The 53,219-nt window shown below is 41.7% G+C and overlaps 5 protein-coding genes across 6 annotated transcripts; 3 read left to right on the plus strand and 2 right to left on the minus strand.

Moving 5' to 3' along the window:
• Nucleotides 1-6,023: 6,023 nt before the first annotated feature.
• Nucleotides 6,024-11,412, plus strand: LOC120032709 (zona pellucida sperm-binding protein 3-like). The gene is made up of 10 exons (XM_038978901.1): nt 6,024-6,033; nt 7,307-7,536; nt 7,619-7,734; nt 7,824-7,927; nt 9,124-9,301; nt 9,489-9,606; nt 9,763-9,848; nt 9,972-10,132; nt 10,335-10,511; nt 11,294-11,412. The coding sequence occupies exons 1-10, from the start codon at nt 6,024-6,026 to the stop codon at nt 11,410-11,412; spliced, it is 1,299 nt and encodes a 432-aa protein (XP_038834829.1).
• A 4,654-nt stretch (nt 11,413-16,066) lies between these two features.
• On the plus strand, nt 16,067-20,043 carry LOC120032535 (protein tyrosine phosphatase type IVA 1). 2 transcript variants are annotated; one of them, XM_038978678.1, is made up of 7 exons: nt 16,067-16,202; nt 17,317-17,526; nt 17,775-17,917; nt 18,128-18,220; nt 18,345-18,475; nt 18,725-18,799; nt 18,952-20,043. In XM_038978678.1, the coding sequence occupies exons 3-7, from the start codon at nt 17,813-17,815 to the stop codon at nt 19,067-19,069; spliced, it is 522 nt and encodes a 173-aa protein (XP_038834606.1). In that variant the 5' UTR covers nt 16,067-16,202; nt 17,317-17,526; nt 17,775-17,812; the 3' UTR covers nt 19,070-20,043. The 2 variants fall into 2 exon arrangements, with proteins under 2 accessions (XP_038834606.1, XP_038834605.1); XM_038978677.1 differs by having other exon boundaries at nt 17,317-17,917.
• Nucleotides 20,044-21,809: 1,766 nt separating this feature from the next.
• Nucleotides 21,810-36,522, minus strand: LOC120032710 (collagen alpha-1(IX) chain-like). The gene is made up of 23 exons (XM_038978902.1): nt 36,448-36,522; nt 35,781-35,855; nt 35,572-35,610; nt 35,419-35,481; nt 33,918-33,971; nt 30,175-30,198; nt 29,496-29,528; nt 29,297-29,353; nt 29,111-29,164; nt 28,741-28,794; nt 28,263-28,316; nt 27,996-28,049; nt 27,748-27,801; nt 27,590-27,643; nt 27,433-27,477; nt 27,277-27,330; nt 27,076-27,129; nt 26,659-26,712; nt 23,566-23,712; nt 22,829-22,883; nt 22,503-22,691; nt 22,205-22,282; nt 21,810-22,015 (listed from the first exon to the last, which is right to left on the minus strand). The coding sequence occupies exons 1-23, from the start codon at nt 36,520-36,522 to the stop codon at nt 21,810-21,812; spliced, it is 1,626 nt and encodes a 541-aa protein (XP_038834830.1).
• A 1,198-nt stretch (nt 36,523-37,720) lies between these two features.
• LOC120032794 (hydrolethalus syndrome protein 1 homolog) lies at nt 37,721-44,939 on the plus strand. Its single transcript, XM_038978975.1, has 12 exons — nt 37,721-37,884; nt 38,345-38,447; nt 38,605-38,721; nt 38,981-39,051; nt 39,180-39,421; nt 39,610-39,665; nt 41,876-42,030; nt 42,441-42,486; nt 42,581-42,644; nt 42,749-42,830; nt 42,974-43,000; nt 43,879-44,939. The coding sequence occupies exons 2-12, from the start codon at nt 38,348-38,350 to the stop codon at nt 44,008-44,010; spliced, it is 1,092 nt and encodes a 363-aa protein (XP_038834903.1). The 5' UTR covers nt 37,721-37,884; nt 38,345-38,347; the 3' UTR covers nt 44,011-44,939.
• Nucleotides 42,861-46,582, minus strand: LOC120032795 (39S ribosomal protein L4, mitochondrial-like). The gene is made up of 9 exons (XM_038978976.1): nt 46,381-46,582; nt 46,173-46,254; nt 45,757-45,928; nt 45,569-45,620; nt 45,294-45,411; nt 44,936-45,042; nt 44,686-44,795; nt 44,535-44,608; nt 42,861-44,325 (listed from the first exon to the last, which is right to left on the minus strand). Exons 1-9 carry the CDS (start codon nt 46,426-46,428, stop codon nt 44,180-44,182), a joined length of 909 nt encoding a protein of 302 aa, XP_038834904.1. The 5' UTR covers nt 46,429-46,582; the 3' UTR covers nt 42,861-44,179.
• Nucleotides 46,583-53,219: the final 6,637 nt, after the last annotated feature.

Consider the following 53,219-nt stretch of genomic DNA (forward strand, 5'->3'; position numbering starts at 1 on the left):
GTATAGCCTAGCTATAGCCTACTTATAAATACCCACAAAATATTGCATTTTACCTGCTAAGATGTGTGCATCATGATGTGAAGAATTCCGGTCACTCAACTTTTGAAAGAATAGCCTATTTGTTTCCACATAGGCCTAATAGGGCCTAAATGATGGTCGTCACTAGCTTCTATGAGAAGGACGCTATTCCAGCCTGCAAATCGGATGTGGGCATTCCTGCATCTGCAGGAAACCCTCTCTATACTTCTATTTGTACATTTTTAAACTATAGTCTCAGTCGGTATTAAAGTAATAATAAGTAATTCCCCTCGACCACGCTCACAAATTGAGGGAAACCAACATTATTTCCTATTGACCCCCATTGTAAAAGAGGCAACTTCACCCCCAAAAATGCACTGTCATGTTAACAAGCAACATATCCCAAAAACAGGACATTTCAAAGTAAAATGGACAATATGGAATGGACAATCACAACTGTTGTCCTGGAGTTCCACCCCATTGTCATGATCAGAGGTTTCAAGTTTGTATCCGTAAATTGTCCGGACCGGACAATTTATTTAATTTTTTATTTTGTAGTTTTCTATTCAATGCCATTACAGTATCCATTGACTTAGGACTCAAATTGAAGTTTTTATGCCTTCCCCTAGATGTCAACAGTCTTTAGAAATTGTTTCAGGCTTGTATTCTGATAAATAAGGAAGTAAGAGCAGTCTGAATGAGTGGACCTAAAGTGTCACAGAGCTTTTTCATGCGCGAGACCGAGAGAGTGCCTTTCTTGTTTACCTTTTAAATTGACGACGTTATTGTCCGGTTGAAATATTATTGATTATTTAGGCTAAAAACAACCTGAGGATTGAATATAAACATCGTTTCACATGTTTCTATGAACTTTACAGATACAATTTGTTTGTTTTTTGTCTTCCTGTTTTGACTGCTTTTGAGCCTGTGGATTACTGAAGAAAACGCGCGAACAAAACTGAGGTTTTTGGATATAAAGAGACTTTATCAAACAAAAGGAACATTTATTGAGTAAATGAATGTCTGCTGAGTGCAACCATATGAAGATCATCAAAGGTAAGGGATTAATTTTATCTCTATTTCTGACTTGTGTAACTGTTCTACTTGGCTGGTTACTGTTTGTAATGATTTGTCTAGTGGGCTATTCTCAAATAATCGTAAGGTATGCTTTCGCCGTAAAGCATTTTTTAAATCTGACACCATGGTTGGATTTACAAGAAGTTAACTTCTTGACGCACGGATCGCTTTAGCGGGATCATTTTCATCAACAACCGCTGAATTGCAGAGCGCCAAATTAAAAACAAATTGCTAAAAATATTTATATTCATGAAATCACAAGTGCAATACAGCAAAACACAGCTTAGGTTGTTGTTAATCCACCTGTCGTGTCAGATTTTGAAAATATGCTTTACAGCGAAAGCAATCCAAGCGTTTGTGTTAGTTTATCGATCACTAGACAAAACATTACAAACACCTAGCAGCAATGTAGATTGGTCACGAAAGTCAGAAAAGCAATAAAATGAATCGCTTACCTTTGATGTCCTTCAGATGTTTGCACTCACGAGACTCCCAGTTACACAATACATTTTATTTTTGTTCGATAAAGATTATTTTTATATAAAAAAAACTCAATTTGTTTGGCGCGTTATGTTCAGTATTCCACAGACTTAGGCAGGTCATCAAGGGTTGACAAAAATTCCAAATAGTATCCGTAAAGTTTGTAGAAACATGTCAAACGTTTTTAATAATCAATCCTCAGGTTGTTTTTAACATAAATAATCGATAATATTTCAACCGGATGGTAAACTATTCAATAACAGAGATAAAGAAAATGTCGAGCTACAACTTTCGCGCGCATGAACTAATGGACAGACTGTTCACACCCTGAGGAAGCCATAGGAAAAGGAATCTGGTAGATATCGCTTTAAATGGACGAAAGGCAGGCAATGGAACAGTGATTTTTCTAAATAGAGTCACTTCCGGGTTGGATTTCCTCAGGTTTTTGCCTGCAAAATCAGTTCTGTTATACTCACAGACAATATTTTGACAGTTTTGGAAACTTTAGAGTGTTTTCTATCCTACTCTGTCAATTATATGCATATTCTAGCATCTGGACCTGAGAAATAGGCAGCTTACATTGGGAACGTTATTTTTCCAAAATTATGCCCCCTAGCTTCAAGAGGTTTTAACTTTAAACCTATGTAAAATATGTTTTGTTTTCTGAATTTTTATAATGAGTATTTCTATATTTGAATTTGGCGCCCAGCAGTTTCACTGGCTGTTGAAGAGGTGGGACGCTAACGTCTCACGTACCCAAGAGAGGTTAACCAGCATGGCTACCACAGCAATAAGCCATCCCATCTGGTTTGCGCTCAGTGGGACTATCATTTGTTTTTCAACAGGGCAATGACCCAACACACCTCCAGGCTGTGTAATGGCTATTTGACCAAGAAGGAGAGTGATGAAGTGCTGCATCAGATGACCTGGCCTCAACAATCACCCGACCTCAACCCAATTGAGATGGTTTGGGATGAGTTGGACCACAGAGTGAAGGAAAAGCAGCCAACAAATGCTCAGCATATGTGGGAACTCCTTCAAGACTTATTCAAGAAAAAGCATCCAGGTGAAGCTGGTTGAGAGAATGCCAAGAGTGTGCAAAGGTGTCATCAAGGCAAAGGGTGGCTAGAATCTAAAATCTAAAATATTTATTGCTGACCAGCAGATGTCACTAATGTGCATTGTGAACAGACAATGAAGCACCGAGTAATTAACTGTTTTTCGGCCCAATTTGGTGAAAGCGCCGAAGCCTACAGAAAGATTCAGTTTCCCATCATTACAGATTGCTGTAACATATGATGTGTAAGCTGATATGTAAAATACCTATCCAGGCGTTTTAAGATCTGCCACGTATCAGCGACGCCTGGGCAGAGGAACGCGGCCAACAAGAACGCATTCCTCTGATGGTATCAACAGAGATGGTCGGCTCGCTTCGAGTCCTTAGGAAACTATGCAGTATTTAGTTTTTTTATGTATTATTTCTTACCCCAGGAAGTCTTAAGTCTTATTCCATACAGCCGGGAAGAACTACTGGATATAAGAGCGACGCCAACTTACCAACATTACGACCAGGAATATGACTTTCCCGAAGCGGATCCTCTGTTTGGACCACCACTCAGGACAATGGATCTGATCCCAGAAGCTGACCCAAGACAACGGCGCCACAGAAAGGACAGAAGGAGCGGCCTCCTGGTCAGGCTCCGTAAACGTGCACATCACCCACCGCTCCCGAGTATACTACCTGCCAATGTCCAGTGTCTTGACAACAAGGTAGACAAAATTCGAGAAAGGGTTGCCTTTCAGAAAGAGATCAGAGATTGTAACATTCTCTGTTTCACGGAAACATGGCTCTCTCGGGATATGTTGTCGGAATCGGTTCAGCCACCGGACTCCTCCATGCATCGCGCCGACAGAGATGAACATCTCTCTGGTAAGAAGAAGGGCGGGGGTGTATGCCTTATGATTAACGAGACATGGTGTGATCATAACATACAAGAACTCAAGTCCTTTTGTTCACCTGACTTAGAATTCCTCACAATCAAATGCCGATTGCATTATCTACCAAGAGAATTGTCTTCGATCATAATCACAGTCGTGTATATTCCCCCCAAGCAGACACATCGACGGCCCTGAAAGAACTTCATTGGACTCTATGTAAACTGGAAACCACATATCCTGAGGCTGCATTTATTGTAGCCGGGGATTTTAACAAGGCTAATCTGAAAACAATGCTCCCCAAATTCTATCAGCATATCGATTGTGCTACCAGGGCTGGCAAAACCCTAGACCACTATTATTCTAACTTCCGCGATCCATATAAGGCCCTCCCCCGCCCTCCCTTCGGAAAAGCTGACCACGACTCCATTTTGTTGCTCCCTGCCCATAGACAGAAACTCAAACAGGAAGCTCCCGCGCTCAGGTCTGTTCAACGCTTTTCCGACCAATCAGATTCCACGCTTCAATATTGCTTCGATCACGTGGACTGGGATATGTTCCGCATTGCGGCGAACAATAACATTGATGAATACGCTGATTCGGTGTGCGAGTTAATTAACAAGTGAATCGGTGATGTTGTACCCACAGTGTCTATTAAAACATTCCCCAACCAGAAACCGTGGATTGACGGCAGCATTTGCACAAAACTGAACGCGAACCACTGCTTTTAATCAGGGAAAGGTGTTACAATTCGTGTGTATAGGTGGCAGGGAAGTCAAGCACAGGAGAATTAAACTTGGTCAAATGGAGTAATTTAATAAAACAAAACATAACTCCAAAACCATGAATACAAATGAAACAAATTGGGTACGAGGACCCGTCATGCACCAAATACAAACAACACGACACTGAACATAAAACAATCTCTGACAAAGACATGATGGGAAACAGAGGGTTAAATACACAACAGGTAATGAATGGGATTGAAACCAGGTGTGTAGGAAGACAAGACAAAACCAATGGAAAATGAAAAATGGATCAATGATGGCTAGAAGACCGGTGACGTCGACCGCCGAGCACCACCTGAACAAGGAGAGGCATCGACTTCGGCAGAAGTCGTGACACAAGGTGACCGGAAACATAACCAAAGAACAAACAGTGTAGCTATTCCCTCCGCAAGGCAATCAAACAAGCTAAGCGTCAGTACAGAGACAAAGTGGAGTCGCAATTCAACGGCTCAGACACGAGAGGTTTGAGGCAGGGTCTACAGTCAATCACGGACTACAGAAGAAAAACCAGCCCCATCGCGGATCATGATGCCTTGCTCTCAGACAGACTAAACAACTTTTTTGCTCGTTTTGAGGACAATACAGTGTCACTGACACGACCCGCTACCAAAACCGGCCGGCTCTCCTTCACTATAGCCAACGTGAGTAAAACATTTAAACGTGTTAACCCTCGCAAGGCTGCAGGCCAAGACGGCATCCCCGGCCGCATCCTCAGAGCATGCACAGACCAGCTGGCTGGTGTGTTTACAGACATATTCAATCAATCCTTATCCCAGTCTGCTGTTCCCACATGCTTCAGAGGGCCACCATTGTTCCTGTTCCCAAGAAAGCTAAGGTAACTGAGCAAAATGACTACCGCCCTGTAGCACTCACTTCCGTCATCATGAAGTGCTTTGAGAGACTAGTCAAGGACCATATCACCTCCACCCTACCTGACACCCTAGACCCACTCCAATTTGCTTACCGCCCCAATAGGTCCACAGACGACGCGATCGCCATCACACTGCACACTGCCCTAACCCATCTGGACAAGAGGAATACCTATGTAAGAATGCTGTTCATCGATTACAGCTCAGCATTTAACACCATAGTACCCTCCAAACTCGTCATTAAGCTCGAGACCCTGGTTCTCGACCCCGCCCTGTGCAACTGGTTCCTGGACTTCCTGACGGGCCGCCCCCAGATGGTGAGGGTAGGTAACAACATCTCCACCCCGCTGATCCTCAACACTGGGTCCCCACAAGGGTGCGTTCTCAGCCCTCTCCTGTACTCCCTGTTCACCGATAACTGCGTGGCCATGCACACCTCCAACTCAATCATCAAGTTTGCAGACGACACTACAGTGGTAGGCTTGATTACCAACAATGACGAGACAGCCTACAGGGAGGAGGTGAGGGCACTCGGAATGTGGTGTCAGGAAAACCACTTCTCACTCAACGTCAACAAAAAAAAGAGATGATCGTGGACTTCAGGAAACAGCAGAGGGAGCAGCCCCCTATCTACATTGACGGGACAGTAGTGGAGAGGGTGGAGAGTTTTAAGTTCCTCGGCGTACACATTACGGACAAACTGAAATGGTCCACCCACACAGACAGCGTGGTGAAGAAGACGCAGCAGCGCCTCTTCAACTTCAGGAGGCTGAAGAAATTCGGCTTGTCACCAGAAACACTCACAAACTTTTACAAATGCACAATTGAGAGCATCCTGTCGGGCTGTATGGTACGTATGGTGCCTGGTACGGCAGCTGCTCCGCCCATAGCCGGAAGGCTCTCCAGAGGGTAGTGAGGTCTGCACAACGCATCACCGGGTGCAAACTACCTGTCCTCCAGGACCCGTACACCACCCGATGTCACAGGAAGGCCAAAAAGATCATCAAGGACAACAACCACCCGAGCCACTGCCTGTTCACCCCGCTATCATCCAGAAGGCGAGGTCAGTACAGGTGCATCAAAGCGGGGACCGAGAGACTGAAAAACAGCTTCTATCTCAAGGCCATCAGACTGTTAAACAGCCATCACTAACATTGAGTGGCTGCTGCCAACATACTGACTCAACTCCAGCCACTTTAATAATGGACAAATCTATGTAATCAACTTATCACTAGCCACTTTATATATAATGTTCACACTACATTACTCATCTCATATGTATATACTGTACGCTATACCATCTACTGCATCTTGCCATCTTGATGTAATGTATCACTAGCCACTTTAAAACAATGCCACTTCATATAATGTTTTCATACCCTACATTACTCATCTCATATGTTTATACTGTACTCTATACCATCTACTGAATCTTGCCATCTTGATGTAATGTATCACTAGCCACTTTAAACAATGCCACTTAATAATGTTTACATATCTTACATTACTCATATCATATTTATGTAATGTATTTTATACCATCTATTGCACCTTGCCTATGCTGCTTGGCCATCGTTCATCCTTATATTTATATGTACATATTCTCCTTCACCCCTTTGAGATTTGTGTGTATTAGTTGTAGTTGTTGGGGAACTGTTAGATTACTTGTTAGATATTACTGCACTGTCGAAACCAGAAGCACAAGCATTTCGCTACACTCGCATTAACATCTGCTAACCATGTGTATGTGACAAATAAAATGTGATTTGATTTGAACATGCGTGCCAATTAAAGATCTTGACTAATCAGATGCAAGGCCCAATTAGGGTGTAATCCAGCCCAGGTGTGCAGCCTGGTTGGTTGTTAAAAGCTACCTCAGTTTCATCAATTGTAGCATAGCAGAGGCACGCTTTCCTCTAACCTACAGAGTCACATTAGTTGTTGGCATGGGACTCATGATGGCAAACATGCTCAGGTTATTGTTCAAGCAACTGGTTTGGTTTTTACTTGTGGAAAACTTCTTAATCTCTCCTGCTTTGTCATATACTTATAGCACTGACACATGGCAACAACTTCCAAGGCGAACACTGCAATTTGACAATCGGCCACGCTTTAAACAGCCTCCACTCCAACAAACAGTTTCAAGGCCAGTTCGAGTAGAAACTGTCGCTGTGACGTGCCATTCAGACTACATGGAGATAGTCGTGAAGCCTGATCTGTTTAAACTCGGTAATCTAATCGATGTGGATGACCTGCGACTTGGAGTTGAACAGTACCAAGACCAAGAGCACTGTAGGGCTACAGCTTCAGCAGCCGGAGATGAGTACAGAATATTTGCAGCACTTTCGGACTGTGGAACCAAGTACCTGGTAATATATTTATATATATTTGTTTTCAGTAGTTGACTTCTTGAAACAACCTTCTCTTAAATGCTGCTTTGTGACTCCACAGATGAACGAAGACTCATTGATCTACACAAACCTCCTCAGATATACACCCAGAACCACACCAGATGGCATTATTCGAATGGCTGGTGCTGTAATCCCAATTGAGTGTCATTATGAAAGGTGAGTTAAGGCTATACTGTTGTATGACGATCATAGGAATTCTGCGTTGACCTATTGGTGTATTTACCGGTCTGTACTTTCTGTTTCAGGAAGTACAGTTTGGACAGCTCTCCTCTCCAGCCGACCTGGATCCCTTTCACCGCCACAGTGCCTGCTGAAGACACTCTGCAGTTCTCATTGAAGCTTATGACAAGTGGGTATATAAATCCTGGGCTGCATTTTGCAGGGTACAATTTTGTTGAACATTCAGATAACCAATCAAAAGGATTCAATGGTGCTCTCCCAGAAGCTTGGTAAAACCTGTGAATTGAATGTTCAGAATTTTTTTTTTTTATATAGACCTTCTTACATCAGCTGATATATGAAAGTGCTGTACAGAAACCCAGCCTAAAACCCCAAAAGGCAAGCAATGTAGGTGTAGAAGCACGGTGGCTAGGAAAAACTCCCTAGAAAGGCCAAAACCTAGAGAGCAACCAGGCTATGGGGGGTGGCCAGTCCTCTTCTGGCTGTGGAGATTATAACAGAACATGGCCAAGACGTTCAAATGTTCATGCATGGTCAAATAATAATCACAGCAGTTGTCGAGGGTGCAACAGGTCAGGACTAAATGTCAGTTGGCTTTTCATAGCTGATCATTGAGAGTATCTCTACCGCTCCTGCTGTCTCTAGAGAGTTGAAAACAGCTGGTCTGGGACAGGTAGCACATCCGGAGAACAGGTCAGGGTTCCATAGCCGCAGGCAGATATAAATGTACTATGTAGCACAAATGCCCCTCTGACATGCAAAATACGGAATCACATCAGACAACTGTTTTTGGGCACACTTCTATCTGCAACGTTATACAGTTTGCCTACTAAAACATGGCCCTGTTAACAAACCCATTATTTGATGCTCAATAGTTGAGTGACTATTGACAATATGTTCTGGCCGGGGTAGTTTTCATAGCGACTCGCGTTCGTAACTTTAAAACGCATCGCTTGCAGTACGGTCTTTCATATCAGCGCTACATTTTCAATAAAGATAAATTACTTCATGTTTATAGGGTTCCCACACGGACATAGTTCCATGTGACAGTGCTTGTTAATGGTTAACATACAGAAGACAGAGGTGTACCTGTGCTAATTTGTTATCTGTGTATAAACGGAAGATTGACGCCACAAATGTGTTGTCACTGAAATACTGTCGGCTACAACTAAATGGTGCAGATGAAGTGTTGCGCTTGTGAAGTGATATGAAAGGGGGCTTTGTTTCTTGAACTACACTGCAATAGATGCTTTAGCTACCAGGGCCACTTCACATCTAAACAGATGGTCCTTGGACTAAGGCGTATTGTTAGGCTCCATTAGTTCATTATTGGATATCCTGTCTTTATTGCCATTTCCTTTCCAGGTGACTGGCTCTATGAGCGGGCTTCTGGAGTCTACTTCCTGGGTGATCCCATCAACATTGAGGCGTCTGTCAGGGTTGCTCACCACGCCGGGCTCAGGGTCTTTGTTAGCAGCTGCGTGGCCACACTGGACCCTGATAGCAACTCTGTCCCCAGATATGTCTTCATTGAGAGTGATGGGTAAGCAGGGGGGGAAAATGGCTTAGAACGACTATTCTCCGGCTGGCCCGTAGAGAACGATAGAATATGCCATTTGAGGGCTTCCACCATTTTTTTAAAGTAGTCAACTGGTGCTTGGTGGCTTTGAGACTTAATGGGTTACTAAGGACGATGCCCCAATATGTATTTTAATATTATCTCCCTCCAGGTGCTTGATGGATTCCCAGCTGCCTGGTTCCCGCTCTGGTTTCATGCGTAGAACCCAGGACAACAAGCTCGGGTTCCACATTGATGCCTTTAGGTTCTACCAGGAGGACAGGGCAGAGGTGAGGATGGTATTTTAAAAAATTAAAAAAAGAACAGATGTTGTAGAGGCCATTATGGGTACTGTAGTTAAATTATTCTACAGTAACATAATTTACAGACATTATGTAGGCTACTGTGATTCTGAATCTTTGTTTTGCTTATCCTGTTTTTTACAGCTGTACGTCACCTGCCACCTTATGGCAGTCCCTGTCATGGCCCACGCAGAGCCTAGCAACAAGGCATGCTCCTTCATTGATGGCAGGTGGGATAAGTCACATTTCCTTAGCTACTGTTACTGGGCTGTGACCTATTCACTGGAATAACCATAGCTTTTTAAAAAAGGGGTGTGTTCTTGGTCCATGAGTAGATCTTTCATACATTTCAGATGGAGGTCTGCTGATGAGAATGATTTGCTATGTGGGCGTTGTCCAAGCCTGAGTAGACAGAAGGGGGTTGATCAAGCTCCAGCACAACGTCCCCTCAGTCCAAGACTAGGTGGTAGCCAACTTGAACCTCGTGTCTACCGCAACAAAGCCCCAGCCTCTGGTGACAATTGGAGTATTGGGATGAAAGGCAAGAAAGGTGTATTTGACATCTTAATCCCTCTATTCCATCACCAACTTCTCAAAACACATTGCAGGGGTGGGACCTTCCCTCAATTTCCATCTCAACCATATTGGAGAAGACTAATTGAGTGTCTTGACTGAAAGTGTGCGGTTGCATGTGTTTAATTAATGTGTCCTTTTAGTATGGGACCAGGATACTACATTGGGCCCCGTGATGGTCCTTCCAAGTAAACAGAAGAGTACACCTGTATCTCCACGGATGAGTGGAGGTTTCGATGTACCTGGCTTCCCTGCCTCAAAAGGGGACAGGAAGCCCGTATCACCTGGCAGTCGTTGGAGTGGCATGGACTACAAGAGAGGTAATTTGACTCTGACATGGTGTAATCTTATTCCTTATGTGGTGCACTACCTTTGAACAGGTAGTCTTGATAACCCAACCCTAGGCAACAGTAGTGACTAGGGTCTGGTTTCAATGACTGACTTGTTTGGCAACTTCTCCCAACAAATCACGAGGCAGACATAGCAGAACGTCATGATTTGAAACCAAATTTTGTAGGGAATACCTTTGCAGTGGATTTAGTGAAGGTAGTTGAGGCAAACTAGCCACTGGCATAATGCACTCATTAAAAATAACTGATCTCCATCTTGCTAGCTACTCTTTTGTATGTATTCAAGCGGATAAGGTAGTGACATTGGCATAGAGCAACTAAACTAAGTCTGCCTAACTCGCATTCTAGTACGTACAGAAGTGTAAAGCCAGTTTATCATGTGTGGGAGGCAACCAGGCTATTGCCCAGACCACGATGCACTGGTCAAAAGTAGTGCACTCTATAGGTCATCGGTTGCCACATTGGACACCTGTCTTTTCCTATCCCTATAGTCTAGCAATTCTGCCAACACTGGCTGTGTTAATCTATTACATTTAATTCCAGGACCTTATTTCGCCCAATCCCAAAATGCAGCTAGTCCCTTGGGTCTGAAGGTCGGACCCAACAACAAGCACGGTCTCGTTAGCTCTAGAACAAATGATGGCTTCATCAGGCAGAAAGAACTAATCGCCCAAAGCGTTCATGACAGTACGTTACTGTTTTGCATGTATGATAATTGCATGTAGGCTCTGTGCTAAATAGTCTGTTCTCAGAGCTGGAGGCCACTCCAGACCCTGAGTTGATTCCTACACCTGAGCCCAATGGAGACCTTGAGGTTACCACAGAGAAAGAGGGTCTGACTGAGGATCAGTATGAGATTGGAACCTATTGAAAGGGTATGTATGGGATGATGGTACTGCTATTTTAGAGGGGAAAAAAACTGCACATGGCAAGTAGGTTAGCACTTATTGGGATGGCACTGCAGAATGTTCACTAGCTGGCACAGCCACAAAGTAATAAAATAGGATTTTTAAACATTATCCTCACTGCCAACCCTAATGCCTAACAATAAATTAAAACCAAAAAGCATACATAGTTACAATGTAGCCAATTTTGACTTTCCATCTGGCACATCTAGTGGAAATCGCTCAGTTCTGCCTCCATGACAATACCGTCTCAATAAATGTCAACCTGCACATGGCAATTGCCAGAATCACTTTTTAAATATCTGCCTCTGACTTCAGAGCTTTTGATGTGGTTTCATAAAGAAGGGATATGTTCCCAGTCCACTATCCAATTTCTAGAATTGGAAGGCGTTGTTGTCGTGGTGGCCCATAATAGACTTTCTCCAAGCAGCAGCACTCACACTCACTGAGGTTGGTGCCGGTCCTGATGTCCCAGCACACAAGGAGGATGACACTACAACAAAGTGACAAGCACCACATCTGCTCCTGGCGAACTCAACCAGTGAAGGGACTACCACAACACAGATGATATCTCGAGATGCCTGTTAATCTCTTTGAAAAATAAATGATTTAATGCTACTTCGACTGACTTTCTGTCTTCACCATTATGCACTACATGCTAGAGTAATCTGAAATATTGCCTTCATTTGTTAAAGTGAGTGCCTGTTGCGGCCAACTGACATTTCCTAGCTTAGTCTTTGGTCTGTATTGGTGTTTGCGTAAACCAGACATCACATCCTGGATTAATGTGACTCTGTCCCAAAGTTCCTGATTGAGCATGTAAGCTATTGGGCTTGCAATGTGAACTCTGGCTATAAAGGGTCTGAGGAATGGGTGGACTGCACAGGAGGTTGGTGGCCCCTTAATTGGGGAGACCGGGCTTGTGGTAACTGCAGTGGAATGGTATCAAACCCATGGTTTCCAAGTGTTTGCCATTTGCGCCGTTCTTCCCTCAACCTCCACTGGCGGACTGGAACCAGAAATCGGCACTGGCATTTCTAACTGGTCCTTTTCCTTAAACCGCCCCTTTGTTTTTTGGGAGACTTCCATTATTATCCAGAAGGATCGTTTAAAGTGGTGTACGCCTAGCCTCGAAGTCAATGGGAAGGCTTTGGTGAAGTTCCTCCCTGACTACATTGCAGATGCATGCCAGATCTTAAAATGCCTGGAGACTCAGGAGTAGAAAAGAAAGAAGCAGATCACCTCGAGATAATTGTAGACAAACATAAAGGAGGCCTTAAGGGGAAGGGACCTAAGAGAAGGGGAAAAAATGGACAGGATCAGACGATAGAAATTGTTTCAATTGCGATGAGACAAGGCATTTCGCCCGGGAGTGTAAGGCTGTAAACATTGTGACCGAGCAGGGCAGAACAGCATACTATTGGTATGTTTTGCCTGGAAAGATACGGTCGCTAGTGTTTGGAAAAGGGATAAATTTAACTTTTTAATAGATTGTTTAGGTTAAAGTGAAAGACTAATCCATTCTAAATAATAGCAAGGCGATTTCGATGGAATACGTTGTCTTGCCTAAATGGTCTGCTGGAATAACGTATTGAGAATGGAGTTGTATTTAAATGACTGAATCATAGAAGAGTTACCTAAATCTAATGAATTCTAAATAATAACGGCGAGATAATTTCGATAGTTGTGCCCATCGAAATGTGTTTTTATTCTTATGGATTGACTGATGTAGGTTATACATTTTGGCGATTTATTTTACATTTAAGGCTGGAACAATTCATAAGGGTGAAGCCGAAAGAAGGGATAGTTGTAAAGTTTGGTTTTAATCGTACGATAGCGGTAAGGCAGAACGTTGTTGGAGGAGAGGTTATATTTTTGTCCACTGGTAAGAAAAGGACAGTTAGTCGCGCTCACTGGGCTATATTTGGCTGTAAGAGATTCAGGTCTGAATAGTTGAATCGTAAAAGTTGTGTTAGTTTCTGGTTATTGATTCTTGGTTTGATTGTTTTGGTAACACCAGTGAAATTGAACCGGAAATTAATGTACTCTGACATTATAATCTGTTTCCATTACGTGGAACAATGTTAGGTTAGTAAAGTGGATTGCAGGTTGAGTTAATTTTATTTTGCAGGGACAGTGCACATTAATCAGAGTTGTGGGGGTCTAAGGGCAGGGTATTCATATCAAGCATTTTGAGAGACTGTTGCAGACAGACTGAATGGGATTTAATGTTGCAATATCAGTGTGATGTTGCAATATCACACTAAATGGATGATGGACATCCACAAATTAATACATACCATACAAAACGTAACATATCATACTAAAGGGAGTGTCCTGGATTTACGTACATAGTAATAAGAAATGATCTGAGGCTAGGTTGTAGCTACGGTAGACAGTGTTCTTCGCCCCCACCTGTGGGGAACGGTTTTCTCCAGAACACAGCAGGCGGGAGGCGGGGGCGACCGGTAGACAGTGTCCTTGGGATGTGGGATGTTTTTTGTTACCTCTGAGAAGCCTGCAGAACGTGAAGTTCGTTATTCTTTTGTTTTGTTTGGGTGTTCTGAGTAAATAAAGTATCATGAACACGTACCACGCTGCACATTGGTCCACTTCTTCCGACGAGCGTTACAGATAGGCAGAAACTGCATCTCCAATAGACATTTTTCACTTCTCTCATTGACTTCTCAAACCCCGGCCTGGTCTGCTTCACAAGCGTTCCCAGAAATCTTGCGAAGTTGCGCCTCTGGGTTTAGAAACTCTGTGATGAAGATGTAATGCTCGAGGGGGTGTTCATGCAGAAATCAATAGAATGCTCGAGGGAGGTGGGGGTTCCTGCAAATGCAGGAATGCCCACATGCAGGAACGTCCCGAATTGTGGGCTACAGTTGCACACTATTGGCTTCTATAGCCACAAAGTCATAAACATTTTTATACAATTTATCTGCTTTATAGGTGAACCGTCAAAATCATGTTTTTCATGAAATTGGATGATATTTGAAGGAAACCAGATCAAAGTATGATGACCAAAGTATGAAAAATGACTGTTGCCGCTACATTGATAAAGTTTGATCATAAAATTACAGGTCCCCTCCCCCATGTCAAACACTTGTATTCATTGTTAAGAAGAAAAGGTGACATCACCTTAACTCTCATTTTAGTACACCAACGGTAACATGATATTCTCTTACCTAATTTAAACAAGCACCGCTTTGTAACCAACGATGGAGAAGGCGTGTTTGCAGAAGAGCATGGTTTATATAGCTAGATAGCTACTCTACTGGTGCCAAAGTATGACTGTAGGGTGTCAGCAAATATAATTAGAAGTTTACCCTATTCATCTATGGCACAGATACTTATACACTGAACCAAAAATATAAACGCAACAATTTCAATGATTTTACTGAACTACAGTTCATATAAGGAAATCAGTCAATTGAGATAAATTCATTAAGCCTTAATCTATGGATTTCACGTGACTGGGCTGGGGCGCAGTCATCGGTGGGCCTGGGAGGGCGTAGGCCCACCCACATGGGAGCCAGGACCAGTCAATCAGAATGAATTTTTCCCCACAAGGGCTTTATTACAGACAGAAATATTCCTCAGGTTCATCAGGTGTCACCCGTCCAATGATCATGCTGTTTAATTAGCTTGTCGATATGCCATACCTGTCAGGTGGATGGATTATCTTGGCAAAGAGAAATGCTCACTAATAGGGATGCAAACAAATGTGTGCACAAAATTTTAGAGAAATAAGCTTTTTGTGCGTATGGAACATTTCTGGGATCTTTTATTTCAGCTCATGAAACCTGGGACCAACTCTTTACATGTTGCGTTTATATTTTTGTTTAGTATATGTTTCCCCTTTCATCTGTGTCTGGTGTTAGCTAGTTATTGGCTAGCTGGGTCTTCCGCCAGCATGGAACAAAAGGGGCGAGGGTTGTTCAAAACTCTGACGCAGCTGTCAAGTCAAGACATCCGTCAGTGCTGCTGTGAACCGCATCACAAGAGACATGCCACATGGGATAATACAAATAGATATCTTTGATGCAATTTCAGTGTTGTTGCAATTTCAATGTTGTTGCTTTGTGTATCACCAAATTAGCTTGAGATGATTTTACTGCAACACTGCTCACTGCATCCAAGTTGCTTGACATAGGCGTTTCAAAGAGCTCTGTCAAGGCGAGCTCATGAATATAAATCCACCCCACTCAGCCTGTCTTTTCAAACTTCCTGGTAGTTAGCCTTGAGATAAAAAGTACTTTTCCTAGGCTGTCATTGAAAATAAGAATTTGTTCTTAACTGACTTGCCTAGTTAAATAAAGGTCAAATAAAAATAAATCCCTTAAATTAAGACCAAAAAGCAACAAAAAAATTGCTTATTTTGACTTTGTGGCTGTGAAAGCTAGTGGAAACCCTAAATGATAAGCACTTCATAGTCAATAATCAGGAATCCTTATTAAGTATTCAAACAGAGGTGAATAAAACTGAATAGTTGGCTTCTTTTGCGCAGGACTACAACTTGATCCCAGAGAACATGACCAGTTTGTAGGCTTTCTAGGGTGGGGTTTCAAGAGAGCTCGAGCTCTGAATAGTGATTGCCCATTTGCCTTGCGTCGTACTAGTCGAGTAGACGCCGACTCCGCACGGAGGAATTGCCTTGACTGTATGGTGCAAAACCATTTAATATATTTACTTATTTTTAGGGACCGGCTGTATGATTAAGCTACAATCTTCAATGAGTAAGCATATCCCAGTAAGTGTCAATTTTCATTTAGCAATATTTTGTTACATTGTAGCTAACTACTCGTGTTGTAAATCTGTATCAACTGGTCTTCAATTTTTCAAATGTTAAATCTCGGGCCTCTTCGACACATGCTTTGTTGTCTTTGTGAAATTGATACATCTGAGTTTTTCCTATGATTAACGGTATGTCAAAGGTGTATACGAAATTAAATAGGCTTTGCCGTTTGCCATTTTATTCGAGTGAAACGAGGTGGTGGGTTGCCTTTGTGGAGCGCCTTTGAGATCCATTTTCGACGTAGCTATTACCGTCGTATAAAATTTACGCATTTTTCTTATTAACTTGTCAGCAATATCATTGACAGTTTCTATAATCATTCTTACCTTAATTAACTCTAGTGTACTTAAACGAGGCGCTAAATATCTCACTATTCAACATTTCGTTTCTCTATCTCAATGGACATTTACAAGCGCTCGGCTATGAGGCCTCTATACCGGTGATGGCGCCGTCTGCCCTCACAAAGGACAGTTTAATCGAAATCCTCTTTCATCATACATATGTAAATTTCGGTTTGTTTGGGTTTTGTCGTTGGACTGACGTCTAGGTTTGACGTCATTGTATTGTCTCTTAATTAAAGGTCCAATTTGGCTCTAATGTTCAGAACAAAACATTATTTTACAGCCGGAGAATATCGGATTAACTATCCATACTTCAAGCTTCTTAGACAGTATTTGGAGCACCAGCCAGAGAAAAACATATGCAATGCTTAGGGCTTGTGGCAAAAAAAATTGCTTTGCTGAAATTCTAACAAATCTTTCCTTCTGTCAACGAGGCATATAGTAGGCCTAATATGTAGATATTACTGCTTTTTGTATGCAATTATAAAGAAAAATTAAATGTAGAGTTGAGCTGTGACCTACCTTAGTAAGCTACATCCATCCTTCACACATTGGCAGTCATGTTAGACCCATAAATTTAGACCTATGGTTAGACCAGATCTGGGCTGAACAAAAGCAGCAATTATGTGTTTCCATAACCTTTTCTTTTTCAATTGTTTTAGCCATTTCCCACTTGAGTTTAGAGGCCTTGTATCTTACTCTCTCCTCCTCCCCCTCGTCTCTTGCAGCAGTTCTGTGGTGTTCTGGGTCACACATTTATGGAGTTTCTGAAGGGCAGTGGGGACTACTGCCAGGCACAGCACGCAGCTGCCTATGCAGACGAGTGAACAGCAGAACTCACCTCCTCTCCGAACACATTGGACCCACAGGAGGAGGATCTGAAACGTTGGCAGGATCAGGACACCTCCTAACCTACCAGCAAAACGAGCCTGGATGGGGTAACTCTACCTGCTGCACACTGCCCTCGTTGGCTTCTGCCTGGTCAGAATCAAGGGGGAACCTGTCTTGTTTTCCCAAAGGAGAAGGGGTTTGTTTTGGTTGTCCACACTCTTTTTTCTGCCAAATCCGACCTCCTTTCGCCCCATAGCCTTCTTTAGCCCACTGGTCACGGTGTATTTTTATTGCGGGAATATAGTTTGACATTTTGTTGATATTCCCTCTCCCTCTAAATAAGTGTTTTTGTTAGATTGTTTTGTGGAAGATCTCGTTTTTCCGTCTGTCACCATGGCGCGTATGAACCGACCTGCCCCAGTGGAGATCACCTACAAAAACATGAGGTTCCTCATTACCCACAATCCAACCAATGCCACTTTGAATAAATTCATTGAGGTGAGCCCTCACATCATTAACACAGTGATGATATCAGAAATTAATTTTGTTATAAAACGTAATGAATGTTCTGGATTCTCGTAGGTAGTCCGTCTTCCATAGTATAAAGGGTCTGTTTAGAAAATATAAATGTTTTCCCTGTGTAGTATGTCAAATGTACAATGGCATATGTTGCAGATGATATGAAAATATAAGTACATTCTTCTACAGGAACTGAAGAAGTATGGCGTGACCACCGTTGTGAGAGTATGTGAGGCCACCTATGATTCCACCTTGGTGGGGAAAGAGGGAATACAGGTTCTGGTAAGCTTCAACATCACTGTTTACATCTCCAATGCAGAACTTATTTACTACCATGTTACTACCATCTTTGTTTTGGTTTCTGAGAAAGAGGGCAGATGAACTAATTTCCCTCCTCCACCAATAGGATTGGGCGTTTGATGATGGAGCTCCTCCTTCTAACCAGATTGTTGATGATTGGTTGAACCTCCTAAAGACGAAGTTTAGGGAGGAGCCTGGTTGCTGCATTGCTGTCCACTGTGTAGCTGGCCTGGGGAGGTAAACTAGTGTTCTTATTTCCCCTCTTAGTATAGAAACATTTATAATCATGTAACAAGGATTTTAAACACGTAATAAGTATTTATATTCAGAATTGTGTTAGATTGATGATGCTAGTTCTTTGGTAAGAAAGACAAAAAAACGATTAGCCATAATACACAGTATTAAAAAGTCCCATAGTACCCTAACTGCCTTTGTCAACTTTTGTTCTGAGTATTTACTAATGGTTTTTGTGTGTTATACTCCTAGAGCACCTGTCATGGTTGCCCTGGCTTTGATTGAATGTGGGATGAAGTACGAAGATGCTGTCCAGTTCATCCGGCAGTAAGTCTGATGCAAATACACTTTCATGTAGATCTCTATATACCGTAGCTGCAGCATCTTAAAATGGAGGCTAAACCCCACTGTTTTGAATTAATATCACTGGCCTGTAATTTAGATGACGTGAGATGACAATGTATTTTCTCTCGTAACAGGAAGCGTCGTGGAGCGTTCAACAGCAAGCAGCTTTTCTACTTGGAGAAATATCGTCCAAAGATGCGCCTGCGCTTCAAAGACTCCAACGGCCACCGCAACAACTGCTGCATCCAGTAGTAAAGCCAACTAACTCATAGTCCATGCCAACAATGCCCCTATACAATACATTCATATCTTTATCTTATCTACCTGGCAGGCTTGTTTTTTCTTAGTAAATCCATTGTGTTAAAGTATTTCCACCGGAAATCCATTCTTAAATAATTCAAGTTTTCCCTTATCAATTAAAAAATGTCAAGTGTCAAAAAAGAGGTTAGTTAGTGAACAAGTGACAGTGAGTGAGTGTTCTCTATGTGTGCCCTTAGAATTGGAAAGGAGCACAGCTAGTGAAGTAATTTTGTGAACATCCAGATGTTGGTTTATACATGTTGAACACAGCCCAAGGTTTTAATTGGCAAGGGTGCTTATTACTTAAAAAAAATATTTTAAAAAGTACTGTAATGATTTAACATGAGTAGTTAGGTATCCCTTTAAATTTTATGATTCAGTTCGATACTGAATAGAAAGATGTATGCCTTCCTCCACATGGTTAAAACTTGAAATGCCTTACAATTAAAATGGAACAAAAAGGCAATCGAGTGGGTTTGTCATCCACTACATTAGAAAAGGTGTTTCTTTTTTTACTTGGAACAAAAGAATGTTGCCTTTGTCTTGTGCAGGACGTCTACACACTTAAGTCCTTTCAGTAACTATTTTTAATATGAAATGCTTAATTGTTGCAATATTTGTTTATTGAAAGTCTGGGACCTTTTATTTTTTTATTTTCTCTTATCAAATCTTGTTGATTAATTACTGCCATGTCCGAAATGTGATTTGTGTTTTTCGCTTTGAAACTGGACTTCAACGTCTGTGATATTTTGTATGCCTTTTTATTTTGATGTGCGTAACTTAATACTTGGATACTTGATGATTTATGTATTTGAAAATGTGTATTAGGTTGGCTATTTATACTATCAATGGATGTGTGTTTTAGTACTGTGAGCAACAAATTGTAACTGTTCACCAACTTGTAAGAGTACATTAAAATGATACACTGAAAACTTGGTTTTGAATGGCATTTAATGCACTTTATCAAATTGTACTCTAATGCCTTACCATTGCCTTTAATGCCTTACTTGTTTTACATTGGCCTTGTTTGGTTTAATGGATTGTCTCCCAGTGGGCTTGTTCTGCCTGTAGTACCAGCATTGGCACTAACAGAGTCAGATCTGTCTATGGGACTGCTGACTGGAACTTCAGAGAAAGAGGCAGATTACATACTGTTTCATAGAAGATCATGAGAAACCAATTCAGCTGATGAAAGAGTTATGCTAGAATATTTCCAAAAAACTTCACTAACTACAAAAATAAGCTGTGAGCAGTCATGGTAGAGGTTTTCCCATGGTAAACAGCTTTAAACTGATTATGTAAGTTTACTTCATTTAGTGACACATAACTTGCCATAATTAAGGTATACTTAAGTGCCTTGGGTTTAAATGAGAAGCGTGGGCTCAATTACAGGACAGTCCTTTATTGATTCAACCCTCCCCAACCTCGTTACATGTCCCTCAGGGCATACTTAATAACAATCTTCTTCTGCATAGGATAACTATAGTCTAATGCACAAAGACAAACGGCATTTTCAGCAAATTAATCAATTACTTTTATGGAGATGTTTTTTAAATGGCTGTTGGTAACACCCTAGATATGGTGACAGTCAAGCTTGCTAGTGTCCCCTTGTGGCTATATTTATACCACAGGCCATTCAATGATTTGAGTCTGTAGAACTCTGCATGCATCAGAAAATGTCTCTATAAGGCCCACTGGAGATGTGTGAAATTAGCCGAAAAACATGTTGCTGGATTTTCATTGTAGTCTTTCATACAAAACATGCAAGACTTTATCAAAATGTGTTTATTTTCTCTTTTGTACAACCTTTGATGTCACCTCCTCCGACTTTTATAATAAATAAGAATGGCATATACAATTTCTACATATGTCTTCAAACAACACTGCCCTCCTAGTTCTCTCATCACAAAAACAGTCATCATGACAAAGAAAATCATACGTCAGGAAGACGCTAAAGCATAGGGGTTGGTGAGTGTATATGCAACAAAGATACTCACAAACAAATGAAAGTCATTGAACCAACAGTATACCGGTAATTTGTATGAAAGCTCGGTATTGACACTAATACATAAACATACAGAATTCAGTTAAAAATGGTTGGCACATTGTCGCTTAAAGCACAGTTAGTCTGGTCTGTTGGGGTTTTAACTTGGTTCATATTTAACAAAAAACAAAGCCTACAGTACCCAATAATATCACAATTAGTTTGCCCCAAAAATGTAATGCTCTTTTTATTTTACAGTACAAAGATGGCAAAAGCTAGAGCTGAGGTAAAAAAAAAACGTTGCTAAACTTTGTCAGAGGGATAGGGGTGTTCCAACAGCTAAGGAATACTGAAATGCATTTTAGAGGGGTGTAACAAAACAATAAAACAAAATACAAACAAACAGTCAAAACACATCAAACAAAGTCATGTTTCTTCCACAGGGTTGGGGTTACATTTTCATCTCATTTCAATTTGAATTCATTCAAATCAGGAAGTTAACGAAAATTCCAATTCTATTCCAATATCCTGCTTTTCAATGAGAAACATTTCAATTTCAGTTTACTTCCTGAATTGACTGAATTTAAATGGAATTGACCTCAACCCTGATCTTCCGTGGCGTGTTAGTAAGTTCCTCCATTAGTCTCTTAATAGTTTGGTCCCTGTGGCCCCTCAGTTCAGGGACCCGTTGGGTCTCCGACTCACATCTTATTCCTCATTTGGCCCCTTCATGCCGGAATCTTTTGCCGATATCGGTGACGCCACCATAGGAAGGATGCACTGTGACGACTCGCAGTAGCCGTTGAGGCCAGGACGACCAGGAGACCCTGGAACGCCGGGAATACCGGGAACGCCGCGTGGCCCTCTCTCGCCGTCGCGGCCGTCTGTGCCATAGGCGGCTCTACCGTGATCACCTGTGGATAGAGTGGTCGGTTGAGACTTGTACATGAATGTGGAACTGCTAAAAAGCTAGCTAGACATGTTATAGCTGAGCATATAGAGACTTGGCGCATATTGAGTTAGCACAGTGGTTATGGCTATAGCCTTCATTATTATGGTGTGGGCGTGTAGCCTTACAATACTCTTGTGACTGGTATCTCTACCTGGCAGACCGGGTGCTCCAGGTGCTCCTTTAACCCCTCTCGCTGTGGGTCCTCTGTCTCCTCTGTCGCCCGTGTCACCTACGCAGAACATATACATGATCATCAATTCAAGTGACGTTTAGGGATGCAGGATGGTTGTAGTGAACTTCACTTGTGATGGCACAAACAATTCTAATTATTCAAATGGGGATCATGACACTACTGCTACCAGCCTGCTTCAGCCAACTTCTCATTGTCTTAACAAACTAGGCCATAATATTACATTTCGGATATATTTCCACCATCTTTAGAGACTCACCTTTGGGCCCTTTGCGACCCAGTAGTCCTGGAGGTCCTTTGAGACCTGGCAGTCCTCTGGTCCCGTCCAGTCCTGGGTAGCCGTTCACTCCGGAGGGGCCTGCTGGACCAGGGGGGCCAGGAGGACCTGGCAGTCCAGAGATGCCTGTCTCAGGCCTCCTCAGGCTGGCTGCTAGCTGGGCTAGCTGCTCTATGGCACAGGAAGGGAAAAGGATGGAGCGGGTCAATTCAATGAAACCTATGGACCTGCCTTATCAGATGTGATGGGTTCAGTAATGGTCAATATCAAATGGATAAGAGTTTGATATGAAAATGATCTTGACTTACCTTGCATTACCCTCATGCAAACTTGTGTGATGTGTGTATCGCTTGGTTTTTTCCCCTGGGAAAACAGGTGGTTGTTGAGAGAATTGTGGTGTTAACCGGTATCTAATGCTATTCATAGCTACCTACACAGGCTTTTTTCGTGAAATGTCTTAGCCCAGGGACATACTTAAAGAGATTCTCTGGTACTTTTGCAAACTCTTTAGCCAGTAGTTCTGAATGTAGCGCTCATGAGTCAAAAGTGGTCTACGAAAATGGCCTACTATGTTACGTGTGCAGATAAGTGCAACACGTCATTGATCTCTCGCTCTGCTGTGTGTGCCTCTTGCTAGCTGTCACTCAAATGGCACGGGGCTGAAGCTCATTGGCTAGAACTCAAATTGCTAGGGGGCTGGCCCACATGGGGGAATATGTAGGGAAAATGGAGCAGCATAGCTTCCAGAAAAACAGTCGCTTTCAAAACGAGGAATTTCGTGACTAATTGAGGTAAGACCGTCATTCTCATAGATTACGCATGTATGAACTACACATTGACACATACAGCCCAAAACGGGAGGTTTAAAAAAGACTTAGTAGACGCCAAAGTTCGGGAGCATGTCTTTAACACAGGGCAAAGTCATCATGTGAATTCTGCTGTCTCCTCCAGTCTAGTCCATATGAGTGCAGTACTAGGAAACAGCTCTTTTTGACTCCTGCTCTGTTTCAGGCCCTCAGATCTGGTTAATTGTTAAAGGGCCTACCGCTGGCCCCTGTGTCCCTGTCAGTCCTGGTACCCCTCTGTCTCCCTGCATGCCACGTGGTCCAGGTTGGCCCGGCTTTCCCTCTGGGCCTGGTATGCCCCGGCCGCCCTCCGGCCCTTTGTTTCCAGTCTCTCCTGTTCTGCCTGTCTGAAAACAGCGACAGAGCGCGACACAATGGCATTCAGCATTCATTCAAAACAAAAGGTAAAATTGGATTACACAGACTGGACCATTGGGAGGATAGACAATGCTGTCCGTCTAGGTCTAGGATCATGTGTTTCAGGCATGTAGTCCTACAGTGTGCAAGGCTTTCTTTTGGCATGGCGCAAACACTGTGAAGTGATTCAGTAATGAGAAATGATGATGCTCACGTGTACGTGACCTCTAGCATTAGACAGCTCTATGAAGCTGTGGCATCTAATCATGATGAGTCCTCCATGATTTTGGGACGAACAGGTATCACATTATGTGTACTGGACATAATTGGCCTAGTCCATGTCAACAGAGAGCTGTAGCAGTAAGCGATGCTATAAACTGGACTCACCGATCCTTTCTCTCCTGGCTCCCCTTCGTCACCCTATAGTAAAACAGAATCAGTACTCTTTCACTTTCAAACAAATGTTGGGCACAGCAACGTTTTTTTCTTTTTTCTTTATTTACTCACAAAGTCCCCTCTGTCTCCCGCTGTGCCCTCTGAACCTGCTTCTCCCTAAATCAATGAGTAAAATGTCTTTGTTAGAGAAAACACATGTCTTACAGGATCGTTAACACGTATCCATCCCAAGTAGGCCTTGGTGGGGCCTTCTGTACTCTTCTGGTAGCTCCTAGTGCTTGATGCTACTCATCTGAATTCACTCCATTCATCTTCTTCCATCATTTGATGGCTACATAGAATATGGTCACCTCCCTTATGTAGGAATGTACTCTTCGGTCGGTTGAGATGGTATTGATAGAACTTACTTGTTCTCCTTGAGCACCGGTCAAACCGATTGCACCCTGGAGAGATAGGAATAGGAATAGGAAAATGATATTTTGCTTTTACACATGAATTTCTGCTTCTGCTTTTGCGGTACCTTTTCTATTCCTTACCCTGTCTCCATTCTGTCCAACCAGGCCGGCAGGGCCAGGCAAACCAAGAAGCCCGAGATCCCCTTTACCTCCCTGTAAATAAATAAATAAATAAATATATATACACACACACTTCCAAAACTCTAACACAGTGGATTGCCTGTGCAACACTCCAACCTCCCCCCTCGCCTTCAGCTGACTACATTTGCACCCCCAAAAAAATGTTTGCTGGAAAAAGAAATGTGTCTAAACGGGTGAGCTGGAAAAGGTATTGGGGGCACACTCCACGAGACCTTTTTTGAAGTGTGGGTACTGATTATGGCATACTCTCGGCCGACTGGTTTAAGGAATTCCTGGGAAACAGAGGGTTCTTTCAGGCTTTTTCAGCCTATTTTCCTGGCCTGAATCCTCCTCTCTGAAGAAATACCCATGGGCCCATTGACCAGTTTAACAAGACTCCATTCATGCCCCCTCATCGGTGGATTACAGTATTACTGCAGTCTGGAGGCTTATAAATGGGTGCCACTCTCAATATGAGAGAGCATACGGCTCCACTTCCTTGGAGTGGGTTTGCTCTTAGGCACTGGCAGTCAGCTTGGTTGATCTGAATGGTTACTATGGTAACTATGCCCATGTTAAATGGTATATGTATGGAATGATAGCAGATATTAGCGATACACACTTAGTGTACAAAACATTAAGAACACCTTCCTAATATTGAGTTGCACCCCCTGTTTTGCCTTCAGAACAGCCTCAATAAATCTAGGGCATGGACTCTACAAGGTGTCGAAAGCGTTCCACAGAGATGCTGGCCCATGTTGACTCCAATGCTTCCCACAGTTGTGTCAAGTTGGCTGGATGTCCTTTGGATGGTGAACCATTCTTGATACACACGGGAAACTGTTGAGCGTGAAAAACTCACACTGGTGCGCCTGGCACCTACTACCATACCCTGGTCAAAGGCACTTAAGTCTTGTCTTGCCCACTCACCCTCTGAATGGCACACATACACAATCCATGTCTCAAGTGTCTCAAGGCTTAAAAATCCTTCTTTAACCTGTCTCCTCCCCTTCATCTACACTGATTGAAGTGGATTTAACAAGTGACATCATAGGATCATAGCGTTCACCTGGATTCACCTGGTCAGCCTATGTCATGGAAAGAGAAGGTGTTTCTAATGTTTTGTACACTTAGTGCATTGTTTACACTGATGTTATGTCATATATAAATAGCAAAAGATTGTTGGTATGGATGGGTGCGGCTTGTGTTATTTGCACTCTGCGGTGTCCTAGTTCCAAGAAAGGTAGGGCAGGAAAGACAGTGTAATGAAAATAACATATGAGGAAAGTAAGCATAAATAATTAAATATCCAATTATATCAACATCATTTTAATGGCCACCCTAGTAAATGTTGAGAGACCAGCATCAACTTTGTTCTCGCCACACAGCACATTATCCAAAAAAGGTGATTTATTTCATACTCTTTGTTTTCTTCTTCCTCCTCTTTCACACCGTCTTCATCATGTTCTTGTCTTCCTCTTCTTTCCCCATCACAGTAGCATCATAATCCATCACATTGCAAACCACAAAATCCTGTTCTGTATTCCGAATTGAACTGGCTTCACTCCGATATTTCCTTGTCTGCATCTTACCTTACCAATCCTTGTATTTTCTCACAACAAAGTTTGATGACTGGAGCACCACGGGGTTCTGTGCTTGGTCACTTGGTCATCACTTCCCATGGCTTTTCCCATCATTCTTGTGCAGAAGATGCTCAACTCCCTCTATTCTTCCACCTGTTTTCTACCCAGGTTACAGATTTCACCAGCATCTTAGCCTAGTTCATTTGTATGTTTCAAGTTCATTGGTCAGTTTGATAATCATGGTTCATACCGTGGTAATTGTATGGATGTTTGCGACAAATTGTCAAATGCTTTATTCATTGTGGTTCATGATACATATAATGGGCTTGTTTTGGGGCTATGAGTATGTCAGTTATATTGGTCTGTTGGGCTGTTGACTTACCCTGGGTCCAGGTGCCCCTGCAGGTCCGTCTGGGCCACGCACTCCTCTTTCACCCTACAGCGAAATAAGAGAAGAATAGTAGGGAGTTATAGAGCAGAAATTGTGGCTAGTGGTCCAAGACCTTCCCAAATGAATCACATGAAGTTCTGAGCTTGTTGAACAATGCTTATAGTACAATAGAGCAAAGGTTGTGCGTGGCAATAGAGTTCAAATGCTTTGTGCTGATCTTGTTAATTCTATTGTTCAGTTATTTAGCTCACACCTTTATCCCTAATTCCCTAACCCTAAGATCACGAGGTTCCAGATCATTTATTCAAACTGCTGAAGTTCATACGAGACCTTGAAAAGATTAATCCAACTTAATAGTGTTTTATGGCTTTCTCACAGTGAATCACATATACTATAGAACATACTCACTGGTCCACCTCTTGCTCCGAAAGGTCCTACTTCTCCCTGCTCGCCACGTTCCCCCTGTAAACAAAGCATGTCATCATGAGATCTCTCATGCTACTGGTGCAAGTATGAAAGGGATTTACGTATACTGTGTCAAAGTATTTTGTTTCATCACTGTCAATTCATGTGATTTAATATTCATCATTAGACTTTCTCTTGACTTACTGATTTCCCAGGAGACCCCATTAGTCCTACAGAACCGGGGTCGCCAGAGTTACCCTAGTAACAAAGAGAGGAAAACATAAGATTCTCTACAATAGAGATTCATATACTGTATGGTCAATAACTGGTTTTATTCATACATTTAAAATATTCCCCTACCATCTCGCCACTTTGTCCTTTTGGACCATAAGCGCCTGGCAAACCCTATGGCGAGAATCACATCAAAACAAATGAACAACCAAACAAACCCGAACAAATACAAATCTAGAATGGATATGATGAATCAGAGATGCTAGGGGTCAGAGGTCACACTTACAGGGAGTCCTTGGAGCCCAGTATCACCTGGACTGCCAACTTTCCCAGTAATACCCTTAAAATTATAGAAAAAAAAACAAACAGCATGTCAATCTTACTTATTTCCTGTATGTACATCCTCATTTATCCTATGTCTTTGAACAGCAGTTTGAGCTGTACCTTAGATGCTGGCAATCCGGGAATTCCTTCACGTCCATCGGGCCCAGCTAGACCCTGTCCATGGGAGAAAGAACAGGGAAGTTGAGCGTTAAAAAAAGAAGATTAGCTTCATGGCATGTGTATTGAGTCAGCTGTATGGAGTCCATGAACATAAGCTCATGCTGTGTGTAACGTCATAGATGTCATAGATGAGATGTTAGTCGATAATAAATCAGATTTGTTAAGGCTGTGGTGTGTCCAATACTTACAGGCTCCCCTTTGCCCCCTGGAAGGCCCCTGATTCCTTGTGGCCCTCGGGCCCCCTGCAAAACAACACACAGTGAGTAAAAGTCTTTATACTGTACATTATTTGATAGATAGAGTGCACCTGTATGAATTGGCGGCAGGTTTTTGCTTTTGAAAGTCAATGACCATGTGCTCTGTTGTTCTGCAGTGATAATATAACAGTAATAATAATAATGATGATATAACAGTGATAATATATTTGTATGATGGTGTGATGTTTTAGTACTTACTTGACCACCGTTTGGTCCAGTCTCGCCCACTAATCCTCTTTGGCCCACGTCACCCTAAAAAAGAAAAACACATTTTTTAAACCAGAATAATAGAAAATAAGTTGAGATGTTACTGTAATGTGAGTGGTGGCAAAGAGGTCATGATGAAAAAGAGGTGAACGTCACGGTGTTAAAAAGAAGACAGGCACTTACTGAGCCACCCTGAATTCCCTGGGGACCGAGATCTCCAAACGTTCCACGTGGTCCCTGTTATCAAACACATTTCAGATGTCAAATATACATTTTTTTAATGCATTTACTAGTGTGCTCAAACATAAGTTGTGGGATGTTGAGGTTTGGCAGTGCTGAAACAGGCCAAGCTGAAGTCATTTTTACAGCAATATTGCACCCGCTGAGGATGGCAGTAACATACAGTACATTGCTCATCTTGGGCATTCATCCTATGATGTCAAGCAACGTGTGACCTCATGACCCTTACCCTGTCACCTTTGAGGCCCATCATGCCTGTTATTCCCCTGGGTCCCCCTTGGCCCTAAAATCACTCAGCAGAGAGAGAATAGTGTGAGAGTGAGAGATAGAGAGAAAGAGAGAGAGAGGAAGAAGCCATTTTCAATTTAAAAAAATACATGTCTCATAGCCACATTGTGAATGGCACATTCATATTGATACAGATTTGTGAGAGAAATATTCAAATATTTTACTGGTAGTCCTTGAGCTCCCATCTCGCCCTCTCCTGCCTGGTCTCCTTCTTCTCCCTGTAGAAAACATCAAACAAATGTCGCAATCATTATTATTGACCTTATTGTATTTGTTGATATTCTATCTGGATAGAAAGGGGGAGAGGTTACCTTGTGTCCTTGCTTTCCAGGCTCACCAGACTCTCCTTTTACCCCTTTGTGGCCCTAAAGAGAAACCATATAATGTTACAGCTATATGCAAGCTAGTTTCACTGACAAGATACAGCATCAACATCTATAGTATATTAGTATCAACGACCAACCGTAGTATAGTATAAGTATTTGTTATATAGTCACCTTCATGCCTGGGAGGCCAGAATATCCGTTAAGACCAGAAGGACAGGAATTGGGACACTGAAAAACACAAGTAAAGCCTATTTGAGGTCATCTAAGAGCCCTGCCACAGGGGGGCTCCGCTGAAAAGTTCCCCATCGTCAGCATCAGGGTACACATGCATAGCTGTGGTGCCCTTAAAGGAAACTTGTGAATGCCTTACCAGGTCTTCCCCCTTATACACGCCAGGAAGACCCTGGGGAGAAAAAGAGAAAAACACAATTAATTACATTTCTGTCTTTGAAGTTATTGTCGGCGAAACTGGGGCTGGTTGTCATACAGGTTGGTTGTTGCAGTGCTCTTAAAAAATGTACAGGATGCTGTAAATGGTCTGTCTCCCCTTTGATACTTCTCATGGCACACAGAACTATGCAGCTATTACATCACATGGGACTCACGTGGGTTTTCAACTGTACAAAGGATGACAACACTAATATGGAACAAAATGATCATGAAAATAACTATATTTACCCTGGGCCCTGCAGGTCCGGGAAGCCCCACTGGCCCCCTCCTTCCCAGTGTTCCCTAGAAATAATAATAATACGTTTTACAAGTAAATGAATGCAATAATTTAACAAGTTAGAAGTATTGACTGCAATATAATAAGATATTGAAAAAGTTGGAAGCCCTGTGTATCTAGCCATCATTTTCTAAATGTTAAAAAAGCAGTCAGTACTCACTGGGGTTCCGACTTTGCCAAGCTCGCCCACCAACCCTTGTGCACCAGCTGCTCCCTGTCAGCAAAACAAAATGGACATGACACAGTACTAATGTACTGTATTCTCTTGTATTTACATACATTCTTCCTTATTCAGGTGTGGGACCAATAGTAAAGCACTCACATCAGGCCCATCAGGTCCCTCGCCCTGTGGGAGACAAGAGAGAATTCATGGAGAGGCTTGAAGGTGTAAAACTGAGGTAAAAATGCATTTGTCTGTATAAACAAGTTAATCAATGCAGTAACAAGGGTACAGTAATAAAAGGCACAATTTTAAACAATGCCATTTCAATAAATCAGTCCTTATAGTATGTCATACCCTTATAATTGTCATATCCTAGGTGGGCGTATTCATTTCATATATGATTTCAGATCAACTAATGGGTGTGTGTGTACAATTCTTATAAAGGTGTGTTATGCTGAGTTCAGAACATCTCATAATTTTGCAAATACCAGCATACAACTGTTTAAAATCCACTGGTAATTACTAGTGGGAAACTCATCTATTATCCCCGTGCTCCGAGGTTTTCACTTGCACCTCTCTGGTGTCATTTGTCAACAAACAAGACAGCAAGCATTGCGGCATCTTCAGCAGTTGTTGTTTATGGTAAGAAAAAAATACACATTGTTGATAGAAAATGTATTCTGTTCATCTTCCTTTTGATTTAGAAAGTGAAAGCAGCTCAAGATATACTTTTTATGGGCAAAAATTTGCTAAACAATCACAAGCCTTCTAATGATCTCCATGTTTGATAGTATTTCCCAAAATGTGAATGCACCCAACTCGTATTTCTAAATCCACAACTGGTAATTACCACCTTCCCACTTGGTTATGAATGCAGCATTAGACGATTTTATGGGTGTGTCCTATGTTATATGGTCCTTAAGAGGGAGTAGCCTTTTTCCAGATGTCCAGTCATTTCAGTGGATGGGTAAAACAAGTCCTTAGAGGGGATGGTCCCATCCTTATGGTAGAATAATAATCCACTGAAACAAGTGAGGTCGATCCCTTTCCAGATTATGTTTGGTCATTTCTGCATGATTACCATATAGGCTACAGTTGAAGTCGGAAGTTTACATATACTTAGGTTGGAGTCATTAAAACTCGTTTATCAACCATTCCACAAATGTCTTGTTAACAAACTATAGTTTTGGCAAGTCGGTTAGGACATCTACTTTGTGCATGACATAAGTAATTTTTCCAACAGTTGTTTACAGACAGATTATTTCACTTATAATTCACTGTATCACAATTCCAGTGGGTCAGAAGTTTACATACACTAAGTTGACTGTGCCTTTAAACAGCTTGGAAAATTCCAGAAAATTATGTCATGGCTTTAGAAGCTTCTGATAGGCTAATTGACATCATTTGAGTCAATTGGAGGTGTACCTGTGGATGTAATTTGAGGCCTACCTTCAAACTCAGTGCCTGTTTGCTTGACATCATGGGAAAATCAAAATAAATCAGCCAAGACCTCAGAAAAAAATTGTAGACCTATAACAAGTCCTATATCGACATAACCTGAAAGGCCGCTCAGCAAGGAAGAAGCCACTGCTCCAAAACTGCCATAAAAAAGTCAGACTACGGTTTGCAACTGCACATGGGGACAAAGATTGTACTTTTTGGAGAAATGTCCCCTGGTCTGATGAAACAAAAATAGAACTGTTTGGCCATAATGACCATCGTTATGTTTGGAGGAAAAAGGGGGAAGCTTGCAAGCCAAAGAACACCATCCCAACCGTGAAGCACGGGGGTGGCAACATCATGTTGTGGGGGTGCTTTACTGCAGGAGGGACTGATGCGCTTCACAAAATAAATGGCATCATGAGAAATAAAAATTATGTGGATATATTGAAGCAACATCTCAAGACATCAGTCAGGAAGTTAAAGCTTGGTCGCAAATGGGTCTTCCAAATGGACAATGACCCCAAGCATATGTCATGACGTTGGCCTGTGGGTGAAGTGGTCTAGGGTGGCGCAGTGGTCTAGGGCACTGCATCGCAGTGCTAGCTGCGCCACCAGAGTCTCTGGGTTCACGCCCAGGCTCTGTCGCAGCCGGCCGCAACCGGGAGGTCCGTGGGGCGACGCACAATTGGCATAGCGTCGTCCGGGTTAGGGGTTAGGGAGGGATTGGCCGGTAGGGATATCCTTGTCTCAGTATGTAAAAATGTAATAAAATGTATGCACTCTACTGTAAGTCGCTCTGGATAAGAGCGTCTGCTAAATGACGTAAATGTAATGTAAATGTAAGTTTATGACCCCCCCCCATAAATACCTAATGATAGGATGACATAAACTGTATATTGGAAAGTCTACATATTATAGTTATCAGATTCACATGGAATTGTTGTGCAATTTAAATGTTTAAATATGAAAATATTTGTGAAAAGATTAAATGTAATTTTAGCTTCTAAATGAGAGAATTGGGTTTTCATAAGGTTAAAGCTCTGCTCACTCAGTGGCCCCGCCCATGTGAAGAGACATTGGTTATAATCTATGAAACACGCCCTTCTCTCTCCTCCTATATAAAGCCCTTGATGAAAATGTAACTTTGTGTTCCGAGGACGAGAGGATGACGGTCCCCCACGTTGAAAGGGCTCAGATAATAACCTAATGAAATTAGCATCGAATTTCAACGTGAAGATGACAATCAACACGCCGAAAGGATGAATTTAGACTATACCAGCCAGAATATAGCATGAGCTAAAAGTATGGCAACTTGGTATGAACTTTGAACTTTTATTCACTCCAGAAGTGATAACTACTAGCTGTTGAGTTAGCAGCGGCCGCTGTAAACGTGGGCTAGGAAAGGACGGATGACGTATCCAGTCTACCACACAACGACGATACTACAACGTATGCAGTTTACCACTAGAGACACTCTTCAAAGGACAAGGAAGATCTATGTTGGGCAACACGGCCTTCCATCTACAACCAAACTATTGAAGCGCAGCTCAGAGTAAATATTTCTTGCATTTTCCTTTTCCAAATGTATTCATATCACTTAATCCGGCATAGCCAAAGACACGACACATACTTCCAAAGTTGTGGCAAAATGGCTTAAGGACAACAAAGTCAAGGTATTGGAGTGGCCATCACAAAGCCCTGACCTCAATCCCATTGAAAATTTGTGGGCAGAACTGAAAAATTGTGTGCGAGCAAGGAGGCCTACAAACCTGACTCAGTTACACCAGCTCTGTCAGGAGGAATGGGCCAAAAATCACCCAACTTATTGTGGGAAGCTTGTGGAAGGCTACCTGAAATGTTTGACCCAAGTTAAAAAATGTAAAGGCAATGCTACCAAATACTAATCGAGTGTATGTAAACTTCTGACCCACTGAGAATGCGATGAAACAAATAAAAGCTGAAATAAATAATTATCTCTACTATTATTCTGACATTTCACATTCTTAAAATAAAGTGGTGATCCTAACTAATTTTTACGAGGATTAAATGTCAGGAATTGTGAAAAACTGAGTTTAAATGTATTTGGCTAAGGTGTATGTAAACTTCCGACTTCAACTGTATGTCATAATGAACAATATCCCTATTACATCCCTATTATACATTCATTCTGTTAACACATTTAGTTAACCATGCTTACTTACAATCTCCCCAACTTCCCCAGCCTCTCCGGATTCACCCTGATAGAGAAGCACACAAGATGGTTGGTGATGACAATAGCAGCGAAATAATCTCAACCTTTCATTGCTTTGGAGCATACTGATATTTTCTCATTCATACTCTTCTGACCAGCCGCCACACACTGAGCACTGAGAGTGTATATGCATTATATTTCGGCAATATAGATATAAGACAGATAGGAAGGTTATGGATACATTTGATTTCAAATAAAGAAAACATACTTTTGGTCCAGGAGGCCCATCTGGGCCGAGATCTCCAACAGGTCCAGTGACACCCTATAGAGAAAACAAAGCTCATATCAACCACACAGAAATATGAATGTCCATGAGTAAACTATATAAAACGTCAATACGTGTCTTATACCCTCCAGTGAAAGAAGTAATTTCATGCTCGTTACCCATTCTTAGTGTGATATTTTATATTTTGTTCTTTACAAGTATTCAATGGGACTCCTGGGAAATTATAAAAGGACATGATTGTGAAAATATTCATTAGAAACAATCCATCCATTCCTCCATTCCTGAAATGAATTGATTTTAAATAGAACTATAGAGTTGCTGACACAGTACTCTCTGAGATCACCATCAGTAGCAGGGTTGCCTTACTTCAAGGCAATATTACTGTAAATCTGATTTCCATAATAACATTTGTGTTTGATAAACACAAAGGAAGGTTTGTAATCCAAATTATGGAAGGCATCTCAATTGAGACTACTCTTATATTCTGCGTTTGTATCTTGAAGATAATATATTACACAGTATGTGATCAATGCTCTAACTAAACAATGTACTAACTAAACCATTGCATATTTAGTCTACATAAAAGTAAATTTCATCATTGACATTTCATGGATGACGTGTTTCCTGTACAGTAATTTAGCAATTATAAGACTAAAGTTGGGTGTGTCTTCTGTCACACTGTTTAGCCCCTTCTCTTCCACCAGCTACATGAATCATAGGAGGTCACTTAACTAAGCTAACTAGTCCTCCGCCAAGCTTGAATCAATGGATTGAAAAGAGAAGACGCTCTGAACTATCCTCTCAAGATCAAGGAACTACTACCACTCTCTAACTAGTCAATAGCTTTGGCAGGCAACAAACAACAGAAATTAGGAATCATTCAAATCAGGAACAGAAAACATTTATTATAGTTCACTACTTGAAGTCAGTGTTATCAAGGTATTTACTATTCCTAAAAATATGATCACTATTCACTAAACAAAAGAGAATAGAGAGCTACCCAGCCAAAACTAGTGCATACCTCAACACACCTGGACACTACCTACTCTGCCAGACACTGTATTCAGCATTATCGCCCAAACGGACAGCACACACATTGTGGCCCTTCTGTTCCACCTTTCCCAGCATACAGTTCTTTCCTGTCAGCCATCACTGGGCGGCCGAATCCCCTGCACCCCCCGACTCACACAAAAGGACCTCTGTTTCTCTGTTTCAGTCAGGAAGCTATTTGAAGCGTTCTCCTCTTCTCTTCTCTAAATACCCAGGTTGATGTATCCCACTGACCCCCCTCCTCCAAACCTTTTGCGCAGGAGCCAATATAAACGACTGACACAGCAGTAGAACCACAGCCCCTTGAGCTTCAGAAGTTACAGATGTTCAATAGACTCAATGAAGTCTGTTATCTGATTTTGCACTAAGCTTATCTGCTTAGGGAGTATGAATGATAAACTGGTTGTAAATGTGTGTATTCTGTGTAACTTACGTCTGCCCCTGGTAGGCCGGCTGTTCCGGGAGTTCCTGGTTTGCCGTCTTCCCCATCAGGGCCCTGGGAACAGAGTGACCATTTCAATACTATGCTAAAATGTATCAACCATTTATTGGTAGGTTATGGCAAAGGAAATGATAGTCCACTCACAGGGCCGCCTTCTATGAAGTTATCGTCCCCTCTGTCTCCCTGAAATGAAATGGAATGTTTATTTAATAACCATGTAAAAATCCACATTAGGTTGAAAATGATAGAATAACACAATTAATGTTGGTCTGTACCAGGTGAGGTGCTGTACAAAAGATGAGTCTAAAGCCTGAAATGACACAAATAAACAATAACATATGAAGATATCTCACATCAATGCCATCAACTCCAGGCACTCCTGCTATTCCAGGGGGTCCTGCGGGGCCTCTGAGACCGACCGGGCCCCTCTGTGGATAAATACACAATACATAAATACACCAAATGAAATGTAGCTCCAACTCATGGCTGTTGGCGGTCCGTTGGTCACCTCACACAAAAAGATCCATTGTGTGAAATCAGTCATTTTGTGGGAAGAAAGGTCAAGAAAAGAAAACCACAAGCCTTTATCCACTATATAAGGGACCGCTCTTCAAGTAATTGCATATGTTGAGAATATTTTTGTTGAGATTCCAACCTATTTGTTCCATATGTCAGCATAGGTAGTTATTAGTCCTACACACACCTCTAAATCATGCAGCTATTTACAAAATAAAGAAATAGTCCACTAATAAATAGGTATATTATGGTAGGTCTAATGTATATGTAAACTATATGGTTCAACGAATCTGTAAATGCATAGAAGGTGTTTCAAATTATTTGGGAGTCTGAGCATCCCAGCCTTTCCCATCCATGGGAAATTCCATCCCAATAACACATGGCAATATAATATGAAGAAAAGCAGTCATACATGCCTGTCATACAAACCAGTCATACATTGTGGCCGGCAAACAAATCTATGTGAACCACTTGAGAAGAAAATAACCGTACTTTGTGACTTACCTGAGCAGAGCAAAAAAGGACGATTTGCAATAAAATCACCAGCAATGACTCCCGATATATCCTGGCGCGAGCCATGCTCTTCCCAAAGACAAGAAAGACGCAAAAGTCCCTTTTCCCGGATTAGTTGGGGTTTACGGACCACCTGTCAATATTCCCCAACTGAACCCCACAGTAGACTGAAAGGTACCATGTACTATTAAAATTCATGTTTATTCATGATGGACTGGAGAGCTGGAAAGTGGTTGGAGGGATGGAAGGTGCGCACAAGGCGAGGGTTTCTCTGTGAAACAAGGGTGGGATTTATAATGTTCTCTCAAGATGTATAAATACCTGCAACTTTCGCTGACTTGTAGTTTGTCAACTAAACGCTTGTATTCCAACAGTTTATTACATATTGTAAAAATAAAAATAAATAACAAATCCAACCTTTTCCCAAATAGCATAGGATAAAACCTAGCCTGCTTCTGCACAGGTATCACATACAGCATAAATTATGTTGCTGTTGCAATCATCAATGCAATATTTCTTCAACATAGAGTTTGTAAATGAGAGAGCAAAATGAATTTAAATCTGTCAGCCTTTTAGACATTGTTGGCGGCCTACAAGAAATAAACGTGAGTGAGATCTATTATTCAACAAACACATATCCCCACTGATTACATTGTCAATTTTGATTGACTTGCTTTAATGCTTATTTTTATATAGCCATCTCATAGAGAGAAATATAGTAGTAATGTCGTCTTTTTTGTAGGCACTAACTCCGCCATGGTTCGTTGGACAAAGCCTCTGAGGAAAATTAATGGCGTTTTTGGATAAACGCCTAAAATAAGGTCTGTGATAAACAGGCTTAAGAAAGTGTATGCGTTTTGTTCTATGAGATAATCGTCATAAACTAACATCACTTTTTGTGAATTTTGAATAATTTATGCAATAATAATTTAAAAAATACATATATCACATAAAGGCTTCATAATTCATAAAGGTCATGTTAACTGACTGCTATTATCTTATAGAACAAAACGCATACAAGCTCCTAATCATGTTGACTTCAGACCATATTTTCGGCGTTTTTTCCAAAACCCTATGCTTTCCCCATTTATTTTCCATAGGGATGGCACCGCAAACTGGCGAGCACACAAACATTTCAGACAAAATCTTGTAAAGGCATCATCAATAGCACTGACTGCATTGCCAGGGTATCCACACGGTCTTCCTTGCACAAGGCGGCGATATTTCTGGACAACGTTAAATCCACCGAAGAAAATACTGAAAGGGCGTCGTTTTCAAAGCGCGTCGTTTTTTTCGAACAACAGCTGTGTTGTTGTCTTGGTACTGAAAATACAACAGTAACTAGCTAACTGTTTCATTCAATAATTGTGCGGCAAAATAGACGTAGCTAACGTCATGCATTTATTATAAGAAGCTCACACTGTACAGGTAAAACACATTTTATCAATCAATGTTAGCATTGGCAAAATGGCCTGTTGTGTTGAACTGCTGTCTTTGTTATCCTGCTAGCGTGCTAAGTTAGCTAGCTAGTTCTATTATAATTTAGCTACTTAACGTTAGCGGGCCATTGGGTCATTTAACGTGTATTTGAAGCTAACGTTAGTTGCTAGCGTGCATCCCTTTTGTTGATTTGGGCTAGCTAGATAAGGAAGCTATCATGAACGTTTGGTTGATTGTAGCGAGAGTTTGGTTGGTGGTTGTCTAGCCTGAAGTTAGCTAACAACTTGTTGCTGATTTTAGTCAATCACTTACATCATTTTTCTCTGCTATCCATCATTTCTCATGTAGCTATCTATCTATCTAGCAGTATCTCGCTATCCATCTAACTATCCAACTACTAACTACTTACGTTTGCTTATATTGCATTTATGGGACAATTCTTTTTCAGGAAATGGAACAGCTGGATTTCTCAGAAGATGAAATACAACACCAATTGGAGGCACTTGGTTACAACAACATACCAAGACACAGACTACATGAATTCAAAAGAGGTGGGTTGATAGAATTAGCAAATATAGGCCTACATTTTGATGACCAAATGCTGACTAAATCTGAAATAACTGTGATGTTTTGTGACTTTCACGCTGCAAGTTAGCTGTCAGATTGGTGGAGAAGCAACTTTGTGTGTGTGTACGTGTGTGTATATAGATCTAGATGAACTGATCCGACATGAAAAATCTAAGAGCCACTCGTCCAGTGAATTGAACTCGACAAGATCTCAAAGCACCATCTTCAAAAGTCCTCCTGCAGTCACCAAGGTTAAAGGTGAGATCACTGTACGTGTTCTCATGTCCACTACATAATCAAATATAACTGGGCCTGGTTTCCCAAAAGCATCTAAAGGGTAAGTTCCTCTTAGACCCATGGGATCCTATGGTTCTTATGGTTTTAACAATGAACTTAGCCTTAAGATGCTTTTGGGAAACTGGGCCCTGGTCAGTAAGTGTTGGTTGCACCTTTTGATGAGCAGTGTGGTTCCTCTTGAGTCTCTTGATTGTAATTTCCTTGTTTTCCCCCCTAACAGTTCATCAGGATAACACCGCAGCCTTCAGAAATGTGTTTGCGCAGGCTGGTCCATCACACCATGAAAGACGGGTATATATTCACATATTCTTGTCCCAAATCATTCAGTCCCCCTTCATCTAGCTGTGTTGTATTTATATATAAATAATAATAATGCTAATACTAGAATGGCATGTTACTTTGTTCGGTGCTCCACCCAGGTGCTAACCTCCACATACAGCAGAGACAACAGTAACTATGGTGCCAGACAGGAGTATGACTCCTACACTCAGCACTCTGTTGCCCCCAAGTACCAGCGCCCCTCAACAGCCCCTAATAGGCTGGAAGTGGATCCAGACCTAACTGACCTCCAGCAGTTATCGTTCACTGTCAGTCAGTCGTCCACACCAGACCGAGACACAGGAGCGCATGGGAGACCCTTTATTAAGAGGAAAGTCCTTAGGTACGGTAAGTTTACATCAGGCGGCTTTGTTAAGACTATAATGGTCACGTGTGGCTTTGTTAAGACTATAATGATCACGTGTGGCTTTGTTAAGATTATAATGGTCACGTGTGGCTTTGTTAAGACTATAATGATCACGTGTGCTATTGAGGATACTTGAGTCAACCTCACTCTGTTTCTTCCTAAAGGAAACATCAAGGCCAAGTTCACGTCTGCGATGAATCAACACATAGTGAAGATTCAGGTAATTCAATAATGTTATGCATAAAGGCTTAGGAGTACTATATTTAAAATATAAGGGCCTGAGGGGGTGTGGTATGTTGGCCATTATAAACTGGGCAGTTTGGGTCCTGGATGCTGATTGGCTGACAGCTGTGTTATATCAGACCGTATACTACGGGTATGACAAAACAATTACTTTTACAGCGCTAATTATGTTGGTAACCATTTTATAGTAGCAGTAAGGCACCTCGGGGGTTTGATATATGGCCAATATACCATGCTTACAGGCTGTGTCCAGGCATGCCGCGTTGCATTGTGCCTAAGAACAGCCCTTAGCAGTGGTATATTGGCCATGTACCACACTTCCTCGGGCCTTATTGCTTAAATATACCACGGGTATGACACAACTACTTGTTTACTGTTATATTTATGTTGGAAACCGGTTTGTGTCGTGCATAAAAACAACTGTTGGGTGTGGTATATTGGCCACAACTCTTTATTGCTTAAATATACCACGGCTAAAGGCTGCTCTTACGCACGACGTGGAGTGCCTGGATACGGCCCTTAGCCATGGTGTATTGGCCATATACCACAAACCCATAAGGTATATTATTGCTATTATAAACTGGTTACCAACATAAATAGAACAGTAAACAAGTATATTGTCTGATATACACAGCCAATCAGCACCCAGGATCCAAACTACAGGGTATATAATTGTATTTAGTTTTCAGATGCCTGTTGTTGGAGCCAGTTTCTATTTCTTTGGTTATGCAAATATTTGTTTATTAGGTCATATTGTTCTATTTAGAATAACTTGATTTAATTTCTAAATAAGGTGTGTGTATATATTAATTTGGTTATGTGGTCTTATGATTTGAATGAGAATAGGTCAATTATGCCCTCTAGCCAGAATTAAAATATGGACGGGCCCGCCCATAGGTTCATTTGGTATTTAGAGACAAGAAGTAGGGCCTGCTAGTTATGGCAAATGTTTGGGTTACTGGGACCCACATACGTCTTACCTTGATCTTTTAATTTAAATGGAATATTGGACCCTTTGTTTACCTTGCACTTATCATTTTGGATTCTACATATAAAACATTTAAAGTTTAAAGCCATTGGATTCTTGACTTTCTATGGGATTTTGGATTTGCGTCTCAAATCTTGCAACTGGTTTTCCCATGGCTATTTGAAAGCCACTACATTTAATTAAAAAGTCCCACACGCTATGCTATGGATTTATCAAGACACCTGGAGCAAAGCAGCTCTGCTGACGAAAGAGACCGTGAGTACAATACTGGTTTTACGTGCAAGCTAAGCCTCTCTTTTATGATTGTTGGTTTGGAAATGTTTGACGTGTCTGTTTTGGAAACAAATATCACAAGCTATTCAACTGTGAATAGGTTCGTTAGGCGCTATTGGAAATGTACTGTTGATATTGACAAACAAAGCTTAGTGCTAGACTACACGTGGACTTTTTTGACAAGCTGTGGAGAAGTTGGAAGACAGTCGAAGCCTCTCTAATATGGCATATTGTGAAGATCATCCTCCTGTTGAATTGGAACGCAAAGACCGCACTGATGTGGACTACTGTGAAGATGACTATACATTGGCTCAGACTAAAAATGACAAGGCAGTATTAGATGGGATGTGTCCCGAAGAAAGTTCTCTCACTGAGTGCAAAGACAATGAAGAGTGGGAGGATAACGGAAGACACAAAAGGGGTAAACCGCATACCCGGTCTATTCTCCCTATAGTATGAAAATACAATTTCTATAGGTATCATCCCCTTAGTCCAAGTATGTGCATAATGGACTGACACCCTGTACATGAGAACAAAGTGAAAGAAGTTGCCTGAAATTTTAGTTGAAAGTCATGTCCTTCATTGCAGTTGTTCCCAACCTTTTTCGGTTGCTGTACCACCAACTGAATTTTTCCCCTGAAGTACCCCCTTGTGCATTTTACCAGTAAGCCTATGGTCTCATGAGTCTTATCAAGTACCCCCCTGTGGATAGGCCAAGTACCCTGGTTGGGAACCACTGATCCAGTGCATAGTACTATAATCCCTCTTGCAGCACTTGTATAACTAAAATGTGAGATGTGCTGGGCCTGTCCGGCTCAGTGATCATAAAACACCTGCCTAGAGCTTACTAGCATTGCTTATGGCCTTACACAGTGGTAACTAAGGCTAACGTGTTAATTGTTTCCCCATTTATGTCTCCCTTTCAGGTGCAGTGAGTGGGCTGGGGGAGCGTCTGGGAGCGATTCATGTGTCCATGTCCACCCACCAGGAGTCGGAGCTGGAGAGTGAGGATGCAGGCAGTCTGAGTGACAGGTCTGAATCAGACTGTCTCCCAAGTGCCTTCAAAGCCTACAGAGGCATGGTGGGTACTCTTGCCTTTTTGAGAGCTAACTTCGGTTTTGTTTATTAATCTCAGAAGATTAAACATGGGTACATTTTAGTAATTTAGCAGATGCTCTTATCCAGAGCGACTTAAATGAGTGCATTCATCTTAAGATAGCTCGGTGGGACAACCACATATCAGTCATAGTAAGTACATTTTTCCTCAAAGTAGCTATCAGCAAAGTCTGAGCTAGTAAGAGGGGAGAAAGTGTGAGTGTTAGTTCACGAAGGGGGGGGGGTGCTGTGGGATTATTTAGAATACTCTTTGAAGAGGTAGGGTTTGATGTTTTTGGAATAAATATAATTTATCCTCACGTCCAGGATCTTTTTTGAGAATCGTTGCAAACATATGTATGTTTGTTGAAAACAAATGTTTTAAATCTCTTACAGGCCAGATCTCAGAGCGATAGTGACATCAGACCCCGGCCCAAGTCGTGTAAGTACCCACACTGCTGTTACACGTCATCGTGCTCACGGTCCTGTTACAATGTGCCCCAGTTAAACGTAGTCACTCATGTCTGCTCTTGCAGTTATCCGCCCAGTGATGGATCACCCTCACACCAGAAGCCTGAAGAAGACCGACCCAGTGGCAAAGTAAAAGGATAATTACCGAAATGTCTAAATAATCAGTATACATCTTTTGAAAGATTACTGCTGTGGATCTGTGCTACATTTTCATATTGTTCCATCTTCCAAAGGTATTTCCAGTACAAGCAGGACTGGGAAATGTTCAAGGCACCAGGAGAGAAGGATAGGAAAGCACTGCACTGGGAAATCAGGGTATGAACACCTTCTCCATAACAAACTCAGTTGGCTTACATACTTTATTTGAAGACCACTTTTTGCATGTAGTGGACAAATCATGATGAATTATAAGGATGCATTACCATAATGTCTGAATTAATCACTCTTTGTATTTTCAGGAACAGCTCGCGTACCAACCTCTACCAGTGAGTATGCTTCATTTATAATCTTGTAACCATCCTGTCATTCATTATTTCAGGTCAGAAAATTCCTTAAACGGACCCCCCCCCAAAAAGAATGTCATTAGTCCATGCCATGTTTGACACAGTCCTGCATAAATTATGCATGTAAACATTCAATATTTCAAGAAATTGCCTTTAGTATCCTGGTGCCCCGTGTGTGTAAGACACATTTCCGTGGAATGTAAGGCAAATGGACAAAGTATTTGTGTTTTGATTCATCTTTCCCCTAATTTAGAGAAGACAGGACAGATGAGTTTCTTATTCAATGTTGTTCTGAGGGCATAACCACATTTCACGTTCATTTGTTTATTCAAGTAATCCAAGTTGATAGAGAATGTATAATATGGGACTCGCATTCAAACCAGGGACCTGCTGCATTGCAACCCATGTTACGCTCTCTGCCACTTGGGGGCAATGACCCAGGCATGTCTTTTCTCGCTGTAAGCCCAACCCACTGTTCTTTAAAAACAAAATCAGCATCAGGTGTTGAACCTGGGACCTGTTGTCTTATACCCGCTAGCCAACCTGCCTCCCTAGCCATGCCCACTAATCATTAACCAATCACATTCCTAAATGGCTGATTAGACATGGTTGGACAGGTGAACGCAAGGACCCCACCTTTCCAGTCATGACAAATTAGTGAATACTTCAAGGAACGGTCCACTTTTTAAAGAATTTGAACAGGAATAAGTAACACCACTGAGGATGCACTGAGCTGTGCTGCATTGCTCCCTGGAAACCTCATACATGGCCTAACAGAAAATATATAAACAATGTTTTTCTGGGGGGGTAAATACCTTGCGATGACTGAAAACATTGACATATTGTATTGTTTCCCCCAGCCGAAGCCTCGAAGAGTATTTGTGCCCAACACCTACGTGGTGCCTACAGAGAAGAAACGCTCCGCCCTGAGATGGGAAATACGACATGACTTGGCCAATGGACTCCTACCGCCAAACAACTATCGACTCTAGGCATCATGTACCTTACGCCTTAAATAGGCTCTCTTTTAATCACCAGTTTGCATATATTTTATCATTAACATTAATTTATTCACAAGTTTTTATTGAACATATTAAAATGCACGACAAACATTTGGATCGTTGAATATGTTACATGACGTTATTACTTCACCCAGTGCCTTCAAGGCAGGTCAGTGTAGGGGAGTTTGAACGGGTACAGCGGTGTGAAGCGTTCATCGTGCCAAAGCAGCTTGTTTTCCAGAAACTTCACTGCTTCCAGGGTGAGGATCAGGACCTCGTGTTTTAGCATGCTATGAACGTTCAGGCCTGTAGAAGAAAAGTCAACAGGAAACATTTGAACTTCACATTAATTTGCCCTCGCCTGTGTAGTAACAGTAAATACAGTTTACATGGTACTATGTAACAATGTTGCTCCTAGATCAATTATACACTGTGTACGAAACATTAAAAACACCTTAATATTTAGTTGCGCGCCCCCCCCCCCCCCCAGATTTTTTAAATCAGTGTCAACTTACCTATGGCTGGAATGACATTCACAGTCTTCAAGCTCTCAGTGGCCTGAAGGATGTTCTCAGGAAGCTCTTCACCCCTGTAAAATATCGAAGACTCAATCCTCAGCTAGGATGTCCACAGAGGTTTTTTCTCTCTTTCACTGCTGATACTTACGCATCCACTATCAAAACAGACTCCCCCCAGTGTCGGTATCTGATGAGGTCCATGAGGTACTGTGGGTCAGGTGTGGGGATGTTCAGTGTGTCAACCACATGGAGATAATCCTGAAAAACACCCAACATTAATACAGTAGGAATGTAGATGGCATAATTAAAAAGCATTCATTACCATACAGAGGTTGTTTTTAAGATGTGAATGAACTTGTACTTGTGAAAAGTGTTTTCACAAATAAAATGGTACATACCTGGGCCAGTTTGGAGCTGAGGGCAATTTTTAGTCCTTGAACACGTACTTTCATGGGCAACATGTAGTAAAAACTAGTTGGTCCTCTGGGTCCATGAGAAACACCACCTGCAAAACAGAAATTATGTAATTTATTCTAATTGTTTTAAATCTCTCCAATGACTTTGGCTCTTAGCTGGGACTGTTCCTTCTTTTGGACTGATATTTAGATGACAGATTTGTCTGTTCATTCTTGGAACTGGCACCGTAAAATGTAATGTTTGTTTTGTCACTGTGTTGAACTGTATGTGTCCAGTAAAATGCTGTCCTCCACTTATCACAATACTACTGACTTGGCCCATACAGACTGAGACCCTCACCTCCTCTCCATATAGGTGACCTGATGCTTCCATGTCGTGCTTTGCCACTTCCCTTCTGTCTCCAGGGTTTCCTTCCTCCACCTCTCACCTCCGATCTGACCTTAGTGTGGGCATGGCTCTAAGGGAGATTTTCAGTTATTATAGTAGGAGCAGGTGCATTTAGTCAAATATAGCTCAACTCATAAGTACAGAGCTTTGGGTATAAACCTACATAAATATGCCTGTACTTCTCAAAACCTAATTTTAATAATATGGCCACAACAGCAGCTACTTACAATTCTCTTGAAATTTCTCTGCCAGAGTTCAACTTCATGGAGTATGTCAATCCTGGTGGGAACAAAATAATTTAAGCGTCACTATTCCCACCAAACGATAAAGCACTGAATATGTAAGTCTCTCTGGATAAGAGCCTCTGCTGAATTACTTAAATGTAAATACAAATGTTAGACATTGACAGTTTTACCTGGTAGGGACTGCAAAGACATCGGGGTGGAGGTCAACCAAACCCAAAGTTTCACTGTCCCGCCTCTCCAACGTCTCCACCCATGTCTGTACTGGGCTCAGGTGTACGGGGACGGCAGCATCACACCTCCTCAACACAGGAAGACTGGAGTCTGATGGAGGAGGAGGCCTCTCTGGAAAGAGACCACAAGTCATCAATAGCTTTCTTACATCTGACCTAGTTGGAAATGAACGCTCTGAAAATGACACACCAACATTGCATTCAAGAATGGGGGAATAAATCTTTGTGTCTGGAGTCTGTGCAGGGTCTTGCAGTCTACATGCATCTGTATAGAACTAGCTTCTTCAAATTCGCACCATCAGTTCAATGATCCATAATGCATGATAGAAGGCAGTGAATGAAAAAGCAGACCTTACTTGCTCTTGCACGGTCCACGAGATTGGAAGGGATGCGTAAATTTGAGGGTAGAACGTTCTCTCCAGAGAAAGATGAAGCCAACTAAAAAAAGAACATCTGACAATGAGCTTTTATATGTGCCCGCAGTAATTTCATCCACTACATCTTTATATATCGTCAATAAAGTGACAGCTAGCTAAGTTAGCATTAGCCTAGCTTAACGCTCACCTTTTTACAAATGCCTCGACCACACACTATAACTGATAAACGAAACATTTCTGTAAACCTAATTAAGACAACTAAATACGTGCGATTTCTTCAAAACAGTCTTTGAAGAGATCATATTCTGAAACAAACATGCATTTTCTAGATATTTCAATTTCCAAATAAGAAAGGTCATGCGGCTGTGCTAGTGTGTTGTCGCATACTGATGACGTTTACGTTGCGTAAAGGCAAGCGTGATAAGACTGCCACCTAGCGGTGCGGAGGTGAACATCTCTAACAGGTGAAACGATACTATACTTTTTTTTCCAAACCTAAATATTTCTACAAAAATAGCAGTTGAGTTAAAAAATATATATATTCTCAGCTTGAAATATTGAATTTGCCAAATATTATTTCAATGTTAAAAAGTAAGGGAAATAAGGCCTACTGTCAGAATCAGGTCAGAATAATGAAGCCTTGGCTAATGCATTTTGAAGTTGTTTTGAAATAATTATTTTGTTGAATTCATGTAAAGAAAGATAAAACCAAAGATTTTATAAAAGTTACTAAATCCCATTTTATTTTATTACAATGTAGCAAGTGTATAGTAAAAATACCATTCAAATAGCTTATCAGCAGAACATAAACCTTTCATACATTTTTTAAATCACTTGACAAAAGAAAGCTTTACACATTCGTTTTCAACATGTTCATAACAAATGCCAATGCCAATACAAATGCCAATAAAAAAGTACAAATATGTGCAAATAATCTGATGCTTGTTTTATACGTAACAGACGTTTTCTGCATTATGTTTCAACAGAAGATTGTGATTCAAACAAGCCTAAAATTACATTTAGTCAGTTGTCTGAACGCTATATAAGCTTTGAAAGCCAGAATGTTGACCCTTTTAAGGTCTCATCTTCTGGAACTTCAAGGTCCACATTTGATGCACTGAAATCGAGACTTCTGAGTGTATGAGATCTACGGTTTGACTCTTCCTTGTGCCGATTTTTCAGGCTCCCAGTTCCATCTGGTACATCCCCTTTGAGATGTTTGGGAAATGCAGTGACAAAATATCCTTCTTTATCTTCAGACATTTTGGGGTTTGAACCATGGGTAAAATTTGGTATAGACATTCCAATTTCAGACTGTTTTGGACTTCTCCTTTTTGTTCTGCCAGTTTCACCAGCTGGGGCTTTTCTATGATGTTTATTGCCCTTGAGGTCAGTTCTACTCAAATGTAAATCTGGCTGTGAAACCTCTACTCCATACCTTTGGGGTGGGAGTTTAGGGACTGAGGCGTTAATACTGGCAAGACTTGAGTCTATATCATAGTCTGGTATTCTTGTATGACTACCCAATTTAGTCTTGGATTTGGGAATTTTTAAATTCCCTGTGGGATCGTTAAGGTCTGAACCTCGCAGATCTAAACCAGTTGCTTTGTACTCAACTTTTGGCAATTCTATATCTGCAATGGGATCACTGGCCCTTCCTTTGACCTTCCTAGACTTCCTATCAGTGTGTGGCAGTGTCACTTCGGTATCTATGTCCATTGTCCGCAATTTTATATGCGCTTCACCTGGGATATCAGATCTGCGTTTACTATGCGATGACACTTTGTATTCTGGGCCTCTGATATCAGCTTTGGGTAAACTCAGGCTGACATCTGGGTGACTAGCTTTCAAGTCTGGTGCTTTTAGATCCACTTTAGCCTTTGGAGGAGAAATGTCATTTGTTTTCATAAAGTCCATATCTGTACCTGCCCTTAGATTGGGATTTCCATACTGAGGCAATTTAAAGGATTGCAGTTTGAATTTTCGAGATTGTATAGCAATGTCACTGTCTGGCAAATTGAGATCAGCTTGGGGGCCTTTGAGGTTACCAGAGGGAACATTTATGTCTAAATCTGGACTACCGATCCCTGTGTTTACTTTCAGGGTTGACAAGCTCAGGTCCGGTCCATCAATGTCTCCATCTATTCCAGCATCTGGACCATTCAGACCAGAAAGGCTGAATTTAGGCATTTTGAGGTGGGGCATTTTGAAATTCCCAGAGGGTGAATCAATGTTCATATCTGGAGTGTTTAAATCCATGTTAGGGGCTTCTAGGTCAACTGTAGGTAGGTCCAGGTCTGGTGAACCAATCCCACCTTTCATCTTTGACAATTTCAAACCTATGTCAGCACTTATGTCTTGATCTGGTCTTTTTGAACTAGACAACATAAATTTAGGCATTTCGGGCATTTTGAATGTAGGAGTGCTGATGTCAAAACCAGGGGCTTTGATGCTACCATTTAGCCTTTCTATGGTTGGAACTCTGAATCTACCTGAGGGCATATCTGGAGCATTGAGGTCTAGTTTGGGCCGTCTGAGATGATCCTTAGGTAGCCTCAAATCTGGGGGACTGATTCCCCCTTTTAGCGTTGGGGCTGAGAGATCAGTATCAGTTAAGTCATAACCAGGTGCATCTACATTTGGCCCAGATAGCCCGAAATCAGGCATCTTCAAATCAGGCATTTTTAGACCTGTTTTGGGACCTTTGAGGTTAGCTGTGGGGGCATTGATATCTATATCTGGGCCCTCTAAGTCTCCATCAATGTCAACATCTGGTCTCTTTAGGCCCCTGAATTTAGGCATTTTAAATTTGGGCATTTTGAATTTCCCAGAAGGTGCATTGATGTCAAGATCTGGAGCAGTCATGTCTAGTTTAGCGGCTTTGAGGTCAGCATCTGGTAAATTCAGGTCTGGGGAATCAATTCCCCCCTTTAGCTTTGGGGCTTTGAGATTCAGTTTTGTGGATTTTGGCATTTTACCAGACAGCCCAAATTTGGGCATTTTCAGTTTACCAGAGGGGCCATCAATGTCCAGATCAGGAGCATTCAGATTAACCTTTGGTTTCTTCAATGTAGGTACTTTGACATTACCTGAGGGCATATTAAAGTTTACATCTGGTGCATTGAGGTCTAATTTGGGGCCTTTGAGGTCAACATTTGGCAGATCCAGATCTGGGTGACTAATTCCCCCTTTAAACTTGGGGGCTGAAAGATCCAAGTCAGGCCCCTTAACTTTTGGTCCAGATAAACCTAAATCTGGCATCTTGAAAGTTGGCATTCTGAATTTTCCTGATGGACTGTCAATATCAGCATCTGGAATGTTGAGGTTTGCTTTGGGACCCTTGAGTTTGGAAGATGACAAGTTCAGATCTGGTCCCTCTATAGCGCCATTAATGTCAACATTTGGTCCCTTCAGGCCTCTGAATTTAGGCATTTTGAATTTCCCTGAGGGTGCATTGATGTCAATATCTGGAGCATTCACATCTAGTTTAGGGGCTTTGAGGTCAGCATCTGGTAAATTCAGGTCTGGAAAATCAATTCCCCCCTTCATCTTTGGAGCTTTGAGCCTCAAGTTTGGAGATTTTGGCATTGTACCAGAGAGCCCAAATTTGGGCATTTTCAGTTTACCAGAGGGAGCATCAACATCACAACCTGGAGCATTGAGATCTAGTTTGGGCCCTTTGAGATGACCCTTAGGTAGTCTTAAATCAGGGGGACTGATTCCCCCTTTTAGCTTTGGGGCTGAGAGGCCAATATCAGGTAAGTCATAGTCAGGTTCATCTACATCTGGCCCAGATAGCCCGAAATCAGGCATCTTCAAATCTGGCATTTTTAGACCTGTTTTGGGACCTTTGAGGTTAGCTGTGGGGGCATTGATATCTATATCTGGGCCCTCTAAGTCTCCATCTATGTCAACATCTGGTCCCTTTAGGCCTCTGAATTTAGGCATTTTAAATGTGGGCATTTTGAATTTCCCAATGGGTGCACTGATGTCAAGATCTGGGGTGTTTACATCTAGTTTAGGGGCTTTGAGATCAGCATCTGGAAAATTCAATTCTGGGGAATCAATTCCCCCCTTTATCTTTGGGGCTTTGAGATTCAGTTTTGTGGATTTTGGCATTTTACCAGACAGCCCAAATTTGGGCATTTTCAGTTTACCAAAGGGGCCATCAATGTCTAGATCAGGAGCATTCAGATCAACCTTTGGTTTCTTCAATGTAGGTACTTTGACTTTACCTGAGGGCATATTACAGTTTACATCTGGTGCATTAAAGTCTAATTTGGGGCCTTTGAGGTCTACATCTGGCAGATTCAAATCTGGGTGACTAATCCCCCCTTTAAACTTGGGGGCTGAAAGATCCAAGTCTGGATTCTTTACCTCAAAGTCAGGCCCTTGAACATCTGGGCCTGAGAAGCCAAAGTCTGGCATTTTAAAACTTGGCATCTTGAATTTTCCAGATGGGCTACCAACATCCACATCTGGCTGTTTTAATTTGGAAGATGATAAGCTCAGGTCTGGTCCATCCAACTCTCCATCAATGCCAACCTCTGGCCCTTTAGGGCCCGAAAGGGCAAATTTAGACATCTTAAACTTTGGCATTTTGAATTTTCCTGAGGGTGCATCAATGTCAATATTTGGAGTGTTTACATCAAACTTAGGTGCTTTCAGGTCGACTTTGGGTAAGTTCAAGTCAGGTGCATCAAGTCCACCTTTTATCTTGGGAGCTTTGAGACTTAGCTTTGGTGTTTTTACATCAGCATCAATGCCCAGATCTGGTCTTTTTAGGCCAGAGAAGCCAAATTTGGGCATCTTCAGTTTACCAGAGGGGGCATCCACATCGAAATCAGGAGCTTTGAGTTCTGCATGTGGTTTCGTTAGTTTGAATTTACCTGAGGGTATGCCAATATCTGGAGTACTGAGGTCAGGCAAACAGACGTCTGATAGACACATCTCATCCGCTGAGAGGTCCAGGTCTGGAGTCCTAACTCTTGGTCCAGATATATCAAAGTCAGGCATACCAAGACTTGGTTTTTTGATCTTCCCAGATGGGATACCAATGTTTGCATCTTGCAATTCTAGATCTATTTTGGAACCTTTAAGGTCTACTGAATGTAAATCTACATCAGGGACATTCAGGTCAGGAGCACCAATCAAAGAGGTTTTAAGATGCATGTCTGCGGTCTTTAAAACTGCATCAATGTCTAAATCTGGTCCTTTTGGTACTCTGCGAGAGAGCCTAACCTTAGGCAATTCAAAAAAAACAGAGGGATCATCCACATCAAGGTTTGGGTTTTTCAGTTTCTTGGAGGACCGGACTCTGATTTTACTTGAAGGCATATTCACCATGCTGACATCTGGGGCTTGCAGGTCTAGATTAGGACCTTTGAGATTACCATCTGCTGCTTGTAGGTCTAGTTGGGGACCTTTGAGATTAACTCCTGGCATATCTTTATCTGGGATCCTCATATTTGGTGTATCAACCTCAAGGTTGGGTACATTTACACTGGGTCCAGAGAGACCCAAGTCAGGCATCTTAAATCTGGGCATTTTGAACATTTTGCCTGTTCTTTCAATATGAATCTTTGGGGCATTGATATTTAAAGTAGGTGCAGTGACAACCCCCTCTGGTAGATTGAGCTCTGCTTCCGGGACATTGATATCTCCTACAACTTTGGGAAGTGGATCTATAACTTTCAGGTCAAGATCAGGGCGTTTGAGGTCAACTTCGGGCAAAGACATATCAAATTCTGGAGCATCAATAGCATCTATATCAGTTTCAAGATATGGCCTTTCCAGGTTAACTGCTGGAGCATCAATGTTTAGTGACCCATTTAAATGAGGCAGGGAGAGATCTGATGTACTAATGTTGGCATTAGGCAATGAAAGTTCTCCACCGCGAGCATCAGGTACCACGCCTTTGACATCAAGTTTAGGCACCTCTAACTTTGGAGCAGAGAATTTGAGGTCTGGAGACTCTAGGTAGGTTGGAGCATCTACTTTGGGTGTCTCCACAACTGGGTAATCCATGGTGAGGACAGGGGGTTTGAGGTCACCTTTAACTTTAGGTTTGTCCCAGACAGGTCTCGGTCCCTTGCCCTTCACCTGTCCATTATGGGAGCCTCTTTTCCCAGCACCTGCAGGTTGTCCAGGGCTGTCATCCTTCATGAACCTATTTATTTTGGCATTGTAGAGTCTACTATATGAATCCTTCAGCATCTGTAAAGAGAAACAAATCCTTAATGGAAGAGTTTGAGATGTTGGCAATGAAGCCCTTTATCGATTTCCCCAGAGTCAGATGAACTCGTGGATACCATTTTTCTGTCTTTGCGTCCAGTATGAAGGAAGTTGGAGGTAGTTGGAGGTACGAGCCAAAGCTAACTAGCGTCAGGAACAGCTAGCATGCTAGCTTTCAGTCATTGTGCTAACACTAGTTAGCAACTTCCTTCAAACTGCACATAGAGACATAGAAATGGTATCCACAAGGTTATCTGACTCTGGGGAAGTAAATAAAGGGCTTCATTGCCAACCTCTCGAATTGTCCCTTTAAAAAACAACATATTTTATCCAGCAACCTTTCTGAAATAATTTTCCCCCCTGCTTATTCTATTACTAACTATATTCCACAAACCTCCTCTGGTGCTTTGATGCTGTCCAAGGTCCCCATACTCTTGCTCAAATTATTTTTCGTCAGAACTTGAACCTTATCATCAAATCCATTATCAGCCATCAGCTTCAGTATTTTCAACACATCGTCTTTCGAAAGTTGGTCAAAGTTGATTGTGGCACCCACAATTTCATCTCCTGAAAAAAACACAGTTAAATCATGGTGACTGAACATTTCAATGATTCTAAATGTGTCTAAGTATTTTTTTATATTATTTTTTCTTCACTGTTACACTGTATTTTACTATTCAACAAAATTCAGACAACAATTCAAAATGTGAAATCTTACATTTTCTCAAAGAAACATAAGTACCTCAACAAAAATCGTATACATTAAATAAAAGACTCATACCTTCTTTGAGC

The sequence above is a fragment of the Salvelinus namaycush genome, chromosome 39, assembly GCF_016432855.1.
Source record: "Salvelinus namaycush isolate Seneca chromosome 39, SaNama_1.0, whole genome shotgun sequence".
In the NCBI taxonomy this organism is placed as follows: Eukaryota; Metazoa; Chordata; class Actinopteri; order Salmoniformes; family Salmonidae; genus Salvelinus; species Salvelinus namaycush.

What these genes read in the sequence shown, in the direction of transcription:
- LOC120032710 (XM_038978902.1), bottom strand. Translation starts at nt 36,522, where the DNA reads ATGGCTCGCGCCAGGATATATCGGGAGTCATTGCTGGTGATTTTATTG. An exon ending in CTGGCCTCCCAGGCATGAAG is followed by an intron (nt 29,165 to 29,296) that starts GTGACTATATAA and finishes GTTTCTCTTTAG; the next exon opens with GGCCACAAAGGGGTAAAAGG. An exon ending in GGGTCGCAAAGGGCCCAAAG is followed by an intron (nt 22,283 to 22,502) that starts GTGAGTCTCTAA and finishes TGTTCTGCGTAG; the next exon opens with GTGACACGGGCGACAGAGGA.
- LOC120032795 (XM_038978976.1), bottom strand. Translation starts at nt 46,428, where the DNA reads ATGTTTCGTTTATCAGTTATAGTGTGTGGTCGAGGCATTTGTAAAAAG. An exon ending in GTCTTTGCAGTCCCTACCAG is followed by an intron (nt 45,621 to 45,756) that starts GTAAAACTGTCA and finishes TGTTCCCACCAG; the next exon opens with GATTGACATACTCCATGAAG. An exon ending in AGAGAAATTTCAAGAGAATT is followed by an intron (nt 45,412 to 45,568) that starts GTAAGTAGCTGC and finishes AATCTCCCTTAG; the next exon opens with AGCCATGCCCACACTAAGGT.
- LOC120032709 (XM_038978901.1), top strand. An exon ending in CTCATTGAAGCTTATGACAA is followed by an intron (nt 7,928 to 9,123) that starts GTGGGTATATAA and finishes TTTCCTTTCCAG; the next exon opens with GTGACTGGCTCTATGAGCGG. An exon ending in TGGCATGGACTACAAGAGAG is followed by an intron (nt 10,512 to 11,293) that starts GTAATTTGACTC and finishes GTCTGTTCTCAG; the next exon opens with AGCTGGAGGCCACTCCAGAC.
- LOC120032794 (XM_038978975.1), top strand. Translation starts at nt 38,348, where the DNA reads ATGGAACAGCTGGATTTCTCAGAAGATGAAATACAACACCAATTGGAG. An exon ending in CATCACACCATGAAAGACGG is followed by an intron (nt 39,052 to 39,179) that starts GTATATATTCAC and finishes TGCTCCACCCAG; the next exon opens with GTGCTAACCTCCACATACAG. An exon ending in TCGCGTACCAACCTCTACCA is followed by an intron (nt 43,001 to 43,878) that starts GTGAGTATGCTT and finishes TGTTTCCCCCAG; the next exon opens with CCGAAGCCTCGAAGAGTATT.
- LOC120032535 (XM_038978677.1), top strand. Translation starts at nt 17,813, where the DNA reads ATGGCGCGTATGAACCGACCTGCCCCAGTGGAGATCACCTACAAAAAC. An exon ending in TGTGTAGCTGGCCTGGGGAG is followed by an intron (nt 18,476 to 18,724) that starts GTAAACTAGTGT and finishes TTATACTCCTAG; the next exon opens with AGCACCTGTCATGGTTGCCC. An exon ending in GCTGTCCAGTTCATCCGGCA is followed by an intron (nt 18,800 to 18,951) that starts GTAAGTCTGATG and finishes CTCTCGTAACAG; the next exon opens with GAAGCGTCGTGGAGCGTTCA.